This window comes from Littorina saxatilis, linkage group LG4 (assembly GCF_037325665.1).
Source record: "Littorina saxatilis isolate snail1 linkage group LG4, US_GU_Lsax_2.0, whole genome shotgun sequence".
NCBI classification, from domain to species: Eukaryota; Metazoa; Mollusca; class Gastropoda; order Littorinimorpha; family Littorinidae; genus Littorina; species Littorina saxatilis.
This window is the reverse complement of record NC_090248.1, coordinates 58094125-58166213: the sequence shown is the minus strand read 5'-3', so window position 1 is coordinate 58166213 and position 72089 is coordinate 58094125. Positions and strand designations below refer to the sequence as shown.

The 72089-nt window shown below is 40.3% G+C and overlaps 5 protein-coding genes and 2 long non-coding RNA genes across 9 annotated transcripts in view; 5 read left to right on the top strand and 2 right to left on the bottom strand.

Annotated features, from left to right (window-relative positions):
* Window positions 1-7713, top strand: part of LOC138965210 (uncharacterized) — a 9689-nt gene extending 1976 nt beyond the window's left edge. The window contains exons 2-6 of the mRNA XM_070337345.1: window positions 995-1109; window positions 2284-2402; window positions 4037-4137; window positions 5149-5200; window positions 6827-7713. Of these exons, the coding sequence (XP_070193446.1) occupies window positions 2393-2402; window positions 4037-4137; window positions 5149-5200; window positions 6827-7056 (393 nt within the window). The 5' untranslated portion in view covers window positions 995-1109; window positions 2284-2392 and the 3' untranslated portion in view covers window positions 7057-7713. The remainder of the gene's footprint in view (window positions 1-994; window positions 1110-2283; window positions 2403-4036; window positions 4138-5148; window positions 5201-6826) is intronic.
* A 25623-nt stretch (window positions 7714-33336) lies between these two features.
* Window positions 33337-34903, top strand: LOC138965652 (uncharacterized). Its single transcript, XM_070337827.1, has 2 exons — window positions 33337-34455; window positions 34895-34903. Exons 1-2 carry the CDS (start codon window positions 33337-33339, stop codon window positions 34901-34903), a joined length of 1128 nt encoding a protein of 375 aa, XP_070193928.1.
* A 206-nt stretch (window positions 34904-35109) lies between these two features.
* LOC138965651 (protein PBMUCL2-like) lies at window positions 35110-36670 on the top strand. The gene is made up of 2 exons (XM_070337826.1): window positions 35110-35917; window positions 36627-36670. The coding sequence occupies exons 1-2, from the start codon at window positions 35110-35112 to the stop codon at window positions 36668-36670; spliced, it is 852 nt and encodes a 283-aa protein (XP_070193927.1).
* A 344-nt stretch (window positions 36671-37014) lies between these two features.
* On the top strand, window positions 37015-45685 carry LOC138965216 (uncharacterized). Its single transcript, XR_011455362.1, has 3 exons — window positions 37015-37164; window positions 43318-43411; window positions 45601-45685. It is a non-coding gene; the product is annotated as an uncharacterized lncRNA (long non-coding RNA).
* A 7864-nt stretch (window positions 45686-53549) lies between these two features.
* On the top strand, window positions 53550-68589 carry LOC138965205 (uncharacterized). Of its 3 annotated transcripts, none has more exons than XR_011455356.1 (4): window positions 53550-54760; window positions 62931-63092; window positions 64516-65637; window positions 66067-68589. XR_011455356.1 is itself a non-coding variant. In XM_070337338.1 (3 exons), the coding sequence occupies exons 1-3, from the start codon at window positions 54723-54725 to the stop codon at window positions 65123-65125; spliced, it is 810 nt and encodes a 269-aa protein (XP_070193439.1). In that variant the 5' UTR covers window positions 53550-54722; the 3' UTR covers window positions 65126-68589. The 3 variants fall into 3 exon arrangements, 1 of the variants encoding a protein (XP_070193439.1); XR_011455355.1 differs by having other exon boundaries at window positions 65989-68589; XM_070337338.1 differs by having other exon boundaries at window positions 64516-68589.
* On the bottom strand, window positions 56361-60766 carry LOC138965196 (uncharacterized). Its single transcript, XM_070337320.1, has 2 exons — window positions 56737-60766; window positions 56361-56452 (listed from the first exon to the last, which is right to left on the bottom strand). The coding sequence occupies exon 1, from the start codon at window positions 59513-59515 to the stop codon at window positions 57452-57454; it is 2064 nt and encodes a 687-aa protein (XP_070193421.1). The 5' UTR covers window positions 59516-60766; the 3' UTR covers window positions 56361-56452; window positions 56737-57451.
* On the bottom strand, window positions 60934-62094 carry LOC138965214 (uncharacterized). Its single transcript, XR_011455360.1, has 2 exons — window positions 61830-62094; window positions 60934-61545 (listed from the first exon to the last, which is right to left on the bottom strand). It is a non-coding gene; the product is annotated as an uncharacterized lncRNA (long non-coding RNA).
* Window positions 68590-72089: the final 3500 nt, after the last annotated feature.

The window sequence follows — 72089 nt, the reverse complement described above, 5'->3', positions numbered from 1 at the left end:
AAGATCCACCGAGAACTTTGGCGTTGTGATGTGGTGTAGCGGCTATGGTGTGTCGGTATGGGGGCCCGGGTAGCTGAGGTGGAACCAAAATAGCTGAGGTGGAACCAAAATCGGTTCCGCGCTGCGCGCTGAGAGCACGTGTTGAAATATCGACCAGGTTGTGTCGTGTCCCGGGTCTACCTGAATATGCCCACCAAATTTGAAGCAGATCCATCGAGAACTTTGGCCGTGCATGGCGAATACACAAATACACAAACACACAGATACACAAACACACAGACACACACACAGACACAAGTCGTATATATATATAGATAGATGATTACCCGCTTCGCCGGGTACCGCCGGGCTTCGCCGGGAAGAAGTAGAAACGAATACCAGGCTGCGCCTGGGACCCGGCTCTGCCGGGTGTATGCCGGCTTCGCCGGCGCACGAAGGAAAGGAGATAAACGCGCAAAACACTGGAGACCTTCTAAAAATAGTAACGTGCAGTGACATTCTAAAAATAGTAACGTAGTAACGGGAATATGGATTGACGCCACACGGAGGAAGGGAGATAATCGCGGCTGAAAACACTGGAGAAGATAAGGAAGAGTTACTGGTAGTGGATCCCGACCAAAAAAAAATTTAAAAAAAATGTTTAAAAAAATCGGTTCAGCGCGCACAGCGCTGCGCGCTGAGAGCACGTGTTGAAATATCTCATCGATGAGGTTGTGTCCGGGGTGTAGCTGAATACGGTGTCCAAATTTGAAAAAGATCCACCGAGAACTTTGGCCGTGCATCGCGCACAGACAGACAGACACACAGACACTAGTCGTATATATATATAGATATGTGTGTGTGTATGTGTGTTTGTGCGTCTGTGTGTGTGTGTGTGTGTGTGAGTGTGTATGTATGTGTGTGTGTGTGGTGTGTGTGTGTGTGTGTGTGTGTGTGTGTGTGTCTGTCTGTGTGTGTATGTGTGTGTGTGTGTGACGCCGCGAGGCTGTTTCAGACTTTCCCTGGAAGCTGGTGCGCACCTGTCCAACTGCTGGAGTCACGTGCTCCTTTGTCCGGCGCCCTGTAGGTCTGGCCGCGACCTGGCTCATCATTGGGTCACTGCAGCGAAAGTACACATACACACACACACACACACACACACACACACACACACAAACACACACTTAACACACACACACACACACGCACACACACACACACGTACACACACACACACACGCCACGCACGCACGGGGAAAAAGATCAATCAAGCGGCAATTGCAAGGTTTTACCCAATGTAAAATCACCCTCTTTGCCTCCACAACAGCAGACAATCCCACATTCCTTGTTTCAAACACAAGAGGGGATTGTTTTCCTTGCGTACTAAGCAATAATAACCACGGATTTTGTTTGAAAAGCGACACAGCAATACAGTCTAAACACGGGTCATAATCCAGTCTACGAGGAAAAGGGTCTCGTGCTGACACCATAGTAGTAACATTAATATTAAAAGTCCTACGGGTTTTTTTTCCATTAAAGACCATGACACCATGCAGTCACACCCACAGGCAGACAAAGGAGAGCTTTTGTGTCCCTGGCTCACAATGGCTGGGAGCCGAGTCCCGCACTGCAATACGAACAACCTGCTGGTCTTTCCCGTTTATAGTTTGTCAGGGCAGATCGGAGGGAAGGAGCAGTCAAATCTTTTGTTTGTTTTGTTTGTTTGTTTGTAAAATAAAGATAACTCAGAAAAAGTCTCACTCTCTTCTTTTATCGATCATGGGTCAGCCAGTCGGTCTATCTCTCCCCTTCTCTTGGCTATGGAACGCCAACACTGACTTTTTACCCGGTTTAAATCCTCCGGTACCGGTAGGTTTCCGAAATCTACCGGTAGATTTGCTAATCTACGGGGTATTTCTGCACTAGATTAGTTTTTATTTTATTAACAATACCGTCAGAATTTGGGCCAATGACAGCCTGAGATACCCAGTAGATTGTTTGTTACCGAGCAAAAAGCTCCGTCATTGGCTAATCAAACTACCGGGTAGAAAATGCCTCCATGCGCGCCGCCGGAAACTGTCTTTTTACTCGGTAGAATCTACTGGTAGTCTCTCTCTCTCTCTCTCTCTCTCTCTCTCTCTCTCTCTCTCTCTCTCTCTCTCTCTCTCTCTCTCTTGCCAATCAAATGCAGAAATACCCGGTAGATTTCCAAAAATCTGCCGGTAGATTCTACCGAGTAAAAAGTCAGTTTCGGCGTTCCATACTCACTTGCTCCTGTCTAATCTGTAGCGTGGTGTGTGTCAGGTATGTGGACTGCATCACAGAAGAGCCCGAGGTGTCAGAGTGCGAGGACTCGACCAGGTCGTCAGTGTTCCAGCTGGTCGGGCTGTACTGCTGGCTGCTGCTCATCGTCATGGCGTTCGGTGAGATCAATAATGACCATACTTTTATGGCGTAAATCCTAAACTAGTTCTAAGCGCCTCACACACATACAAAAACACAAATAAGGAATTCTGTACACAATGCGACAACTACTATTGCTACTACTAATGAACAGTTATATAGCGCGAAGCACAGGATAATTGTGTGCTCCCCGTACTTTACAAAAGATTCATTATAGCTCAAACACTATTGCTTACCACCCCCCACCCCCACACGCACACGCACACATTTCGCGCATGACTCGACTGCATGTAAGACTCGGAACAGGGGCACATAACTGAGGATGGTAGGCTAGGTAGGTTGGGGGGGGGGGGGGGGCGGGGGGTCGCACTAAGTACAACAAACCACCAGACTGTTGCTATTTGAAACGCGTCTGTGGGAAAGGATGCCCAAAAACTTGTCCTCAACTGGGCAGAGAGAACAGAAATTACCGAGGTATCATTATATTTAGTCAAGTTTTGACTAAATGTTTTAACATAGACGGGGGAATCGAGACGAGGGTGGTGGTGTATGTGTGTACGTATGTGTGTGTGTGTGTGTGTTGTGTGTGTGTGTGTGTGTGTGTGTGTGTGTGTGTGAGTGTGTGTGTGTGTGTGTAGAGCGATTCAGAGAAAACTACTGGACCAATCTTCATGAAATTTGACATGAGAGTTCGTGGGTATAATATCCCCAGACGTTTTTTTCCTTTTTTCTATTAATGTCGTTGGTGACGTCACATCCGGCTTTTTGTGAAAGTTGAGGCAGCACTGTCACGCCCTCATTTTTTAACCAAATTGGTTGAAATTTTGGTGAAGTAATCTTCGACGAAGCTCGGACTATGGTATTGCATTTCAGCTTGGAGGGTTAAAAACTAGTTAATTAGTTTGCTCATTAAAGTTGTCATTAAAATCGAATTTTCACTAACAGATTTAAAAATGATTGCATCGTATTCCTCAATTTCTCTTGAATTCAAAAATATATACATATGGTACGGGTCTTGTTTACTCTACAAATGTGCTCAGAATGACAGAAAATAAGTTAAGTAAGTACTGCGTTCGCACGCTACCCGGAGACGAGCGTGACCCGTCTCTTTCTTTCTTTCTTTCTTTATTTGGTGTTCAACGTCGTTTTCAACCACGAAGGTTATATTGCGACGGGGAAAGGGGGGGGAGATGGGATAGAGCCACTTGTTAATTGTTTCTTGTTCACAAAAGCACTAATCAAAAAATTGATCCAGGGGCTTGCAACGTAGTAGGCTACAATATATTACCTTACTGGGAGAATGCAAGTTTCCAGTACAAAGGACTTAACATTTCTTACATACTGCTTGACTAAAATCTTTACAAACATTGACTATATTCTATACAAGAAACACTTAACAAGGGTAAAAGGAGAAACAGAATTCGTTAGTCGCCTCTTACGACATGCTGGGGGGCATCGGGTAAATTCTTCCCCCAAACCCGCGGGGGCTGACCCGTCTCTAATTTGGGGTGTGGTTAGTCGAGTTTTTCTTAAATATATAGTCTCGGCGATGCATGTGACTGTTTATTTTGTTTATCTGTTACTTTGATGCCGACAGCTTGACTAAATGTTTTTATATCGCTTCACGTGACTTGTTTTATATTGTGTGTTTCAGTGCTGGTGCTGTGCCGGAGACGGAAGGCGTGGTGCATGTCGGGACGGTCCACGGCCTTGGAGATGCAGATCAGGCACGAGATGGACGAGGCACTGGAAAGGGTAGGTAACTCTGTCTGCTAAATCCCTTGACAACTGGAAGACTTCAGTAAAAAATCACACACAAAAATCAATAAAAACCATCACATACATGCAAAGCATGTCTGAATGATAATTACACCAAAACTTAGACAATGATCTCCAGGGGAGGCAATAATCTTGCTGCGAATTCAATGGTCATTTACAGCGGTTGTTTCCCTTGTCAGAGTATTGGTTGTGTTTTGTTTATAGCAAGATACGTGTCTGACGCGCATTGTGGCAATCAAAGGGGTACCTTTTGGTTTATATGAGAAGACACACTTTGGAAGTTTGCAAATTTGACGTATCACAATTTAACACGCAGGACGTGATAAGGCCCTCTAATCTGTGTAATTCTGAGTAGGAAAACGCTCCACCATTGTCAAAGATTCCTTAAAAACCTTCAGCTATGTTAATGCTACATTTGGGCATGCACATTTTAGTTCCATCAGTGTCCGGCGTGGGGGGTGCGGCGGCTAGTACATGTATATGAGTCTATTTTTAGCCAAGAATAGATATGCAAATTTATCAGAATGTGCCGTGCGCAATACTGTAGTGTAGCATGATTCTTATTTACACCCCCGGTATAGGGGTGTGTATAGGTTTCGCTCGATGTGTTTGTTTGTTTGTTTGTTTGTTTGTGTTCGCATATAGATCTCAAGAATGAACGGACCGATCGTCACCAAACTTGGTGAACAGGTTCTATACATTCCTGAGACGGTCCTTACAAAAATTGGGACCAGTCAAACACACGGTTAGGGAGTTATTGGTGGATTAAAATTATACAAGGACTTATAGAAGAACATCTTAATGGTCAAAGGGAAATAACCATTCTCACTCAGTCACTGCCACCAACTGAGAAGGTTATTTCCCTTTGACGGGGGTGTTTTTCCTACCACGTAGGAATTTCTTGTTTCTTCTTGTGTCTGTTTATTTTGTTTAAAGATCAGCAACAGAAATACGAATCAAATGGATTTAAAACGTTCTTTTTTGCAGGTGAACTTGGAAAAAAAAGTGAAATACGGAACAACGCAGCTCATCTATGAAGGTATCTATATTAGCTCCGTGATTATCTGAAGTTGGTTGCTCTGTAAGCTACGCTTATGTGGGGGACGTCATTTTATATTCGTATCAATGACCCTGTTCCCTGTAAGAGGACGTCATTTTATATTCGTATCAATGACCCTGTTCCCTGTAAGAGGACGTCATTTTATACTAACATCAGTGGTCCTGTTCCAAATTCGGAGGACGTTATTTTCGGCTGATATCAGTGACCATGTTCTCATACTAGAGGACGTCATTTTATGTTTATATATATATCAATGGCCCTATTCCAAATCAGAGGACGTCGTTTCATGTTTATATCAATGGCCCTATTCCAAATCAGAGGACGTCGTTTCATGTTTATGTCAATGGCCCTATTCCAAATCAGAGGACGTCGTTTCATGTTTATATCAATGGCCCTATTCCAAATCAGAGGACGTCGTTTCATGTTTATGTCAATGGCCCTATTCCAAATCAGAGGACGTCGTTTCATGTTTATATCAATGGCCCTAATCCAAATCAGAGGACGTCGTTTCATGTTTATATCAAGGCCCTATTCCAAATCAGGACGTCGTTTCATGTTTATGTCAATGGCCCTATTCCAAATTAGAGGACGTCGTTTCATGTTTATATCAATGGCCCTAATCCAAATCAGAGGACGTTGTTGCATGCTTATACCAGGGACTCTGTTCCAATTTTAGAGGTCGTCATTTCATGCTTATATCTGGGACTCTGTTCCAATTTCAGAGGTCGTCATTTCATGCATTTATCAGGAACCCTGTTCCAATTTCAAAGGTCGTCATTTAATGCTTATACATGTATCAAGGACCCATTTTCAATTTCAGAGGTCGTCATGTCATGCTTATATCAAGGACCCTGTTCCAATTTCAGAGGACGTCATTTCAATCTTTTATAAGCGATCTTATTCCACCGTCATTTCATGTTTAAATCAGTGACTGTTTAATTTCAGAGGACGTCATTTCATGTTTACATCATTGACTGTTCGAACTTCAGAGAACGTCATTTCATGTTTACATCAGTGACTGTTCCAACTTCAGAGAACGTCATTTCATGTTTACATCAGTGACTGTTCCAACTTCAGAGAACGTCATTTCATGTTTACATCAGTGACTGTTCCAACTTCAGAGAATGTCATTTCATGTTTACATCAGTGACTGTTTCAACTTCAGAGAACGTCATTTCATGTTTACATCAGTGACTGTTCCAACTTCAGAGAACGTCATTTCATGTTTACATCAGTGACAGTTTCAATTTTAGAGGACGTCATTTCATGTTTACATCAGTGACTGTTCCAATTTCAGAGGACGTCATTTCATGTTTACATCATTGACTGTTCCAGCTTCAGAGGACGTAATTTGATGCTTACATCAGTGACTGTTCCAATTTGTGAGGACGTCATTTCATGTTTACATCAGTGACTGTTCCAATTTCAGAGGACGTCATTACATGCTTACATCAGTGACTGTCCTAATTTCAGAAGACGTCATTTCATGCTTACATCAGTGACTGTTCCAATTTTAGGGGACGTGATTGCATGCTTACTTTAGTAACTGTTTCAATTTCAGAGGACATCATTTCATGCTTATATCAGTGACTGTTCTAATTTCAGAGGACGTGTCGCTGGAAAGCCTGCAGGCAGTGCAACCAGGGCTGAACGCCAGGACCTACACCGTCCTCAAAGGGGAGCAACTCCTGCAGCCAACCGTGCTGCGCTATCTGCGTGACGATGACGTCTTTTCACTTGACGTGTCGCTCGCCCAGCGCTGTCTCTTACGTCACATGATCGCCGCACTGGCCGGCAGACCGGACGCCCTTAGTCAGACCACATATACCACGTAACAAAGACCGCCCACAAGCACAAAACAGTGGAGCCTTCTTAAACATCTAATTAAAGACGTGTCCCGAAAATTACTCTGACGGAGGTGCCGGGGGGGGGGGGGGGGGGGGGAGGGTAAAGGTTACGGGATGCGAATGGGTTGCGCCCGTGAAAACACTGAGGCAAGTATTGGCACTGATCAATTGCGTCAAGCGATCAGCATCATGACAGTGAAGATGAGCTACAATGTGCATTGTGTAAAGTGTGTGCTTGAGATAACGCCCTCTTCGTTTTTGGGGAAACAAAAAGGACGCATGGGAAAGACAGTGACGTAATAATCGTGTAAAGTCCATCACTGCAGTTGTGTGTTTCAGCGGGTTTCATGATTGTCCATGTCATTTTCCTGGCCTGATGTGTGTGTGTACGTGTGCATGTGAGTGTGTTTGTGGTTTGTGTGTGTGTGTGTCTGTGTCCTTCGCTGGGGTATGCAACGCCCTGGCTGCCAAAAGCATCGCACTTCTACTTTATTCCTGTGTTCCTTCTTGTGTTCATTCGTCCCGCGCGGCTCTCATGCAAAAGTACACTACATACTAGTAGTTGACGTCGGCGACGGGAAAAAAACCCTGAACTGACTGTAAATTGATCAAAGAAATAACGATAATAAAATCAAGGAGATCGTCTGGTTGGCTGCGTTTTTATTGTTTATGAAAAAAAAATGATTCAAAAATGGCGCCCGAATCGTCTTTTGTCTTGTCGAAGATTACCGGTTTCTACCGGATTAAGAAGTACATGTTGTAGCTGATTTGGGCCAGAAAATAACACAATAGTAAAACAAATTGTAAAATAAAATGTCTTTTGTTTGTCCCATAGTTAAATATTGATGTCATACCGGCTCCGGCATCCTGGATGACATAAGTTACAATAGTTATTTTTTCTCGGGAATGTGGTAGTAACATTAGTTGTGGCTGTTTTTAAGAACTGCAGCAGAGCCATTTTTATAACAATATTTTTAAGACTGGAAAGGCAGCTTTCTTGTATAAAACGTGGTTTGATAAAAGTGTATCTCGCATTGTGCACATGATGTCAACATGTGGAAATGTTCGTCATACAGAGCCTTTGAATAACAAATGCGGTTTTAACCATGATTTTATCACATTTACCGGATGTGTACACGCGCTTAAATAGATCCCTGCGCCTTGAGTCCGAGTCTGGAGATACGCGCGCAATATAAGACTTCATATAACAGAAACTGAATTTTCCGAAAGAACAAAATATATAAAACAGATTTGGTGATATTAAAGGATCTGGCATTGGATTTTCCGAAAGTACAAAAGATATAAAACAGATTTGGTGATATTAAAGAATCTGGTACTGGATTTTTCGAAAGTACAAAAGATATAAATCAGATGTGATATGATCATAAATGATCAGGCAAAGAATTTTACATAAGTACGTAAAATTATATTTTTGTTGGATGTTAAACCAAAGCGTGATGTATTGCTGGTCAGCGAATTTTAAACTAAAATCTGCGATACATGGCTGGCAAAATGACGCACACACTTTACACAAAATTCAACTTAAAAAGCATTTCAGAGATAAAGCTGAAATATTTCTTAAAGTCGAAAGGAACAGCTAGAATATACTACGCATATTTTGTTGGAACTGTAGGTGTGTGAAACCTCTGTGTGTTTCAGTTTCAATTAGTTACATAACAAATGTACACATGCATTAGTATCAATGACACCCAGCCCAAATGGTTGTGTGATGCGTCTTAAGCGTGTTGGCGTTGACATACATGTGCTTAAGTGTCGCATCCGCTTTCAGCCTTCATCGCTGGCTAGCCAAAGCTGCATGCAGCACCGGTCGAAAAGAGAGCAGCCATCCGCGTAGGTCTCTTCTGCCGGTTAGCCTCTCACCAACAAGTCCTATGCATTGCCTCCACGTGGCGTTGGGTGGAAACTGGGAGCCCTATGCTCCCAGGCTAAAATGCAAGGGCGCTGAGGAGATTTTCCCCGTACGTGCGGTATGCAGGCCCACCCGTGTGTGGATACGCCCTGGTGCCCATGAAACAAATCCCCAGGTATGGGTGAAATACCAAGACTAGACATCCCAACGGCGGAACTGGCGGAAGAGGAGAGTGAACTCCCAACGGCAGCGAAGGCGGAAGAGGACGTCTAGTCACCCATCCCAACGGTCAGACAGGCGGACGAGGAGCTTGCTCCCAACGGCTGGCTGGGCGGACGAGGATGCCCCATGTTACTGCTGCTTCCACAAGCGCTGGGTAGGAACGACTCGTTAGCCAAGGTAGGCAGCATTCCTAGGAGAAGGAAAACTCTGAAGACAAACCTGGGGGGTTGGACCCATTAGCTGAAACCCCCATGTCACCCCCATGTCACATCCAACTTGCTAGGGGAACACATCCGGCAGAGGTGGCAACAGGACAGATATGCCCACAACCTGGCACCGAAGGCGAATACAACAGCAGACTGGACAGCTCAGGGCGTCAGCATGGATGCGGAAGATGCGACGACCATCCAGAAAACGGGTAGATTGAACTCGGCAGCCCGGTAAAGCAATCAATCTAGGAGAGCGAACACTCTGATATAAAAACAAGCTGAAGTCGGATGTGCTGGGCCTGACTTGTCAGGCGCGTAACGGCAGCACAACGCATCTACGCTCACATGACTGAGCGAACGACGAAGAAGAAGAAGTATCAATGACAGCACACCTTTGTCACCACTTTTTTTGTTCCCGGATAGAATTTTTAATCTAATGCATTTTTAAAAATGTAAATTTTTTTTTCTGTCCAAATGTTCCTGTTACAAATGCTAAACAAGTCGCGTAAGGCGAAATTACAACATTTAGTCAAGCTGTCGAACTAACAGAATGAAACTGAACTCACTGCATTTTTACAGCAAGAGCGTATACTCGTAGCATCGTCAGTCCACCGCTCGATGCACAGGCAGTGATATTGACAAGAAGAGCGGGGTAGTAGTTGCGCTGAGAAGGATAACACGCTTTTCTTTATCTCTATTCTTTTTAACTTTCTGAGCGTGTTTTTAATCCAAACATATCACATCTATATGTTTTGGGAATCAGGAACCCACAAGGAATAAGATGAAATTGTTTTTAAATCGATTTCGGAAATTTTATTTTAATCATAATTTTTATATTTTTAATTTTCAGAGCTTGTTTTTAATCCGAATATAACATATTTATATGTTTTTGGAATCAGAAAATGATGAAGAATAAGATAAACGTAAATTTGGAGCGTTTTATATAAAAAAAATTTGTTTACAATTTTCAGATTTTTAATGACCAAAGTCATGAATTAATTTTTAAGCCACCAAGCTGAAATGCAATACCGAAGTCCGGCCTTCGTCGAAGATTGCTGGGCCAAAATTTCAATCAATTTGATTGAAAAATGAGGGTGTGACATTGCCGCCTCAACTTTTACAAAAAGCCGGATATGACGTCATCAAAGGTATTCATAAAAAAATAAAAATTTTTTTTCCGGGGATATCATTCCCAGGAACTCTCATGTCAAATTTCATAAAGATCGGTCCAGTAGTTTGGTCTGAATCGCTCTACACACACACACACAGACAGACAGACAGACAGACACACACACACACACACACACACACACACACACACACACACACACACAGACACACACACACACACACACACACATACACACATACACCACAACCCTCGTCTCGATTCCCCCCTCTACGTTAAAACATTTAGTCAAAACTTGACTAAATGTAATTAAAAAAATATGACTAGTGTTTCGCAGATTTTATAACCAACAGTTGGTGGCACGCAGTAGAATGTGTAGTTAAAGGTGTCATCCAAACAACTCCACCGACACCACCATCACCACCACAACAACAACAACATCAACAACCATCACAAGAGCGTACTGTGTATGTTTCTTTTCTTTTTTTTCCTTTTTTACTTTCTTTCTTTATTTGGTGTTTAACGTCGTTTTCAACCATTCAAGGTTATATCGCGACGGGGGAAGGGGGGAGATGGGATAGAGGAAAGGGGGGAGATGGGATAGAGCCACTTGTTAATTGTTTCTTGTTCACAAAAGCACTAATCAAAAAATTGCTCCAGGGGCTTGCAACGTAGTACAATATATGACCTTCCTGGGAGAATGCAAGTTTCCAGTACAAAGGACGTAACATTTCTTACATACTGCTTGACTAAAATCTTTACAAACATTGACTATATTCTATACAAGAAACACTTAACAAGGGTAAAAGGAGAAACAGAACCTGTTAGTCGCCTCTTACGACATGCTGGTTAGCATCGGGTAAATTCTTTCTCGTCCCAACCAATATGGGACTCCCCCTAACCCGCGGGGGGTTTCCTTTTTTACATTTAGTCAAGTTTTGACTAAATGTTTTAACGCGACTTGGTTTTTTTTATCAATCAACCCTCAATTTCGTGTGTGTTCTTGTAAAGGGAGGCTTACTCTGGAAACCTACCCTAAAATAAATACACAATTTTGCATTGTTCTCGCACAAATGGTATGGAAATCGATGTAGTTCGTACGTTACACACTGTCTTTGTTCAATGTTCCTGTTACAAGGAAAGTTGGTCCGCTACTCCAAGGAGGGTTGTTGTGAACATTGATGTAAATGGGAGCAATTAACTTCCTTCTGTGAACTTTATTTACCAAAATATTTGCTTAAAAAAATGTGTTTTAATCCGGGTTATTTGTTAAAGCAAGTTGGCTACATTTGTTTTGACAAACGATAACGATCGAATTTTTCTCGAAGGATGCAAAGCCTTCGCGTTCTATTTTTGTTCCATTTCTTAATAATGCTGCTCTCAGTTATCTTTTCAAAATCTGAAACACATGCAGAACACCCTACTCTTTGAAACTGAAACATTAAGGAACAACTATATTTATTTTTATTTTTTCTCAATTGTTCGCTTTCAGAGGCAGGTTCTGGCACAGCAGGGCCGGACCAAGTTCGTTTGAGGGGGGGGGGGGGGGGGGGGGGGGTTCCAACTGAAGGCAGGGGTCCAAAGTCCATATTTTTTTTTCTCTGAGAGGTAGGCCTACATTGGATGGCCAGGGGGGGGGGGGGGGGGTCCGGAACCCAGGAACCCCCCCCCCCCAGATCCGGCCCTGCACAGTATCAACAATAAAACGCTGGATAAACAGAGGCTCGGGCATACCTGAAAATCAACCCTCGGAAAAATGTGCAAGCTATTCAGGACTCGGAGTGTGTAACCTATATGCAATTGACCCAGCTATGAACTACCTTCGGCAAACATAATGTTTTAGTCTCTACCAACCTCAACCACAAAACTACGGACAATACAGACCAACAAAACACACACACACACACAAATACAAACACCCACACAACACACACATACACACACACACAAATACAAACACCCACACAACACACACCCACACACACACCCACACACACAGACGCACACACACATACACACAAATACAAACACCCACACAACACACATACATACACACACAATCACACACACACACAACTACATACACACATACACACCCACACACACAACACACACACACCAACACACACAATCACACACACACATACACACACACACACACATACACACACACACACACACACACACACACACACACACACACACACACACACACATACACACACACACCACCTTATTGTCGCGCTATGTTAACGCTCACTGTCAGATTAAACGGGTCAGTTTATGACACTCACTGTCGTCATCTACATACTCGGTCTATAAACCCAGTACTCTCACTGTAGCTCAGTATATAGATCCCTCAATGCTGAGCGTTAACCTTCACAGCGAATATACATTAATTGAACCAATCAGAACGGAGAGATCTGACTAACTACTGCGCGACCACGTTCGACTCAAACAAAAGCACCTGCATGTGGCCTACATTTTTTTCTCTAGCATTTCTACAATATTTTAGCATGTTGTATTGCTTTTGAAGCCTAGAAAAAGAAGGGAGTTATGGTGCATTTTTGAAACAAGCGAGTGAAAGTGATAACCACAGGATTTTGTGCTAGTTTTACTTTCGTGCTTATTGTCGCGCTATGTTAACGCTCACTGTCAGATTAAACGGGTCAGTTTATGACACTCACTGTCGTCATCTACATACTCGGTCTATAAACCCAGTACTCTCACTGTAGCTCAGTATATAGATCCCTCAATGCTGAGCGTTAACCTTCACAGCGAATATACATTAATTGAACCAATCAGAACGGAGAGATCTGACTAACTACTGCGCGACCACGTTCGACTCAAACAAAAGCACCTGCATGTGGCCTACATTTTTTTCTCTAGCATTTCTACAATATTTTAGCATGTTGTATTGCTTTTGAAGCCTAGAAAAAGAAGGGAGTTATGGTGCATTTTTGAAACAAGCGAGTGAAAGTGATAACCACAGGATTTTGTGCTAGTTTTACTTTCGTGACTCGCACGCTTCGAAACGTGCATCATAACTCCCTTATTTTATCATTATTTGTGGCTCAAAACTTAGTATAACGTGAGAAAATACTGTGAAGATACTAAAACAACAACAGCATTACATGCACATAGGCCTACTTTAGCTTTAGGTCGAGACTGGTCGCTCTGTAATTAGTCAGAGCGGAAGTGAGCCACAGTGAGAGCTTTGAATGTACTTTCGATTCAATGACAATAGACCCTATCGGTATTCCAAGCTCTCGTAATCTCTCGCAAGCTTCAGAGCATAGCAAAGCATGCGGTACAGCGATCTCGTGCGAGCTGCACAAGCGAAGGTTCGAAGTTCTCGCGATGTTCAAAGCATAACAAAGAGCGTGTCTCGCGAGAGCTGCTCAGATACCGAAAAGGTCTATTGTCCGCATGATCAAGTAATCACTACTGCGGCCAGTTAGTTTGTATTCAGTTACGAACACGGAACTGGTTCTACTACTTTTTTGCTTTCCTAGACTGAGGGAAACCTACTGACAACAAAAGGGACTTTACTCTGGTAAATGGGATGTTAGTTGGTTGTCCCATAAATAAATTCTGCGTTACTACGGAAAATTGGCGAGCAGTGGTCTATATATTGTGCCCGTCAGTGTTTGGTATAAGGTGGTACAGTAACACACACACTGAGCAGAGCAAGGCGGTATAACACAAACTCTCAGCAGAACCAGGTGCCATAACACATGCAGGCTGCAGAGTAATCATTTTATAAGGCAGTATGACACACACACTCTGTAGAAAGACTGAGAGGCGGTCTAACACAAACACTCAACAGAACCAGGCAGTATGACACACACACTCAACAGAGAGACTGAGGCGGTATATAACACAAACACTCAACAGAACAAGGCGGTATGACACAAACACTCAACAGAACAAGGCGTAGGACACACACACTCAACAAAATGAGGCGGTAGGACACACACACTCAACAAAACAAGGCGGTATAGGACACACACACTTTGTAGAGAGACTGAGGTGGCATAACACAAACATTTAACAGAACAAAGGGGTATGACACACACACTTTGTAGAGAGACTGAGGCGGCATAACACAAACATTTAACAGAACAAAGGGGTATGACACACACATTCAACAGAACAAGGCGGTATGACACATACAATCTGTAGGGAGACTGAGGCGCGGTCTAACACAAACACTAAACAGAACAAGGCGGTATGACACAAACACTCAACAGAACAAGGCGGTATGACTGTGACAAACACACTCGACAGAACAAGGCGGTATACACACACACTCAACAGAACAAGGCGGTATGACACACACACTCTGCAGAGAGACTGAGGCGGTGAAACACACACACTCAACAGAACAAGGCGATATGACACACACACTCTACAGAGAGATTAAGGCGGTATGACACAAACACTCAACAGAACAAGGCGGTATGACACACACACACACACACACTCAACAGAACAAGGCGGTATGACAAACACACTCAACAGAGATACTGAGGTGGTCTAACACAAACACTCAACAGAACAAGGCGGTATGACACACACACACACACACACACTCAACAGAACAAGGTGGTATGACACAAACACTCAACAGAGAGACTGAGGCGGTCTAACACAAACACTCAACAGAACAAGGCATATCTCATATTTTCAATAACATGAAGGTATGAGAACAAACACTCAACAGAACATGGCGGAATGACACAACACTCAACAGAGAGACTAAGGCGGTCTAACACACACACTCAACAGCTGAACAAGGCAGTATGACACACACTCTGCAGAGAGACTGTGGCGGTCTAACACAAACACTCAACAGAAAAAGGCGGTATGACACACACACTCAACAGAACAAGGCATATCTCATATTTTCAATAACATGAAGGTATGAGAACAAACACTCAACAGAACATGGCGGAATGACACAACACTCAACAGAGAGACTAAGGCGGTCTAACACACACACTCAACAGCTGAACAAGGCAGTATGACACACACTCTGCAGAGAGACTGTGGCGGTCTAACACAAACACTCAACAGAAAAAGGCGGTATGACACACACACTCAACAGAACATGGCGGTATGACACACACACTCAACAGAACAAGGCGGTATGACACACACACTCAATAGAACAAGGCGGTATGACACACACAATCTCTAGAGAGACTGAGGCGGTATAACACAAACTCTAAACAGAACAAGGCAGTATAGCACAAACACTCAACAGAACATTGAGGCGGTATGGTGCGCCAAATTGATATTACTATCGTTAACTGTTATATAGAGTTTCGAAACTATCGTTATCTGTTATATAGAGTTTCGAAACTATCGTTAACTGTTAAATAGAGTTTCGAAACTATCGTTAACTGTTATTTAGAGTTATATCAATAGCGCGTTTGTGCGCGCTATTGCTAAAACTATGAATAACAGATAACGAGGGTTTCGCAAAACGGCGGTATGACACACACACTCAACAAAACAAGGCGGTATGACACACATACTCAACAGAACAAGGCGGTATGACACACACACTCAACAAAACAAGGCGGTATGACACACATACTCAACAGAACAAGGCGGTATGACACACACACTCAACAGAACAAGTCGGTATGACACACACTCAACAGAGAGACGGAGGCGGTCTAACACAAACACTCAAGTTAGAACGAGTAATTACAATTAACAATTGTGGAGATTTCTTTGCTGATGTCTTTTAATTTTTAATTTTGTAAAAAAAATTGTTTTACCACAGTTGCATTCAGTCTGCTACAAGTATGAGCACAACCCTTTATTTATTATTTTTTTCTTTCTTATTTCTTCAAGGTGGAAGGTATTGAAGGTATTTTTTTTTTCTTAATCAAATTCTCATATTTTCAATAACATGATAGATAAATAAACGAATATAATATTCATCATAATACTTAATAAAAAAAAAAAAATTAAAAAAAATCCAACCATTAATTTACTCTTTTAGAGAGACTGAGGCGGTCTAACACAAATATTCAACAGAACAAGGCAGTAGAAAACAAACACTCAACAGAACAAGGCAGTATGACACACACTCTGTAGAAAGACTTGGGATACAATCTTTTTTTCTTTTTTTTCTCTCACTCAATCATGTAGGGTTAGGGTTAGGGTTAGGGTTAGGTTTAACTTTTTTTTGTTTTTATTTTCCTTTTTTTTCTTTTTTTTAAATGCGAGGAACATCCTTCTTCATAGTTTGTTTTCTTTTAAATTCTGATATTTTTAAGTACATGATAAATAAACAAATATTACAATCACTGGTAAAATGTCAAAAATCATACCATAAATGGACTTTTAAGGTTTAACTCCCATTACAGACCTATGAAGAAGGATGCTTCCCGCTTTTACGAAAGAAAAAACCCCAAGTAAAACTTAACATAACCCTAATTCTAACCCTAACCCTAACCCTAACCCTAACCCTAACCCTGCATGCAACTGAGAAAAAAAATAAAATTCTATCCTGAGTCTTTCTACAGAGTGTGTGTGTCATACAGCCTTGTTCTGTTGAGTGTTTGTGTTAGACCGCCTCAGTCTCTCTAAGAGAGTAAATTGATGGTATGATTTTTTTTAATTTTTAATTTTTATTTAAATGTTATATGATTAATATTATATTCGTTTATCTATCATGTTATTGAAAATATTAGAATTTGATTAAGAAAAGAAAAATACCTAATGTTTGTGTTCTACCGCCTTGTTTTGTTGAGTGTTTTTGTTAAATTGCCTCAGTCTGTAAGAAAGTAAATTAATTTAAGTACTGAATATTTTTTCTTTATTTAAATGTTATGATTTATATGATATCGGTTTATCTATCATGTTATTGAAAATAGGAGAATTTGATTAAGAAAAGAAAAATACCTATGAAGAAGGAGAAAGAGTAAACAATAAGGGTTGTACTCATACTTGTAGCAGACTGAATGCAACTGAGATAGACAAACAAAATTAACAAAATTAAAAATTAAACAAAAATCAGCAAAAAAATTCCCACGATTGCAACTTATTATTACTCGTTCAGTTGAGTGTTTGTGTTAGACCGCCTCAGTCTCTCAGTTGAGTGTGTGTGTGTCATACCACCTTGTTCTGTTGAATGTGTGTGTCATACAGTCTTGTTCTGTTGAATGATTGTGTTAGACCGCCTCAGTCTCTCTACAAAGTGTGTGTGTCCTACCGCCTTGTCTCTCTGTTGAGTTTGCTTGTCAAACCGCCTTGTTCTGTTGAGTTTGTTTGTCAAACGGCCTTGTTCTGTTGAGTGTTTGTGTTAGACCGCCTCAGTCTCTCTGTAGAGTGTGTCACAGTCATACCACCTTGTTCTGTTGAGTGTGTGTGTCATTCCGCCTTGTTCTGTAGTGTTTGTGTTAGACTGCCTCAGTCTCTCTGTTGAGTGTGTGTGTCATACAACCTTGTTCTGTTGAGTGTTAATGTGTTATACCGCCTTGTTCTGTTGAGTGTTTTTATGTTAGACTGCCTTGTTCTGTTGAGAGTGTGTGTGTCATACTGTCTTGTTCTGTTGAGTGTGTGTTTTATATCGCTTTGTTCTGTTGAGTGTTTGTGTTATACCGCCTCAGTCTCTCTACAGATTGTGTGTGTCATACCGCCTTGTTCTGTTGAATGTTAATGCTATACTGCCTCAGTTAATCTACAGATTGTGTATGTCATACCGCCTTGTTCAATTGAATGTTTGTGTTATACCGCCTCAGTCTCTCTACAGATTATGTGTGTCATACCACCTTGTTCTGTTGAGTGTTTGTGTTATACCACCTTGTTCTGTTGAATGTTTATGTTATACCGCCTCAGTCTCTCTACAGATTATGTGTGTCATACCACCTTGTTCTGTTGAGTGTTTGTGTTATACCACCTTGTTCTGTTGAATGTTTATGTTATACCACCTCAGTCTTTCTACAGATTGTGTGTGTCATACCGCCTTGTTCAATTGAATGTTTATGTTATACCACCTCAGTCTCTCTACAGATTGTGTGTGTCATACCGCCTTGTTCTGTTGAGTCGGTTTGTGTTATACCGCTTTATTCTGTTGAATGTTTATGTTATACTGCCTCAGTCTTGCTACAGATTGTGTGTGTCATACTGCCTTGTTCTGTTGAGTGTTTGTGTTATACCGCCTTGTTCTGTTTAGTTGGTTTGTGTTATACCGCCTTGTTCTGTTGAGTTGGTTTGTGTTATACCGCCTTGTTCTGTTGAGTTGGTTTGTGTTATACCGCTTTGTTCTGTTGAATGTTTATGTTATACCGCCTCAGTCTTGCTACAGATTGTGTGTGTCATACCGCCTTATTCTGTTGAGTGTTTGTGTTATACCGCCTTGTTCTGTTGAGTGTTTGTGTTATACCGCCTTGTTCTGTTGAGTGTTTGTGTTATACCACCTTGTTCTGTTAAACATATGTTTATGTTATACCGCCTCCGTCTCTCTACAGATTGTGTGTGTCATACCGCCTTGTTCTGTTGAGTGTTTGTGTTATACCGCCTTGTTCTGTTGAGTGTTTTTGTTATACCGCCTTAATTGTTCTGTTAAGTGTTTGTGTCACACCGCCTTGTTCTGTTGTGTGTTTGTGTTATACCGCCTTGTTCTGTTGAATGTTTATGTTATACCGCCTTAGTCTCTCTACATATTGTGTGTGTCATACAGCCTGGTTCTGTTGAATGTGTGTTTTATACCGCCTTATTCTGAAGTCTGCAGGGGAGTGTGTGTGTTATGGCGCCTGGTTCTGCTGAGTGTTTGTGTTATACCGCCTTGCAATGCTTAAGTGTGTGTGTGTTACCACCATATACCAAACACTGACTCATGGCACATATGTAAATATAGACCACTGCTTGCCATTTTGCCGTGGTAACGTAGAATTTATTTATGGGACAACCAACTAACATATCCCATTTACCAGACTAAAGTCCTTTTTGTTGTCAGTAGGTTTGCCTCAATTTAGGAAAGCAAAAAAAATTAAATGTAGTGGAACCAACTTGGCGGTTAGTTCCGTGTTCGTAACTGAATACAAACGAACTGGCCGCAGTAGGGATTACTTGATTATGCAGACAATTGTCATTGAATCGAAAGTACATTCAAAGCTCTCACTGTGGCTCACTTCCGCTCTGACTAATTACAGAGCGACCAGTCCCGACCTAAAACTAAAGTATGTGCATGTAATGCTGTTGTTGTTTTAGTATCTTCACAGTCATTTCTCACGTTATACTAAGTTTTGAGCCACAAATATGATAAAATAAGGGAGTTATGATGCACGTTTCGAAGCGTGCGAGCCACGAAAGTAAAAAGCACGAAATCCTGTGGTTATCACTTTCACTCGCTTGTTTCAAAAATGCACCATAACTCCCTTCTTTTTCTAGGCTTCAAACGCAATACAACATGCTAAAATATTGTAGAAATGCTAGAACAAAAAAAATGTAGGCCACATGCAGGTGCTTTTCGGTTTGAGTCGAACGTGGTCGCGCAGTAGTTAGTCAGATCTCTCCGTTCTGATTGGTTCAATTAATGTATATTCGCTGTGAAGGTTAACGCTCAGCATTGAGGGATCTATATACTGAGCTACAGTGAGAGTACTGGGTTTATAGACCGAGTATGTAGATGACGACAGTGAGTGTCATAAACTGACCCGTTTAATCTGACAGTGAGCGTTAACATAGCGCGACAATAAGGTGCACACACACACACACACACACACACACACACACACACACACACACACATATACACGCACGCACACAATGAAACTCAATACAACTTGGTATTATTACAAATGGATAGCTGCCTGAGGCACCTGTAGTTACTTTAAGAGAAATGAAAGTTTCAAAATACACTTTAATTCTATATGCTCCACACCGGCAGCTCACAGCGCACTGGTTACGCGAACAAAAACATCTCGAAAACTGCTCTTTCAAGAGCCATGCTCAGTCAAGCGTGTCAGCAGTTCGCTTTTACAGGCGTCGGGTGACATTTACTGTCGGTGATATTATAAAGTCTACTTATTACACATGTCTTAAAAAAAAAGAATTCTTATAAAATTGTAGGATATTGCGCAACTTTTAGTTTTCGTTGAGACTTCAAAAACCTACCGACAATTGTAAAACTCTTACTGGCACGTCGTATAAAAGCGTTACTAATGTATCAAATGCCTTTGATTTCTGTGTATATTTTACCGCATGTGTTAGCACAAAGCTCCGAAAGTTTGACGGCAATGCTTTGGGGAGTTACTGAAACGTTTCGTTTTTCTCTCATCAACAGCTAAAACGGCTTCAGAAACCGCCTTTTATGGCTTCTGAGAAGAATATGAAACACAAACCGTTCAGCATGTCATAACGTCATTGTTTGACCAGAAAGGTGAACAAAGTGTTTTGGACACAGATTTGATGGTTCGTTCCAATGACATGCAACGTTTACTCCGGTTTAGCTGTTCTGATTTTTTTACGATTAATACGCGGGAAGCTTAGTTCTGTAAATTTGATTTTTGGGAGTGTCTGTGATGTGGGCTCCACTGTACAGACACTACCTTACGTAAATCAATAATTTTGCAGAATATGGTAGAGGAATAGGCTGGTCTTTCCAGTCATATAACTGACAATAAACGATCTCACCACAAAGATCTGCGCTTAAAACGTATCTGCCTAGTTTTTTTATGACTGGTACAACGACGCCGAGTACTTACGGTATAAAACGATCAAAAGACATTCCAAGGTCCTGGAATCTTTTCACCAAAGGCAGTAAAGAAACCAATGCTATGTAGTTCTCAAAACTTCCTTGTGTATTCTTGAACGATCGTTTCAACACGGCAACATTGGTATTCATTGTAATACAGCAAGGTTGATCTGAATGGCTGGAATACCTCGCTGCCATTGGTTGCAACGCCTCGCAGTAAGTGACCAATCCTGAGGCAGTGCCAGAGCGAAAGGGAGTTATTCTCATCTTGCATTTCCGTGTTTAGTTGGTTGGACACTCGGTCGTCTCAACGAGAAGTATTTTGCTGTTACTGTCCTCTTTCATCTTCGTTTGTAAGTGGGTAAGTGTTTGGTTGTGTGCCAGCGGGAGATGCTTTTCTCTTACACCTGCGTGTGTACCTGGGTACAGGTAAGTGTTTGGTTGTGTGCCCGCGGGAGATGCTTTTCTCTTACACGAGCGTGTGTACCTGGGTACAGGTAAGTATTTGGTTGCGTGCCAGCGGGAGATGATTTTCTCTTACAACTGCGTGTGTACCTGGGTACAGGTAAGTGTTTGGTTGTGTGTCAGCGGGAGATGCTTTTCTCTTACACCTGCGTGTGTACCTGGGTACAGGTAAGTAGTTGGTTGTGTGTCAGCGGGAGATGCTTTTCTCTTACACCTGCGTGTGCACCTGGGTACAGGTAGGTGTTTGTATTTCAATTGGAGCCAGACGTATTCGGGTAAACCTACTTCTTATTTTTAAGGAATACTATTTTCAATTGTACTGAAGGAAACTACTTGTTAGTAGCACTAAGGATTAAGAAAACCCACTTTCTTCACACACAAACAGACACCGCTGCTCAGCGTTTGAGTAACATCTCAATTGTGCACCAACTCACGTCATGCGTGTCAGTCTATTATGATGTAGTGTACGCTTTTACATAAAAATCCGAAAAAGATAGATTGCTAACGTTCTAAATCAAGAATCAAACAAGTCGCGTAAGGCGAAATAACAACATTTAGTCAAGCTGTCGAACTCACAGAATGAAACTGAACGCACTGCTTTTTTCACCAAGACCACATACTCGTAGTTTCGCCAGTCCACCGCTCGTGGCAAAGGCAGTGAAATCGACAAGCCATGCAGAATAGTGCGGTAGTGGTCGCGCTGAGCAGGATAACACGCTTTTCTGTATGTCTATTCCTTTTAGCTTACTGAGTTTGTTTTTAATTCAAACATATCATATCTATATGTTTTTTGAATCAGGGACCAACAAGTAATAAGATGAAATTGTTTTTAAATCGATTTCGGAAAATTAGGGTTATTTTTAATCATACATTTCATATTTTTAATTTTCAGAGCTTGTTTGTAATCCAAATATAACATATGTATATGTTTTTGGAATCAGAAAATGACGAAAAATAAGATGAAATTGTTTTTGGATCGTTTAATAAACTTTTTTAATTTTAATTACAATTTTCAGATTTTTAATGACCAAACTCATTCATTAGTTTTTAAGCCACCAAGCTGAAATGCAATACCAAAGTCCGGCCTTCGTCGAAAATTGCTTTGCCAAACTTTCAGTCAATTTGATTGAAAAATGAGGGTGTGACAGTGCCGCCTCAACTTTTACAAAAAGCTGGATATGACGTCATCAAAGGTATTTATCGAAAAAATTCAAAAATTCCGGGGATATCATTCCCAGGAACTCTCATGTTAAATTTCATTAAGATCGGTCCAGTAGTTAAGTCTGAATCGCTCTACACACACACACGCGCACAGACAGACAGACAGACAGACACACACACACACACACACACACACACACACACACACATACACCACGACCCTCGTCTCGATTCCCCCTCTATGTCAAAACATTTAGTCAAAACTTGACTAAATGTAAAAAGAAGACATATGCCTAGTGACATAATTACAACCTCCAACCTGAACTGTATAGCTCTTGGGGCGATGAGAGACACTTTTCTTGTAGCCATTATAATTATAAATAGAATTGTTCAACATCGTAACAAAACAAAGAGACAATGCCAGAATCTGTTTCATTGGATCTTTTGAGTGCGTTAACCTCCATCAAGCCATAATAACTATGTTCCTCTTTCCATTCAGCGATCCGGCTGATCCAAAAAGCTGCACCTGGCTTAACCCTACAAGCATTTGGACACAATGTCTTACTCTGTTGGACCACGTCTGTTGCTTGTGTTGGGAATTCTGGCGGCTTTCATCCCCAGCCATTGCAAAGGTGAGAGAGAGAGAAGGAATGGTTTGGTACAAATGACAGACACAGACACACAGACACAGACACAGACACACTCAAACACGTACGCACGCACGCATGCAAGCACACACGCACGCATGTACACACACACACACACACACACACACACACACACACACACACACACACACACGCGGATGCACGCACACACACACACACACACACACGCGCGGATGCACGCACACACACACGCACTCCCTCTCTCTCTCTCTCTCTCTCTCTCTCTCTCTCTCTCTCTCTCTCTCTCTCTACTCCTCTCTTGGTTGTTATGCAACAACCCTCCTAAAGTAACATTTGATTTTACTTGATTTGATTTGATCTCTCTCTTTTTCTCCCCCCTCTCTCTCTCTCTCTCTCTCTCTCTCTCTCTCTCTCTCTCTCTCTCTCTCTCTCTCTCTCTCTCTCTCTCTCTCTCTCTCTCTCTCTCTCTCTCTCTCTCTCTCTCTCTCTGTACGAATTTGTATATTTGAGCATCTGCTTTTAACAGCATCTGGATTGAGATCAAACACTCTAAATCTCCATCTGGGTTAGTGGGATATATTTCTTGGAGTCTTGCTTCTCCGCGTGCTCGGTTCGGTGCATATGTATCTATGATCACGGGGGATAACCTGACATAAGCGGGGCAGAGGTTATACGCGGGGCCTGACACGATAGAAGGCACGTTTTGTCAGTTTGGACCCCATTGTCCATTAGAATCCCAAACCGATGTCAAATACGAGCTGATTTTGTGAAATAAAGCACATTTCTACTTCCGAAACCCATCGAACAGCCATTTCCGGCGCTCGATCGTCGACATTTTCAGCTTTGAGGGTAATTTACGGGCAAATATGAACCGCTCTATTACATTTTATGAATCGAGAAACAAATTAAGTCATCGCTGAATGTGTAGCTTACCTTAAATCCCGACATAAATCAAACAATTCCAAGAAAACGAACAAAACGTGCCTTCAATTGTGTCAGGCCCCGCGTATAACCTCTGCCCCACTTATGTCAGGTTATCCCGCGTGATGATGGGAACAGTGAACATTGGTAAATGTAACATACTCCCTTAGGTCATTTCAATATAGAGCTAGATAAGACACAGCATGAGTGGTCCTCCACTATATCAATGAACCAATATATTAATGTACAACTATTTCAATGTACCATTATTTGAATGAACCAATATATCAATAAACCACTAAATCAATGAACACCTTTATCAATGTACCACTATATCAATGAACCACTATATCAATGAACCACGATATCAATGTACCAGTATATCAATGAACCACTATATCAATGTACCACTATAGCAATGAAGCACTATAGCAATGAACCACTATTTGAATGAATCACTATATCAATGTACCACTATAGCAATGAACCACTATAGCAATGAACCACTATATGAATGAACCGATATATCAATGTACAACTATATCAATGGACCACTATATCAATGAACCACTATATCAATGAACCACTATTTCAATGTACCACTATATCAATGAACCACTATATCAATAAACCACTATAGCAATGAACCACTATGTCAAAGAACCACTATATCAATGAACGACTAAATCAATTAACCACTATATAAATGTACCACTATATCAATAAACCACTATTATCAATGACCCACTATATCAATGGACACCTATATCAATGAACCACTATATCAATGAACCGCTATATCTATGAACCACTATAAGAATAAGAATAAGAATAAGAATACTTTAATATCTCATAGAGAAATTCAGGCGTGGTACATAACAATAATACAAACAAGACATTGATTTTACATAAGGCATATAGCACTATATAACAGGGCAGGTTATAAACACACCTCTCACATACCTCTCTGGACATTCCTTGCATTGTGCTTACGCATTCAGACATGAACACATCCATGTCTCACTTACACATCGCACACATGGACATTCTTATACGCTCAACTTACCCATTCACACATGGACATTCGACCACGCTCCACTTACACATTCTTATACGCTCCACTTACACATTCACACATGGGCATTCTTATATGCTCCACTTACACATTCCCACATGGACATTCGACTACGCCCACTTACACATTCCCACATGGACATCTTTAAAGCACTGCGCTTACATATTCTCGCACACCTACGCGTATAACGGACTATGGCTGAACATCATTGCAAAAAATCATAGCATACAATATATCACAGAAAATATACGGACGTACATAAAACCAATACATACATGTACATTACTACTGATTGCACTGGCAGAAGAGGGGCTGAGTCGGGTATGTGGATGTGTTTACATGTTGCCAAGGGTGATGGATTTGGGGATGAAGCTGTTTTGCAGCCTGAGTGTCCTAGCTTTGTGCGTGCGAAGTCTACGGCCAGAGGGAAGGAGTTCATAGAGGTGGGCAAGGACATGGGACCTATCTGAAGCTATCCGCCTACTCTTTCTCACCACACGCTTTTCATACAGGGACTCCACACTTGCTTGCTGCCTGCCAATCACCTTGCTACTGACATTCACCATTCGCACTAAGACATTCCTGTTTCTTCACACTCAGACCTCCATACCAGGACACAAAACCAAAAGTGATGACAGACTCGATGAAAGAGCGGTAGAAAGTTTGAAGGATAGAAGGGTTCACATTCAACTTCCTAAGTTTCTGAAGGCAGTAGATGCGTGACTGACATTTTTTGTGTATGAGGGTGGTGTTTGCATTGAAGGACAGCTTATCATCGATAACTGTGCCAAGATACTTATATTCAGTCACACGCTCAACAGTCACACCATCAATCATCAGGTCAGGGACAGGGGCAGGGTTTCTTCTAAAGTCTATCAGAAGTTCTTTGGTCTTTGTCACATTTAGGTCTAAAAAGTTGTCTTTACACCAGGTGTTGAAACGTTCTACTTCTGCAAAGTAAGTTGCGTCACTATTGGAGAGATCTTCTAGCGCTGTATCATCTGAATATTTGATAAGAAGGGTGGAGTCAGTGCCACTGCAGTCGTTAGTGTAGAGTGTGAACAACACAGGGGAGATAACTGTACCCTGTGGAGAGCCTATGGAGGTGGACCTAAGGGAAGAGAGAGCTGTCTGAAAGCGGACTGACTGGGTTCTGTTAACGAGAAAGTTGATAATCCACAGGATAAGCCTTGGAGTCACGCTGTAGCGGAGAAGTTTCTGGGCCATGAGGCAGGGTTGGACAGTGTTGAAGGCAGAAGAGAAGTCTATGAAAAGAATGCGTACAAAAGAACCAGGTGTTTCTAAGTGTGTGTATGCGTTGTGTAAGAGTGAACCACTATATCAATGTACCACTATATCAATGAACCACTATAGCAATGAACCACTATAGCAATGAACCACTATAGGAATGAACCACTATATGAATGAACCAATATATGAATGAACCAATATATCAATGAACCACTATATTAATGTACCACTATATCAATGAACCACTAAATCAATTAACCACTATATCAATGTACCACTATATAAATAAACCACTATATCAATGAACCACTATATCAATGAACACCTATATCAATGTACCACTAAATCAATGAACCACTAAATCAATGTACCACTATATTGCTATTTCATTTGTTACGTAGATATCCATTGGTCAATTGTATACAACTTGTTTGGTTTATTTGATCTGTGTAGGTCCAAATGTGTACCTGACCCACTTATTATGTCTGCTTATTTTGGTGTGCTCTTGTCTCTTTATCAAGGCTTACTTCTGTTGCAGACTAGCTTCTGTGAATGTGTGTATGGCAGGTGTGACTTTTCCTTAGAGCATATGGGCAAATGTCTATATTACTTGTTGTCCAGGTCTGAATATTTAGGTGTGCATGTACACTCTGATCATGGTTTATTTCTGTTGCAGTGCTGTGCTTGTGAAAGTATATTTGACTTGTTTGTTTTTTTAGATCTGTGTGAGTGCAAGTTTACACATTATTTGCTTACTAGGTCAAATCATTCATGTGTGTGTTTGTATGCTGACTGCTGGTTTAATCTATTACAGGGTTGTGTTTGCAGAAGTGCATTACATAGCGTGTTTGCTCTATTTTTTTTATGTGAGTGCAGGAGTATACTGTCTTTGCTTTTTGTTTTTTCTGTAAATATTCTCTGTAACTGTTGGCTATACCCGATTATGAAATATGATGGCAAGCAATTGTGAAAAACTGAGGATCTGCACTTTCAATGTAAATGGACTAAATGATTATAAGAAAAGAAAAGACTTATTTGACTTTTTGAGAAATTCTGATAATAATATCTTTATGTTGCAAGAAACACATTGGAAAACAGAAGATGAAAATTTCATCCGATCACTGTGGGGATTTGATGTTGTAGTTAACGGGGATAGTTCAGCTAGTAGGGGAGTAGCGATATTGTTTAAAAATAATTTTGAATACAAATTACACAATACCATAAAAGATGAATCGGGGCGGTACATTTTGTTAGATATTGAACTTCTAAATAAACGTATGACAGTGGTGAATGTCTATGGTCCCAGTAGTGGAGATCATCCTGAGTTTTTTCTTGATCTGTTTAACAGTGTTATTTTGTTAGATAATGAACTGTTAGTAATGGGGGGAGATTGGAATGTTCCTTTGAATCCAAAAATGGACTCTAGCAATCCAAGCAATGTGTATAGAAATAGGAGTAGAAAAGAAATAACTGATTTTTTTGAACAGCATGATGTTGTTGACATTTTTAGAGCTATTCATGGTGATGTGAGAAAGTATACTTGGAGAAGAACTAATAGCACACAGAGAAGCCGGCTTGATTATTTTGCTGTCTCTGAACAACTTGGTCTTGTTGTGGATGATGTTAATATTTCACCTGGATATTGCTCAGATCATTCTGTTGTATCTCTGAGTTTTAAAACTGATGTTGTCAAAAGGCATAGATCCTTTTGGAAATTTAATAATGGTTTATTAAAAGATATTGAGTATGTTCGCTTAGTTAAGGAATGTATTTTAGAGGTTAAAAAGCAGTATGCTGTTCTTGTGTATGATACAGTTAACATTGCAGAGATTGATGATGAGGAGTTACAGTTAACTATTGACGATCAATTATTTTTCGAAATGTTACTTTTAGAGATAAGAAGTAAAACTATGTCGTTTGCAGCGCAGAAAAAGAGAGAAAATTGCAGAAGGGAGACTGATCTGATGGATGAGATTAAGGTTTTAGAAAGTAATCTAAATGATGAGAATGTAACTATTTTGGAACAGAAGCGGCAAGAGTTGTTTCAGTTAAGACAGAAAAAAGTAGACGGGTTGATTGTTAGATCAAGAGCAAAATGGATTGCAGATGGTGAAAAAAATTCTAAATATTTCTGTAGTCTTGAAAAAAGAAACTTTGTCAAAAAGGCTATGTGTTTTATTGAAAAGGACAATGGCGAACTTTTATGTGACAGTGATGAGATTACTAAAGAAGTTAAATCCTTCTATGCACAGTTGTATGCTTCAAGGGAACATAATATAACGAATGAAGACATTCCTAATAACTTAGAACATCCTGTTTTGACTGATGAAGAACGTGATGGACTTGAAGGTATTATTTGTAAAGAAGAATTAGTCAAAGCAGTAAAACAACTTAAAAACGATAAAAGCCCCGGATCGGATGGATATTCAGCAGAATTTTTTAAAATTTTCTTTATTGATCTAGGTGCTTTCTTGCTTCGTTCAATTAATGAAGGCTTTAGAAAAGGTGAAATGTCGGTAACACAACGTCAAGGAGTGATCACCTGCATACCCAAAGAAGGGAAAGATAAAAGGTTTCTAAAAAATTGGCGTCCTATTACTCTTTTAAATACTGTCTACAAAATAGCTTCCACCTGCATTGCTGAAAGGCTGAAACGTGTTCTCCCAACCATAATTCATGAAGATCAAAAAGGGTTTATGCAAGGTAGGAATATAGGCGAAAATATTCGTTTACTCTATGATTCTATTATTTATGCTAATGAACGACAAGCTGATGGCCTTCTGTTAATGGTAGACTTTGAAAAAGCTTTCGATAGCATTGCATGGTCGTTTATACAAAAAGCACTGAATAAATTTAACTTCGGAAATGATATAAAAAAGTGGATATTAACTTTTTACAGAAATAGTAAATCATGTGTAGCAGTAAACGGACAATATTCAGAGTGGTTTAATCTGGAGAGAGGAACCCGTCAAGGGGACCCTTTGTCTCCTTATATTTTTCTAATTTGTGCCGAAATTATGGCAATAATGATGCGTCAGAATCCAAAAATAAAGGGACTGAATTTTTTTGATGTCGAAATTTCATTGTCACAATATGCGGATGACACTACTTTTTTTCTTGATGGTACCAAAGATTCTTTTTGTGCATGTGTAGAAACACTACAGACATTTGCTTCTTTGTCAGGTCTAGTTATTAACTATGATAAGTCGTCAGCAGTGTGGATAGGAGCCTCTAAAAATTCTAACGTTAAGTTTATGCCAGAACACAACTTTGTTTGGAATCCCACTGTTTTCAGAGTTTTGGGTATCTGGTTTTCGACAAACATCGAGGAAATTGTTCCAATAAACTATGAAAATAAGTTTGTGGAGATTAAGAGAATTTTCAACTCATGGTCCAGAAGGAATTTAACCCCTTTCGGAAAAATAACAGTCATTAAGACTTTGGCATTGTCCAAACTTACCTACCTATTTATGAATTTGCCGGACCCAGATGAGGATTTTCTAGCTAATCTACAGAAACTACTGTTTAATTTTGTTTGGGACGGGAAAATTGACAAAATTAAAAGAACCTCCATGTATCAGGCATATGAAGAGGGGGGACTTAAAATGGTTAACGTGAGAGTTTTTCTATCGTCATTGAAGATAAACTGGCTAATGAAAGTTTTACATGATGATGGAAAAATTACACAAATTCTCTATGCATTATGTCCTGCTGTCCGAGTTGTGAAACAACGTGGGGGCGAGTTTGCAAATGTACTGATGCAAAGAATTGTTAATCCTTTTTGGGTTGATGTTTTTAAACATTATAAAAAAGTGTGTAACAAATGTATTCCATCTTCTTTTCATGACTTTGTATCTGAATGTCTTTTTTATAATATCAATATATGCAGAGACAAGAAGGTGTTGTTTCTTAGAAGCTGGGCACATTGTGGTATTGTTTCTGTTGGTCACTTGCTGAAGGAAGATGGATTTTTGACCTATGATGAATTTAGCAGAAAATACCCAAATGTGACTGTTAATTTTTTGTTATATCAAGGAATAGTACGGGCTGTTAAGAAGTATCAATGTAAGCTAGAAATTGACTTTTGTGATAACTTTGTGGTAAGTGACCCATGTGTCTGGCAGTGCTTGGCCAGTGGTGGTTCTAAACATGTCTATGGATATTTGATTAAGAATACTGATCCTCTGAAATGTATTGAAAAGTGGACAGCTGCACTGAACTGTAATGTAGATGTCAATAAGGTTTTTCTAAAAATTAAAAGAACAACTGAGGACGTACGTCTCAGATGGTTTCAGTACAGACTGATATATAGAATTATACCCACCCAGCGTTTTTTGCATCTGAGAAAAATTGTTGAATCCCCTATTTGTACTTTCTGCGGACAGCAGGAGGAAACGCTAGAACATCTTTTTTGGGACTGTATAAAAACACAGGCCTTTTGGAATGATTTCCTTCAGTGGATGCGAGACAATTTTGTACATTGTACTAATGTTAGACTGTATAAGCAACTTATTATCTGTGGCTACCAAACAAACTGTGTGACGGACAAAACCTTTGATTTGTTCCTTCTAATCGCAAAATACCACATTTATACATCTAAAATACGTACGACCGGCCCCCATTTTCAGGTTCTTGTTTTAACTCTAAAACAAAGATTTTTGGCAGAGAAGCACAATGCATTGGTTAACAATGAGTTAACTTCTTTCAACAGAAACTGGAGTCTGTACAGGCATGCGATGGAATGATTTTATGTTTTTTTATTTTTTTTATTTTTTTTATTTTTATTCTTTTTTAGCATGGTCACCGCTCGCTATCCTCTTCCTCTTCTTTCCCTGATCCTTATTCTCTTCTGTCACTCTTCCTTCTTCCTCTCTCTTTTCCCTCTATCCTTTTTGTACTGTCTGTTTATATGTGTGTATGTAAGTGATATGGTTGAGATGGCCTCAACTGGATATTTGCTATTTTCGTTACCCTATGTAGACTGTTTTTGATCTGTCTTATGTTATATTGTCTGGAAAAGAAAAAAGAATAAAAAAATAAAAAAATTAAAAAAAAAGAATTATAAAAAAAAAAAAAAAAAAAAATCCATTGGTCAATTGGGGAAAAAAATTAGATCTCATTGCAAAAGTGATATCGACGACACCTCTTTATTGTTTCACTTAAAAAACAAAGACACCTATAGTTCTTCGTTGTGAACATATTCCTGATTACATTGAAGTCAAAACGTCATGAAACGCTGTTTGCTTTCATATCAAAGTTTTTTTGTCCAGTGTTTTCTTGTGTCTAAACCTGAATCGAATTTTACCCTTAAGGCGTTTATGATGCAAGGGAGGTCGGCATAATAGCCAAATAGGTTGTCTCCCATACAACTTCTTGACAGTGAATACAAAATGTCCAGAGAAATAGTAATATATCTAACATTGACGGACTGTGTGATGATATCTTCTAGCTGCTATTGGTCTGTATCACTGTCTCAACAGACCATAGCAGAAGATATCACCACACAGTCCGTCAATATTGGGTAATATTAGCATTATGAATACAACATCCAACAAGAGCAGCCTACACGTGTTAGTGTCTTCATCATGGATCATATATAAAAAACGTACTTGTCTATGATAACCGTTTTGGGTTTGAACGGTATCATAGTTTTTTTGTCTAAACACAAATAAAGCATTATACTGGGCTTTACTAAGTCGCTTTGCAGAGAGGAAAACGACCGCATCAAAGGCCAACACAACGTCCAAAACAACAAACACAGCAACGAGATGACAAGCATTCTCTCTCTCTCTCCCCCCCCCCCCCCTCTCCTTGTCACCCTTTCAATTCCGTCCGACTCTTCCCGAAAATGTTTTGCCTTGGAAATGTTATATCGCCTTACACTGAGATCAATTTTCTCTTGCAGCAAGAACAACTACGTTTTCATCGCTCACAACCATAGAAGACATTTCAACAACTGATGATTTCTGTTGTTGTGATGACTCCTGCTGTAGAACAACAGCGGACGCTAAAACAACAGAATACATTACAACAACTGAATACATTACAACAACTGACTACATTACAACCACGGGAGACATGACAACAACAGAAGTTATGACAACGGAAGACATGACAACAACAGAAGACATGACAACAACAGAAGATATGACAACAACAGAAGATATGACAACAGAAGACATGACAACAACAGAAGATATGACAACAGAAGACATGACAACAACAGAAGACATGAAAACAACAGAAGATATGACAACAACAGAAGATATGACAACAGATGTTATGACAACAGAAGACATGACAATAGATGTTATGACAACAGAAGACATGACAACAACAGAAGATATGACAACAGATGTTATGACAACAGAAGACATGACAACAACAGAAGACATGACAACATATGTTATGACAACAGAAGACATGACGACAACAGATGTTATGACAACAGAAGACATGACAACAACAGAAGACATGACAACAACAGAAGACATGACAACAGATGTTATGACAACAGAAGACATGACAACAACAGAAGATATGACAACAGATGTTATGACAACAGAAAACATGACAACAACAGAAGACAACAACAGATGTTATGACAACAGAAGACATGACAACAACAGAAGATATGACAACAGAAGACATGACAACAACAGAAGATATGACAACAGAAGACATGACAACAACAGAAGTTATGACAACAGAAGACATGACAACAACAGAAGATATGACAACAGATGTTATGACAACAGAAGACATGACAACAACAGAAGACATGACAACAACAGAAGACATGACAACAACAGAAGACATGACAACAGATGTTATGACAACAGAAGACATGATAACAACAGAAGACATGACAACATATGTTATGACAACAGAAGACATGACGACAACAGATGTTATGACAACAGAAGACATGACAACAACAACTGACATGACAACAACAGAAGACATGACAACAGATGTTATGACAACAGAAGACATGACAACAACAGAAGATATGACAACAGAAGACATGACAACAACAGAAGATATGACAACAGATGATATGACAACAACAGAAGTTATGACAACAGAAGACATGACAACAACAGAAGATATGACAACAGATGTTATGACAACAGAAGACATGACAACAACAGAAGATATGACAACAGAAGACATGACAACAACAGAAGATATGAGAACAGATGTTATGACAACAGAAGACATGACAACAACAGAAGATATGACAACAGAAGACATGACAACAACAGAAGTTATGACAACAGAAGACATGACAACAACAGAAGTTATGACAACAGAAGACATGACAACAACAGAAGACATGACAACAGATGTTATGACAACAGAAGACATGACAACAGATGTTATGACAACAGAAGACATGACAACAGATGTTATGACAACAGAAGACATGACAACAACAGAAGATATGACAACAGATGTTATGACAACAGAAGACATGACAACAACAGAAGACATGACAACAGATGTTATGACAACAGAAGACATGACAACAACAGAAGATATGACAACAGATGTTATGACAACAGAAGACATGACAACAACAGAAGATATGACAACAGATGTTATGACAACAGAAGACATGACAACAACAGAAGATATGACAACAACAGAAGACATGACAACAACAGAAGACATGACAACAGATGTTATGACAACAGAAGACATGACAACAACAGAAGACATGACAACAGATGTTATGACAACAGAAGACATGACAACAACAGAAGACATGACAACAACAGAAGATATGACAACAGAAGACATGACAACAGAAGACATGACAACAACAGAAGACATGACAACAACAGAAGATATGACAACAACAGAAGACATGACAACAACAGAAGTTATGACAACAACAGAAGACATGACAACAACAGAAGTTATGACAACAACAGAAGACATGACAACAACAGAAGACATGACAACAGAAGACATGACAACAACAGAAGACATGACAACAACAGAAGACATGACAACAACAGAAGATATGACAACAGAAGACATGACAACAACAGAAGACATGACAACAACAGAAGTTATGACAACAGAAGACATGACAACAACAGAAGATATGACAACAACAGAAGATATGACAACAGAAGACATGACAACAGATGTTATGACAACAGAAGACATGACAACAACAGCAGATATGACAACAGAAGACATGACAACAACAGAATATATGACAACAACAGAAGACATGACAACAACAGAAGTTATGACAACAACAGAAGACATGACAACAACAGAAGTTATGACAACAACAGAAGACATGACAACAACAGAAGTTATGACAACAACAGAAGACATGACAACAACAGAAGACATGACAACAGAAGACATGACAACAACAGAAGACATGACAACAACAGAAGATATGACAACAACAGAAGATATGACAACAACAGAAGACATGACAACAACAGATGATATGACAACAACAGAAGACATGACAACAACAGAAGACATGACAACAGAAGACATGACAACAACAGATGATATGACAACAACAGAAGTTATGACAACAGAAGACATGACAACAACAGAAGACATGACAACAACGGAAGATATGACAACAACAAAAGACACGACAACAACAGAAGCTATGACAACAACAGAAGTTATGACAACAGAAGCTATGAGAACAACAGGTGACATGACAACAACAGAAGATATGACAACAACAGAAGATATGACAACAACAGAAGTTATGACAACAGAAGACATGACAACAGAAGACATGACAACAACAGAAGACATGACAACAACAGAAGACATGACAACAACAGAAGTTATGACAACAGAAGACATGACAACAGAAGACATGACAACAACAGAAGACATGACAACAACAGAAGTTATGACAACAACAGAAGACATGACAACAGAAGACATGACAACAACAGAAGACTTGTCAACAACAGAAGTTATCACAACGACAGAAGATATGACAACAACAGGAGACACGAAAACAACAAAAGACATGACAACAACAAAAGCAGACATTTCAACAACGGATGTCTCCTGTTGTTGTAAAATCTCATGTTGTAGTAGAGTCAGTTCAACAACTAAAGGGGTCAGAACAACAGAAGACATGACAACTACAGAAGGAACTACAGCGAAGGAAACGACTGGCTCTACTGTAACAGGTAAGTTTATTCAACTTTTGAAACTGATAAACTTGATTGAAAACTGTAGCTTATGTTTGATGTCTTTTGGCCGCAACTGTTACATATACTGTTATAAACTGCAATAAGCCATGGTAAACCGTAATAAGCCATGGTAAACTGCAATAAGCCATGGTAAACTGCAATAAGCCATGGTGAACTGCAATAAGCCATGGTAAACTGCAATAAGCCATGGTGAACTGCAATAAGCCATGGTGAACTGCAATAAGCCATGGTAAACTGCAATAAGCCACGGTAAACTGCAATAAGCCATGGTGAACTGCAATAAACCATGGTAAACTGCAATAAGCCATGGTGAACTGCAATAAGCCATGATAAACTGCAATAATCCATGGTAAACTGCAATAAGCCATGGTAAACTGCAATAAGCCATGGTAAACTGCAATAAGCCATGATAAACTGCAATAAGCCATGGTAAACTGCAATAAGCCATGGTAAACTGCAATAAGCCATGGTAAACTGCAATGAACACACACTTCCCTATGTACACACCAGAGTTTACGACACTACATGTGCTACATGTCATTAAAAAGAACACTAGGCAGATGTGGTTTGATGTACTTTTGTGTATAAAGACCCTTCTTGTTCAAACACATTATAACGTAAGAAAGACAGTTTATTTTCGTACAGTAAGCAACTAACAGATGTGTTGTTTTGCTCAATTTAACAGAGACCAATGACCACCACTACCTCAAACGCAAACAAAACTGCTAAAGCAAAGTTAAAGTCACCACAATTAAGGACACAGACACACAGACACACCCACACACAGACACAGACAAACACGCACACACACGCACCCCCACGCACACACACACACACATACACACCCACACCCACTAATAATTTCAAACGTCTTCATGGTTTATGTTTTTAGGAAATCCAAGAGAGAGAGAGAGAGGGGGGGGGGGGGGGGAGAGAGAGAGAGAAACACACACGTACCCCTTGTGTTTGCCTGTTTGTCTGTCAGATCCGTCACGGGTGCAGAACGAAGTCCGTGGGACACTGCAATATTTGCTGGTGACCGTGTGTACCCGTGTGTTAACGGATCGAATAGAGACAACTATCAGAGCTAAATTATTGGAAGAGAACGAAAAGCGGCCCGGCCTGTGCGTGGACAGCGCGTGCACCAATGCTGACGTCACTGCCACGTGTGACGGTGTCAACTCCATGTCCATCACGGCCATCATTGTCATCAGACAAGTACCGTAAGTAGACCGTCAGTTAACCATCTCTTTGTTCGTTGTGCACTGAATGGCTAGGGTGAATATATTATTCGTTATTTGTATTTTTGACCACAATATGACATTTTACACAGATCGAGACAGTCGAGACCGCACTAGCGATCGAGGTGAACAATGACTGTCGAAATGTGTGTAAAATGACATATTGTGGTCAAAAATACAAATAACATTTATGTATCGATCGATTCTGGCTAGAACTCTTTTTACATTTAGTCAAGTTTTGACTAAATGTTTTAACATAGAGGAGGAATCGAGACGAGGGTCGTGGTGTATGTATGTGTGTGTGTGTGTGTGTGTGTGTGTGTGTGTGTGTGTGTGTGTGTGTGTGTGTGTGTGTGTGTGTGTGTGTGTGTGTGTGCGCGTGTGTGTGTGTAGAGCGATTGAGAGTGAACTACTGGACCGATCTTTATGAAATTTGACATAAGAGTTCCTGGGTATGATATTCCCGGACGTTTTTTTCTTTTTTTCGATAAATGTCTTTGATGAGGTCATATCCGACTTTTTGTAAAAGTTGAGGCGGCATTGTCACACCCTCATTTTTCAATCAAATTGATTGAAACTTTGGCCAAGCAATCTTTGACGAAGACCGGACTTCGGTATTGCATTTCAGCTTGGTGGCTTAAAAATTAATAAATTACTTTGGTCATTAAAAATCTGAAAATTGTAATTAAAATTATTTTTTTATAAAACGATCCAAATTTACGTTCATCTTATTTTTTTTTATCATTTTCTGACTCCAAAAACATATAAATATGTTATATTCGGATTAAAAACAATGTCTGAAAATTAAAAATATAAAAAATATTATCAAAATCAAATTTCCGAAATCGATTTAAAAACAATTTCATCTTATTCCGTGTCAGATCCTGATTCCAAAAACATATAGATATGATATGTTTGGATTAAAAACACGCTCAGAAAGTTCGAACGAAGAGAGGTACAGAAAAGCGTGCTATGCAGCACTGCGAAACCCCTACCGCGCTGAACAGGCTCGTCAGTTTCACTCGCGTTTTGCACAAGCGGCGGACTACGGTCATTGTGAAAAACTACAGTGCGTTCAGTTATTCTGTGAGTTCCACAGCTTGACTAAATGTAGTAATTTCGCCTTACGCGACTTGTTAGTTTTTATGATTGAACGCACACAAACATGCACTATTTTGTAGTCTCAGCTGGCAGCCTAAATATGAAGTTTTGTTGTCACATGGCTCAAAGAAGGGACATCCAGTGTTCAATCGATACATTGAGTATTTGTTGTTGTCATTGCATCTTGTCATCACTTTCACGTGTTTTCATTCATAACCAGCATGGTAGCAAAAAATACTGTACATATACATGTGACAAATCGAGGTGGTGAATGGGTTTTAGCTTCAGGTGAAACGTGGATTGTCAAACTGATCAGGCTGATTAGTTGATGTGTGTGGAACCAACGCTGCTTTGAATCCGTGTTTCCGAGGACACCGATTGTAAGCATTAATTCACTCTTAAAGACCCAATCAATGTTGATAATTACCGCGGCAACTCATGGTTAATTTCGAACTTATCTCTGCTATCGAAAAATGCACAACAAAAAGTCATCTTCAAAAACCCTTACATTAAAAGGCATACATGCCGAAAACTTACTGTGCACGCAAGTATGATTGCAGGTCTGTACATTTTTAGACGGGAAGAATAGCGTCTGACGACACAGATAAGTATGACGTGTTATCTTGAACTTTCTGATGCCTTTGGGGCGCTGAATTGCATTCTAAGCATTACGTTCAGAATTGGGATCCCCGTATTTTTCATACAGTCATTTGCTCTTCCAAACTAATGACAACAAGAGGCGAAGCCTTCAAGGCTCACGTAAGAAATCGACAAACAGTAACACAAACTCAATCACTCCGTCACACATACACACACACAGTACACACACACACACACACACACACACACACACATACACACACACACACACACACACACACACACACACACACACACACACACACAGAAAGAGCATAGGTGAAACTGTGCAAGAAAGCGAGACACTAGATCTAGATCTGTCTGTCTGCATGTAGCCTACTTACATGGACACGACTGCCAAATAGTCTCGGCCCGCTCAAAATAACAATCACCGAGACTTTCAGTAATTCCATCGCGTGACGTCTAACCCTCGTACGTCATAATGTGACGTCAATGTAATATGACGTCTTCAAATGTTAAAGTTTCTACCACAGACATACACACATACATACGCACGCACGCACGCACAGACAGACAAAAATTTTTTTATTATTTTTTTTTTATTATTCTTTTTTCTTTTCCAGACAATATAACATAAGACAGATCAAAGACAGTCTACATAGGGTAACGAAAATAGCAAATATCCAGTTGAGGCCATCTCAACCATATCACTTACACACACACATATAAACAGACAGTACAAAAAGGATAGAGAGAAAAGAGAGAGGAAGAAAGAAGAGTGACAGAAGAGAATAAGGATCAGGGAAAGAAGAGGAAGAGGATAGCGAGCGGTGACCAGGCTAAAAAAAAAATAAAATAAAAAATAAAAAAAATAAAAAAACATAAAATCATTCCATCGCATGCCTGTACAGACTCCAGTTTCTGTTGAAAGAAGTTAACTCATTGTTAACCAATGCATTGTGCTTCTCTGCCAAAAATCTTTGTTTTAGAGTTAAAACAAGAACCTGAAAATGGGGGCCGGTCGCACGTATTTTAGATGTATAAATGTGGTATTTTGCGATTAGAAGGAACAAATCAAAGGTTTTGTCCGTCACACAGTTTGTTTGGTAGCCACAGATAATAAGTTGCTTATACAGTCTAACATTAGTACAATGTACAAAATTGTCTCGCATCCACTGAAGGAAATCATTCCAAAAGGCCTGTGTTTTTGTACAGTCCCAAAAAAGATGTTCTAGCGTTTCCTCCTGCTGTCCGCAGAAAGTACAAATAGGAGATTCAACAATTTTTCTCAGATGCAAAAAACGCTGGGTGGGTATAATTCTATATATCAGTCTATACTGAAACCATCTGAGACGTACGTCCTCAGTTGTTCTTTTAATTTTTAGAAAAACCTTATTGACATCTACATTACAGTTCAGTGCAGCTGTCCACTTTTCAATACATTTCAGAGGATCAGTATTCTTAATCAAATATCCATAGACATGTTTAGAACCACCACTGGCCAAGCACTGCCAGACACATAGGTCACTTACCACAAAGTTATCACAAAAGTCAATTTCTAGCTTACATTGGTACTTCTTAACAGCCCGTACTATTCCTTGATATAACAAAAAATTAACAGTCACATTTGGGTATTTTCTGCTAAATTCATCATAGGTCAAAAATCCATCTTCCTTCAGCAAGTGACCAACAGAAACAATACCACAATGTGCCCAACTTCTAAGAAACAACACCTTCTTGTCTCTGCATATATTGATATTATAAAAAAGACATTCAGATACAAAGTCATGAAAAGAAGATGGAATACATTTGTTGCACACTTTTTTATAATGTTTAAAAACATCAACCCAAAAAGGATTAACAATTCTTTGCATCAGTACATTTGCAAACTCGCCCCCACGTTGTTTCACAACTCGGACAGCAGGACATAATGCATAGAGAATTTGTGTAATTTTTCCATCATCATGTAAAACTTTCATTAGCCAGGTTATCTTCAATGACGATAGAAAAACTCTCACGTTAACCATTTTAAGTCCCCCCTCTTCATATGCCTGATACATGGAGGTTCTTTTAATTTTGTCAATTTTCCCGTCCCAAACAAAATTAAACAGTAGTTTCTGTAGATTAGCTAGAAAATCCTCATCTGGGTCCGGCAAATTCATAAATAGGTAGGTAAGTTTGGACAATGCCAAAGTCTTAATGACTGTTATTTTTCCGAAAGGGGTTAAATTCCTTCTGGACCACGAGTTGAAAATTCTCTTAATCTCCACAAACTTATTTTCATAGTTTATTGGAACAATTTCCTCGATGTTTGTCGAAAACCAGATACCCAAAACTCTGAAAACAGTGGGATTCCAAACAAAGTTGTGTTCTGGCATAAACTTAACGTTAGAATTTTTAGAGGCTCCTATCCACACTGCTGACGACTTATCATAGTTAATAACTAGACCTGACAAAGAAGCAAATGTCTGTAGTGTTTCTACACATGCACAAAAAGAATCTTTGGTACCATCAAGAAAAAAAGTAGTGTCATCCGCATATTGTGACAATAAAATTTCGACATCAAAAAAATTCAGTCCCTTTATTTTTGGATTCTGACGCATCATTATTGCCATAATTTCGGCACAAATTAGAAAAATATAAGGAGACAAAGGGTCCCCTTGACGGGTTCCTCTCTCCAGATTAAACCACTCTGAATATTGTCCGTTTACTGCTACACATGATTTACTATTTCTGTAAAAAGTTAATATCCACTTTTTTTATATCATTTCCGAAGTTAAATTTATTCAGTGCTTTTTGTATAAACGACCATGCAATGCTATCGAAAGCTTTTTCAAAGTCTACCATTAACAGAAGGCCATCAGCTTGTCGTTCATTAGCATAAATAATAGAATCATAGAGTAAACGAATATTTTCGCCTATATTCCTACCTTGCATAAACCCTTTTTGATCTTCATGAATTATGGTTGGGAGAACACGTTTCAGCCTTTCAGCAATGCAGGTGGAAGCTATTTTGTAGACAGTATTTAAAAGAGTAATAGGACGCCAATTTTTTAGAAACCTTTTATCTTTCCCTTCTTTGGGTATGCAGGTGATCACTCCTTGACGTTGTGTTACCGACATTTCACCTTTTCTAAAGCCTTCGACAGACAAAAGTTAGCATCGCATAGGCTACACTTACGTGAGCCAAAAACGATGATTGGTGGCTTGTTGTCAGACAAGCATTTTTTGTTGTCCCTGGGGGGCATATCGCCTTCAGTTTCATATTAATCTTATCAACTTCGGCCTTCGGCCTTGGTCTATATTACAGGCATGGGAATTGAAAATTGTAAAAAAGGCTGAAAATGTATAACTGAAGTCAACGGCGCGAAGCGCCTAGCCTTACTAGGGGGGTCCGGGGGCATGCCCCCCCGGAAAAAAATTTCTCCAAAGAACCCAAATGGTGCAATCTGGTGTCATCTGAGCTCCAAGTTTGCCATTAAATTCTGTTTTTAGAATCAGAGTTTTTAGTACCAATTTTTGCTTTTTTGAAGAAAAAAAATATATATATGTATTATATGGTTTACATTTTTTTAAAAATTGATCTGTTGAGACAAACAGGAAAATGTAACTTGTAACACAATCTGTGCAATCTGGTTTACTTTCAAACATAAAAGTTCAAGTAACTGAGGCGGGCGGTAGCAGTGCGTGAACAAAGTACGGAAAGTTTTCGCGGGCTTTTGCGCAAAGGCAAAAGTAACCGGTGCTTTTTTTGTGGGCCTCCCCCCTTTATTTTTTCGGCTGACACTTTTGCTTTTTCGGTGAAAAAAAATTAAAATTCGGCGGAAATCCGCCGTTCGGCGGACAATTCCCATGCCTGTAAAATTTTTATTATTATTAAGATGAAACAAAAGACGATATGGTCCCTCGGACCAACAAAAAAAGCTGGTCTGCCAACATGCCACCAGACATCTTATATTGTTGATTGAACAAAACGTTGTTCATTGTCATTTGTTTGTATATTTCGTTGCGAGTCCAGTATATTAGGTATTACTCTTAAAAATGAAAATGTTTTAATTCGATGTTCGCCTCGCCTTATATTACCAGTGTGTGGAACATCCCCATGAACTTGGTATTTGCTGCAAAACCATTCAGTATACAATTCAGTTTATCATTCCATCAATCAGTCTATCCATCAAAAATCGATTCATCCATGCATCGATCATCCATCCATCCATCAATCGATCAATCAATCAATTAAAGAGAGAGAGAGAGAGAGAGAGAGAGAGAGAGAGAGAGAGAGAGAGAGAGAGAGAGAGAGAGAGAGAGAGAGAGAGAGAGAGAGAGAGAGACAGACAGACAGAGAGAGAGAGACAGACAGACAGACAGACAGACAGACAAACACACACACACTGTTGGCATTTCATTGGAGAACCTTTCTTTACACCTACCCAGAGACACGCTTCGTTCCATCAACGTGACGGAAAGCGCGAAATCGCCAGAAGACATTCTGGCCGAGGCGGCGAAGCAAGGAAGCTTCGATCTGCAGGTAATAATCTTACCGTTAGTCGATTTGCAGGTAATAATCTTACCGTTAGTCGATCTGTAGGTAATAATCTTACCGTTAGTCGATCTGCAGATAATAATCTTACCGTTAGTCGATCTTCAGGGAATAATCGTACCTTTAGTCGCTCTGCAGGTAATAATCTTACCTTTAGTCAATCTGCAGGTGCAAATCGTACCTTTAGTCGATCTTCAGGTAATAATCTTACCGTTAGTCGATCTGCAGGTGCAAATCTTACCGTTAGTCGATCTTTAGGTAATAATCGTATCTTTAGTCGATCTTCAGGTAATAATCTTACCTTTAGTCGATCTGCAGGTAATAATCGTACCTTTAGTCAATCTGCAGATAATAATCTTGCCGTTAGTCGATCTGCAGGTAATAATCTTACCGTTAGTCGATCTTCAGGTAATAATCTTACCGTTAGTCGATCTGCAGGAAATAATCTTACCGTTAGTCGATCTTCAGGTAATAATCTTACCGTTAGTCGATCTACAGGTAATAATCTTACCGTTAGTCGATCTGCAGGTAATAATCTTACCGTTAGTCGATCTACAGGTAATAATCTTACCGTTAGTCGATCTGCAGGTAATAATCGTACCTTTAGTCGATCTGCAGGTAATAATCTTACCGTTAGTCGATCTACAGGTAATAATCTTACCGTTAGTCAATCTGCAGGAAATAATCTTACCGTTAGCCGATCTGCAGGTAATAATCGTAGCTTTAGTCGATCTGCAGGTAATAATCCTAGGGTTAGTCGATCTGCAGGTAATAATCTTACCGTTAGTCGATCTGGAGGAGATAATTTTACCGTTAGTCGATCTGCAGGAAATAATCTTACCGTTAGTCGATCTTGAGGAAATACTCTTATCGTTAGTCGATCTGCAGGAAATAATCTTACCGTTAGTCGATCTGCAGGTAATAATCTTACCGTTAGTCGATCTGCAGGTAATAATCTTACCGTTAGTCGATCTGCGGAAAATAATCTTACCGTTAGTCGATCTGGAAAAAAATTATCTTACCGTTAGTCGAACGCAAACGCAGCTTTGTCTTACGCCTCAACATGCCTCTGTTTCACAACTGTTGTTGCAAAGTCTTCAATTCTGCACAAGGATAAGTTTTGCATTGTACACGCTTTCTGTGAGAGCTATTGGGCTAAAGCTGAACAAAACTCACACAACAAGTATGGCAAAGATAGAAGTGTTAATTTATTACAGAGACGTTGATACTTCTTTTTCAGGGAAAAATGAAATTTATTTTTCATCTCAAAAGACAGATGTTTATTTCTTCAATAATGCTTTAAAAAAAAGAAGCTATTGTACATGCTGATTTTATTGAAATTCATAGGGGATGATTAGTGCGGGTAATCCGGACAGTACGGTGTTGGAAGTGTGTACCTGTGCGCTTTTTGTTAACTTACAAATTATCAGTCTGTCGAACGTAACGAAGTTAAGAATCACTTAAACATGCTTGGAAGACTTCGTCCGTTGAAACTGTCCTGGTTAAAATCTGTGTTTGTGATCCTTTGATCTACAGAGCATTGGAGCGACCCATTGAAACTGTTCTGATTGATCTGTGTGTGTGATTCCTTGATCTACAGAGCATTGGAGCAACCCTTGAACGTGTTCTGATTGATCTGTGTTAGTGATTCCTTGATCTACAGAGCATTGGAGCGACCCTTGAACGTGTTCTGATTGATCTGTGTTTGTGATTCCTTGATCTACAGAGCATTGGAGCGACCCATTGAACGTGTTCTGATTGATCTGTGTTAGTGATTCCTTGATCTACAGAGCATTGGAGCGACCCTTGAACGTGTTCTGATTGATCTGTGTTAGTGATTCCTTGATCTACAGAGCATTGGAGCGACCCATTGAAATTGTCCTGGTTAAGATCTGTGTTAGTGATTCCTTGATCCACAGAGCATTGGAGCGACCCATTGAACGTGTTTTGATTGATCTGTGTGTGTGATTCCTTGATCAACAGAGCATTGGAGCGACCCATTGAAACTGTTCTGATTGATCTGTGTTTGTGATTCCTTGATCTACAGAGTATTGGAGCGACCCATTTAAACTGTCCCGGTAAAGATCTGTGTTCGTGATTCCTTGATCTACAGAACATTGGAGCGACCCATTTAAACTGTCCTGATTGATCTGTGCATGTTATTCCTTGATCTGCAGAGCATTGGAGCGACCCTGGACCAGGTCCAAGTCTTAGCTACGAAATCATGCACGCCCGGCTACACCCTCAAAGAAAACAAATGTGGTAACGATACTCACTCATATTTGTTCGGCGAGAAACACAGCTGTCTGTTTGTGTGTTTACTTCGACTATGTGGAGAGGCTTGATTAGATTCCGTGAAGATATGAAACAGCTATGGTGTTTTTGTTTTTGTTTTTTACTGTTTTGTTTTAAGTGTTTGTCTTTGTTTTTTAAATGCTGGTTAGTATGATATTAGAGATGCAATGTACGGTCTATGTCGCCGCAAAATAAGCTGATTATAGTCTTTATGAAAAACTTTCGTCAATAAACTTCCGTCAATAAAAAAAAAGTTCACATTAAACATTCTTACAATGGCCAAGGCATTTAAATTCTGAAGGTTTTTGCCAAACTCAACTTTACCGAGTATGCAGGGAGGGTTACTGATTCTGTCATTTCGCCAATTAATATTTCTCTGAAGAATTTTGTGTGTGTGTGTGTGACATGATTTGTAATAATACTTATGAACAATAAGTACATGTCATATAGACACATATTTTGTGTACATTACCAAGAGACAAGACAACAAAAACACAATATCGCGACAAACGGACGGATACATAACACACATTTAGATAGGAAACATACAGGAAGAGTTATGCATAAAACTAAGTGAACATGGTCACATTCACAATGTATACATGTTTAAATATCGAAACGAAAAATCGCCCTTATGAAATATAACTATTTCTTTCAAAACCTATAATTAGTTATCTTTAAAAAAAAAAGTAGGTATAATTTCCAATCACAATACAATTTGTTCGGAACGCTGTCAATATATGCATTGTATTTTTCATAACAGCAGAAGACATGACAACTACAGAAGGAACTACACCGGAGGAAACGACTGGCTCTACTGTACCAGGTAAGTTTATTCAACTTTTGAAACTAATAAACTTGATTGAAAACTGTAGCTTATGTTTGATGTCTTTTGGCCACAACTGTTACATACTGTTATAAACTGCAATAAACCATGATAAACTGCAATAAGCAATGGTAAGTAGAGGTTACATGCCGAGTCTCAGTGATTATTAAAATAATGGTCGAAGTTAGCGGATCATGAAAAATGCGAGCTTTAGCGAGCTTTTTCATGACCGCGAACTGAGACCATTATTTTTTATAATCACTGAGACGAGGTGTGTAACCTCTTTATTCCTCCTTTCTTCAGTTATTCAAAGAAAAGAGGAGTTTTTTTGCGAAAGTTTGATCGAATCCTATTCACTCAACCAGTCAACCTGCGCAGGCGATCGATTAATGCGCGGTTGTATAGTTCCGTGCAAATCATTCCATTCTGTTAACACATCTTGTCAGTTTTCCTATTTTGGACTAAAATCAATTACACAGATATGCTGTTATTCTGCTGTGGCGGCAAAGGCAGATATTGTGTGTTCTGTATATGTTTTGGTATCGCTTAGTATAATGTTCTTTCGTCAAATGGGACTAGCAGACGAACTTTTGCACCCGTGTTCTAACGTTAAAAACTGTATGAAGTTCAGTTTTCTGGGAAAAATAGTGTATGAAACCGCTGTTTAAATTGATGAGATGTGTGCATTTGGTTGCGTGTGATCTGTTTATTAAATGAAATATTGTTGAAAACTGACCGTCGGATTGCAGTCTGTTGTCGAAGAAACTGAGTGAAAAGAAGGGGAACTACTCTTGTCGCTGGACAAAGTATGAGTTACTTGCTTGGGAAATTGCTTGTGATGAACGTTTGAGCACGGCAGATCTAGATTCAGAAAACAACCGAACTCATGGATTTTATCTGGAGATTCATGTGTTCAGGCCTGTAGTTGTTAATTTAAATGCGGTATGTTTGTATTGTTTGCTCCAGAGATGTATACTTCGTACATAAGAGCGTTCGGAAATTTTCAGTCGCAAAAAGTAGTACCGAAACAGAACAACTTCTCAACCCATTGCACTATCGAGGATTCAGGCTGTTGCTTGGTCGTTATTTGTTTGGTTGCTGGGTCATTATCGAAAAATAACTACCCCTACAAGTTTACAGAGGTAAAGAAGCAAAGGGGGGAATAAATTGCAATAAGCCATGGTAAACTGCAATAAGCCATGGTAAACTGCAATAAGCCATGGTAAACTGCAATAAGCCATGGTAAACTGCAATAAGCCATGATAAACTGCAATAAGCCATGGTAAACTGCAATAAGCGATGGTAAACTGCAATAAGCCATGATAAACTGCAATAAGCCATGGTAAACTGCAATAAGCCATGATAAACTGCAATAAGCCATGGTAAACTGCAATAAGCCACGGTAAACTGCAATAAGCCATGGTAAACTGTAATAAGCCATGGTGAACTGTAATAAGCCACGGTAAACTGCAATAAGCCATGGTGAACTGCAATAAGCCATGATAAACTGCAATAAGCCATGATAAACTGCAATAAGCCATGGTGAACTGCAATAAGCCATGGTGAACTGCAATAAGCCATGATAAACTGCAATAAGCCACGGTAAACTGCAATAAGCCATGGTGAACTGCAATGAACACACACTTCCCTAAACACACCAGAGTTTACGACACTACATGTGCTACATGTCTTTAAAAAGAACACTAGGCAGATGTGGTTTGATGTACTTTTGTGTATAAAGACCCGGCCTTCTTGTTCAAACACATTATAACGTAAGAAAGACATTTTAATTTCGTACAGTAAGCAACTAACAGATGTTTGTTTTTTGCTCAATTTAACAGAGACAAAAGACCACTCCTACCTCAAATGCAAACAAAACTGTTAAAGCAAAGTTGAAGTCACCACAATTAAGGACACACACACACAAACACACAGACTCACTCACACACAGACACACAGACAGACACACACACAGACAGACACAGACAAACACGCACACACACGCACACGCACACACAAACACACACAACACACACACACACACACACACACACACACACACACACACACACACACAAGAATTTCAAACGTCTTCAGGGCTCATGTTTTTAGGAAATCCGAGAGAGAGAGAGAGAGAGAGAGAGAGAGAGAGAGAGAGAGAGAGAGAGAGAGAGAGAGAGAGAGAGAGAGAGAGAGAGAGAGAGAGAGAGAGAGAGAGAGAGAGAGAAACACACACGTACCCCTTGTGTTTGCCTTTTCGTCTGTCAGATCCGTCACGGTTGCAGAACGAAGTCCGCGTGACACTGAAGTATGTGCTGGTGACAGTCTGTACCGAGGTGACAGAGAAGGAAGTGAAGACAACGGTTTTACTCAGAATCGTGCAACAGAACGAAGCCTGGCCTGGCCTTTGCACCGATAGCGCGTGCACCAATGCTGACGTCACTGCCACGTGTGACGGTGTCAACTCCAAGTCCATCACGGCCACCATTGTCATCGGACAAGTACCGTAAGTAGACCGTCAGTTAAAGGCACAGTAAGCCTCCCGTAAACCATCACAGATACTGTCAGGCTTTAACACACAGTTCAAACACCCTTTCATTTAAACACTCACCGCTTGAGAACATCCTAGGTGCCCTACGTAAAGAGCGAGCAATTTTCAAAGAATTTATTTTTGCGTTGTTTATCTTGCCCCTGAGCCATCGTGAACCCGTGTGATCCAGTTTCCCTTTTTCACAATGCAGTCGTCAGTTTGTAATTTGAATGCGGCTCGCTGTGAGCTTATCTGCAATAGCACGTTATTATGTACCTCTGACTATGCACGAAACAAACGGCTGTGGTTCACAAGAACTCTAGCGATGGCTTTTGACTGTTGAGAGGGACTGGCGAGAGGCATAAACCGTCGTCTGCTACGAGAACCACGACCTTGCGTGACCCTGCTTCCGGACTTTTCTTTTTTCAAACTTTCAAAACTTCGAATTGTACTGATCTTGTCTTGATGAAAAAATAATTCTTTTATGATTTAAGAATGTTTGTGTAAGAAGCTGTCACTTTTTTTATTTAGATTTTAGAAGTTAGGTCCAGCGCCAAAACGGACCACGGTCCGATTGTAATGGAGACAATCCGCAAAATTAATTCTTTGAAAATCGCTCGCTCTTTACGTAGGGCACCTAGGATGTTCCCGTTCGGTGAGCGTTCAAATGGAAGGGTGTTTGTACTGTGTGTAAAAGCCTGACAGTATCTGTGATGGTTTACGGGAGGCTTACTGTGCCTTTAACCATCTCTTTGTTTGTTGTGCACTGAATGGCTGGGGTGAATATATTTACGTTATTTGTATTTTTGACCACAATATGACATTTTACACAGATCGAGACAGTTGAGACCGCACTAGGGATCGAGGTGAACAATGACTGTCGAAATTTGTGTAAAATGACATATTGTGGTCACAAATACAAATAACATTTATGTATCGATCGATTCTGGCTAGAACTCCGTTTAGTTTTTATGATTGAACGCACACAAACATGCACTATTTTGTATTATCCTACATACGTGAGAGAGACACCCGTGAGATAATAATCGTTCAAATCACACGTGTGTATATCATGTAAATGAGGTCATGTCAAGCAAGTCTGACAGGGACCTGTTTTTCCACTGCTTATGATGCCAAAGTCACCGAGACAAACGTCATTATAGAAAAAAAAATTGCGCTCGCTAATTACCCTCGATGAATCTTTAGAACTAACACGTCACGCCGCACTTTCAGAGTGACGTTTCTTTGCTTTGACGTAATAGATTGCACTAGGCTTTAGAAGAGATCGAGGTTCCAAAACAAGCGTCTTCCATTAATCTGCCTCGACTGTAGGACATTTTCAGTAAAATACACGTAAGTACAGTACGTAGGATAAACAGAATACTACATGGCTTGCTGTGTCGTACCAGATTTACACTCGCAGTTCAATATTTAAAAAAACCAACTCGTGTAAATCTGGTACGACACAGCAAGCCATGTAGTATTCTCCATGTCTCAGCTGGCAGCCTAAATATGAAGTTTTGTTGGCCTCTGACGTCACATGGCTCAAAGAAGGGAAATCCAGTGTTCAATCGATACATTGAGTATTTGTTGTTGTCATTACATCTTGTCACCACTTTCACGTGTTTTCATTCATAACCAGCATGGTAGCGAAAAACACTGTACATATACATGTGACAAATCGAGGTGGTGAATGGGTTTTAGCTTCAGGTGAAACGTGGATTGTCAAACTAATCAGGCTGATTTAATAGTTGATGTGTGGAACCAACGCTGCTTTGAATCCGTGTTTCCGAGGACACCGATTGTAAGCATTCACTCTTAAAGACCCAATCAATGTTGATAATTACCGCGGCAACTCATGGTTAATTTCGAACTTATCTCTGCTATCGAAAAATGCACAACAAAAAGTCATCTTCAAAAACCCTTACATTAAAAGGCATACATGCCGAAAACTTACTGTGCACGCAAGTATGATTGCAGGTCTGTACATTTTTAGACGGGAAGAATAGCGTCTGACGACACAGATAAGTATGACGTGTTATCTTGAACTTTCTGATGCCTTTGGGGCCCGGAATGGCATTCTAAGCATTACGTTCAGAATAGGGATCCCCTTATAGTATTTTTCATACATTCGCTCTTCCAAAATGATGACAAAAACGATGATTGGTGGCTTGTTGTCAGACAAGCATTTTTGTGTGTCCTCGGTGAGCATATCGCCTTCAGTTTCATATTCATCAACTTCGGCCTTCGGCCTTGGTCTATATTAGGATAAAACAATAGACGATATGGTCCCTCGAACCAACAAAAAAGCAACAAGCCACCAGACATCTTATAATGTTGATTGAACAAAAATTTAAATGTTTTAATTCGATGTTCGCCTCGCCTTATATTACCTGTGTGTGGAACATCCCCATGAACTTGGTATTTGCTGCAAAACCATTCAGTATACCATTCAGTCGATCATTCCATCAATCAGTCTATCCATCAAAAATCGATCCATCCATGCATCGATCATCCATCCATCCATCAATCGATCAATCAATCAATTAAAGAGAGAGAAAGAGAGAGAGAGAGAGAGAGAGAGAGAGAGAGGGAGAGAGAGAGAGAGAGAGAGAGGGGGAGAGAGAGAGAGAGGAGGAGGAGAGAGAGAGAGACAGAGAGAGGGAGAGAGAGAGAGAGGGGAGAGAGAGAGAGAGATCTGAGAGAGAGGGACACAGACAGACAGACAGAAAGACAGAAAGACAGACAGACAGACACTGCTGGCATTTCATTGGAGAACCTTTCTTTACACCTACCCAGAGACACGCTTCGTTCCATCAACCTGACGGAAAGCGCGAAATCGCCAGAAGACATTCTGGCCGATGCGGCGGAGCTAGGAGGCTTCGATGTGCAGGTAATAATCTTACCGTTAGTCGATCTGCAGGTAATAATCTTACCGTTAGTCGATCTGCAGGTAATAATCTTACCGTTAGTCGATCTGCATGTAATTATCTTATCGTTCGTCGATCTGCAGGTAATAATCTTGTTGCAAAGTCTTCAATTCTGTACAAGGATAAGTTTTGCATTGTTCACGCTTTCTGTGAGAGCTATTGGGTTAAAGCTGAACAATACTCATACAGCAAGTATGGCAAAGATAGAAGTGTTAATTTATTACAGAGACGTAGATACTTCTTATTCAGAGAAAGGTGAAATAACCGACATCTTACATCTCAAAGGACACATGTCTATTTCTTTATAAATGCTTTTTTTGTGTTTAAATGCAATTGAACATGCTGATTTTATTCAAATGCATAGGGTAGGATTAGTGCGGGTAATCCGGAAAGTACGGTGTTTGAAGTGTGTACCTGTGCGCTTTTTGTTAACTTACAAATTATCAGTCTTTCGAACGTAACGAAGTTAAGAATCACTTGAACATGCTTGGAAGACTTCGTCCATTGAAACTGTCCTGGTTAAAATCTGTGTTTGTGATCCTTTGATCTACAGAGCATTGGAGCGACCCATTGAAACTGTTCTGATTGATCTGTGTTTGTGATTCCTTGATCCACAGAGCATTGGAGCGACCCATTGAACGTGTTCTGATTGATCAGTGTTAGTGATTCCTTGATCTACAGAGCATTGGAGCGACCCATTGAACGTGTTTTGATTGATCTGTGTTTGTGATTCCTTGATCTACAGAACATTAGAGCGACCCATTGAAACTGTCCTGATTGATCTGTGTATGTGATTCCTTGATCTACAGAGCATTGGAGCGACCCATTGAAACTGTCCTGATTGATCTGTGTATGTGATTCCTTGATCTGCAGAGCATTGGAGCGACCCATTGAACGTGTTTTGATTGATCTGTGTTTGTGATTCCTTGATCAACAGAGCATTGGAGCGACCCATTGAACGTGTTTTGATTGATCTGTGTTTGTGATTCCTTGATCTACAGAGCATTGGAGCGACCCATTGAACGTGTTTTGATTGATCTGTGTTTGTGATTCCTTGATCTGCAGATCAATGGAGCGACCGTGGACAAGGTCTTGACTCAGACATTATGCACGCCCGGCTACACCCGCAAAGAAAACGAATGTGGTTTGTTTGTTTGTTTGTTTGTTTGTTTGTTTAACGCCCAGTCCACCACGAAGTGTGATATCAGGGCGGTGCTGCTTTGACATTTAACGTGCGCCACACACAAGACAGAAGTCGCAGCACAGGCTTCATGTCTCACATAGTCACATTATTCTGACACCGGACCAACCAGTCCTAGCACTAACCCCATACTGCCAGACGCCAGGCGGAGCAGCCACTAGATTGCCAATTTTAGAGTCTTAGGTATGACCCGGTCGGGGTTCGAACCCACGACCTCCCGCTCACGGGGCGGACGCCTTACCACTAGGCCACCGTGTTGCGGTGACGAATGTGGTAACGATGCTCACTCATATTTGTTCGGCTATAAACACAGCTGTTTGTTTGTGTGTTTACTTCGACTATGTGGAGAGGCTTGATTAGATTCCGTGAAGATATGAAACAGCTATCGTGGTTTTTTGAAAGTTTTTTTTACTGTTTTGTTTTAAATGTTTGTCTTTTTTTTAAGTCTAGTTAGTATGATATTAGAGATGCAATGTACGGTCTATGTCGCCGCAAAATAAGCTGATGCCTATTAGTCTTTATGAAAAACTTCCGTCAATAAGTTCACATTAAACATTCTCACAATGCCCAAGGCATTTAAATTCTGAAGGTTTTTGCCAAACTCAACTTTACCGAGTCTGCAGGGAGGGTTACTGATTCTGTCATTTCGCCAATTAATATTCCTCTGAAGAATTGTGTGTGTGTGTGTGTGTGTGTGTGTGTGTGTGTGTGTGTGTGTGTGTGTGTGTGTGTGTGTGTGTGTGTGTGTGTGTGTGTGTGTGTGTGTGACATGATTTGTAATAATACTTATGAACAATAACATGTCCTAAGGTTGTTTTCATATTGACAAATATTTGGTGTACATGACCAACAGACAAGACAACAAAAACACAACATCGCGACAAACGGACGGATACATAACACACATTTAGATAGGAAATATACAGGGGGAGTTATACATAAACTAAGTGAACAGTGAAAGGAAGGTAGAAGGGGTGTGGTCACATTCACAGTGTAAACATGTTTAAATATCGAAATGAAAAATCGCCCTTATCAAACATAACTATTTCTTTCAAAACCTATAATTAGTTATCTTTAAACAATTTTTAAAGAAAGGTAGGTATTATTTCCAATCACTATACAATTTGTTCGGAACGCTGTCAATATATGCATTGTATTTTTCTACCTGAAATCTTTGGCGCATCAGTATTATAAAAACAGACATGCTCGGGACCTTATCATTCAGTATGTCTAACAGTATGATTGTAATGTTTAACAAAATCAAATCAAAGGCTTTATCGGTATATACATTCTGTGAATATCCAAAAACAATCAATTCCTTTGAAAGCACAATTAACTTGCGCACAATGTGAAAAATGTTCTCTCAAGAATATTTTGACTTAGCTTTTGCAATATTTATACCCACGATAGATAAACAACTGTGTTGAAGCTGTGTTTTGTTGTCAGTGAAAGATGAAGAAGAACCGTCCTCTGTGTCTGTTTCCACAATCGTTGGATGGGTGTTTGGCTCACTGGTGATGGTCATTTTCATCGTTCTTGTCGTCATTGTATACAGGTAGGATTCACAGAGTGGCATACACACACCTGTCTTCTCATCAAACTATTGTTCACAGACACTGAAATGTAGAACATGTTCTTTGTACAGCCATCTCATGATGTGTACTGCTTGCTACCCTCAATAATTATGTGCTGCAAAAACAATCGCGTCGAAAGTCAACACAAAGCTCATTTGAACTCAAAACAACGTCATTAGGTGGAAGAATATTCTTTGAATGTTTTCATTTGCAGGTCAGCTTATACGCAACGTTGTACTCAAAATGGCTTCTTGTGGGCCTAAGTGTGTGTTTTGCTTTCTGAATTGAAAGAAGATAGATAGGTTTTACACTTCCTAGTCCAAGATAGCCGAGTTATTTCCCCAGGGACCATTTTAGAGGCTCGGTAAACCCAAAAATAGTTCCGAGGGAAACTATCTTAGCTGTCCTGAAGTGAACGATGTGTGTAACCTACTTAACTCTTTTTTGGAGTGGGTGGGAGGGGGCCGTTTCTATCGAATAATAAACGTTTTCGACACTAACCGATACCTTTTTTCCGCTCGCCAAGAGCTTCCGCAGGAAAACGCCATTACAGATTTCGTATCCGAAGATAGTTCTCTTCCCTGCATTAAACACTGGTTTTTAACGAAAACAAAATGAACAAAACAGAAAGTCATTATTTATGTTTTTTAGAATTCTCTTGTCAAAGAAGGTTTGTTCGATAACGGTTTTTCTGTTGAAATGAATCGAGTATTTATTTGTTCGAGAGTTACTCACCTTGAACCAACTGATGTCCTCTGACTCGATTCAGATTGAATTTTAACCGTCACGTGTATGTGTTTGTTTTGTTTCAACGGCACATTTTGGATAGTGAGCGAATACAAAAACTTGTTGGCAGGACTTGAACTAAGAAAATTGTTTTTGATTCACTGAACGAATGTCTGTGAACGTACCTGTTACGGCTGGAATTTACGTGTGTATGTCTGTATGTATGTATATCTACTCCTATCAGAAATTGTGCGTGCTACTCTCTGTTTACTATCTAGCCTTCACACACACACACACACACATTCCAACCAGGCACAAAAACACGAACACAGTTACGGCCCTTTGCCTCTGTACCTCTATTAGAATGTTCAATAACACAACATAAACATATTATTCTTCATCCATTCTACAGATCACTCCCGCTCAACATGGAAGTTCTATTTCTGTTAACACACAGAGTCTAACTGCACAAAATTACATACATGTTACTTTGTCATGCAGTCTACAATTCACGTGCACACACGTATAACACTTTAAGCTTTGTTCCGTGAGAGCCCGTCTGTCTCACTACACACGAAGTCATTGTCTCAAGCAATACTTCTGTCAATATTCATTTCTGTTACATACAGATGATAAAATCACGTCGCTCGACGTCTCGTGGTTGTTCACTTGGGAAACGTATCTCCGTACAGCTATCACGCTGGTTAATTTCTCCCAGTCGTACTCACATATTCAGTGGCACGCACTGCTCCACCCCACCCACACAAACTGGCTTCGTGTGGTGGAATGGGGACGGGGTCCCCGTTTTACAGCGCTTCACGCTGTCTCCCCTCCTGCTCCCCACAGCTCACGGCTCGGGCGTAAGGGCAGAACCTCCCGTCTCGTTCCCCAACTTCCGCGACCCCTCTCGGCCCGGGATACTTCCGCGACCCACTCGGCCCGGGATGCTAAAATACACAAGTTTAAACTACCATAAGTCTCCATACTTGAATACACTTTTATGACATTCTTTATCACTACCGTCAACTAACTTATGCGGTTACAGTATATACACCCGCTTACTCATAAGCGACTTCATTTCCGAAAAACATGTAAACATTCCCTTTTCAACAATGGCTGACATCAACGCACACTTTTCAGCTAATTCACACATGACTCTCCCGGTCATTTCTCAAGTCAATATTTCCGAGCAAAATAATATCTCCGAGCAAAATATCAATTCAATAAATACCTGTAAACACAGCAGCTGAATCTACCGATTCAATACCGCGGCACGAGTCCCCAAACGACCTCCAGCGCCCGGTGAGAAACTTTACAATCAGGAGACACTTCTTCTCCTGTCGATAGTCTGCAAAGCTCTGCTGTCTAATCTATCTACAAACGTGACCTCAGTCAATACTCCTCTCTGATTGGTCACATCAACACCGCACTGCGTCAACGACATCTCACCGTGCGGTGTCTACTCAAAGTTCGTGGCCCATGAAACTTTGTACACCTGAGTCACATAACTCCAAAATACACTATGTGCAAATCCGTTTGTCACATTACCCCCTCCTCCCAGAAAAAAAATGACCGACCGAGGTTATTTTTTTCTTTAGGCCAACAGGTAAAAAAGGGTAACTACTTCACTGAACTGCAATATAATTTCAATATCGCATTCCACTACGGATCAAACTGTTGTAGCTGACATAAGAAACAAACTTTCTTATCCACTGATCACATATGTTTAACCACACTACTTTATGTTCGATAAAGTACTTCTTTCTTCTCTGGGAAGATTCCACTGAGTTTTTCTCTTAACTCACAATTTCCAGTCATGTTGCTTTCCAGCTCAAACATGTAATGTCTTTCTTTAGCATCTTCAATTTTCATATCTTGAGTCCACGACTCTTCCAACATAGTACTACGACTTATGTTCCTGATGCTAAACAAACAAGTAGTCAAAATCAAGCAAACCATTTTCTCGACCTCTTTCTGCGATTGCCACCATGGCTTACAGCATCAGTAGTCTCTATCGACCTACTCTTTCCACTCGTAGCCAGTGAAAAACCACCTTTTAATCTGTTCAGTTCAGCACGCAACTGACTGAGTTCTTCTCGAACAACTGCCAAGTCTTGATTCGAACACGCAACCTTCTGATCTGGAGTCAGAATCACAGGTTTATCAGGAGGGTTTCTTCTCTTTTCCTGCGCACGAGTAGCATGAGTCGTAACCCCCTCAACATCAGGAAAACAGTCTGCATCGCCTGAAATCCCCGGAATGTTGCCTATGATCAAATCAGCCACAGGATCATTCAGAACACAGCAAACCATCTCTCCCGACACATAAGGTGTCTCAACTTTAACTTTCGCCTGAGGATAAGTAAGGACCTCCCCACCAAATGTTTTACAGGTGACCTTTCTACTGACCAACTGGTCTTTTGACACCAATCCTCTACGCACTCCAGAAATCGTAGAACCCGTGTCACGGAGTACTGTACACTCACTCCCGTTAACACTACCATGTTCCAACTTCAGACTTCCAATATCCTGCGTAATTGGTGAAACGACTTCCGCAACAGCAGAATTTCCTGAAACACAAATGTCTGCGACAACAGCATTCCCTGACTCGACTCGCTCATATATACCTGATTCAATCAGATACTTCGGACAAGACCACCTGTCATGGCCGTCAATCCCACAAATCAGACAAGGGTTCTGAGGGTGTGTCCGTAAGGGACACTGAACTGACCAATGTCCTTTCTCATGACATAACAGACAAGTATCTCCGCTCCGGGACAAACCACCTCTGCGACTACCAGTACGATTGCGTCTACTTCCACGAGGATAGTATGTATCACCTTGTGACTGTGCCTGAGTATCAGACGTACCTCTGCCATAGCTCCAGTTACCTTGTCTACGACCAGCAAAACTAGAACCAAACCTCCGAGACTGCGGACCACCTCTCCGATTATTGCTTTGTGAAAAAGCAGCTGCAGCGTACTCTTCGTGACTACAAGAACCTGCAGAAAAAATGGTGGGTCCCGACTTTCGTGACAAGTTTTTCCCAGGTCTCGCTAAGCGATAGCTTTCGGCAGCTTTGACCATTTCATCCAAAGTCACTAGACCTCGTTCTCGAATGAAAGTTGCTAAGTCAGCTGACACGCTTTCAAGGAATTGTTCTCCCAGAATCAAGTTCACTAGACCATCAACATCTGTGGTTATGTCAGATAGCGCAACCCAACGATCAAACAATCGTCGTAACTCAATCCCAAAAGTTTGGAACGGTTCCTTTTCACTTGGACGGATATTACGCAGTTTTTGCCTGAATGTCTCAGACGTGCACTGAAATTTCTTCAGCAAGTTTTCTTTCAAACATTGGTATGTTAGTTCACCAGCAGCAGCAAGGCTATGGTATAGGTTTAATGCATTGCCCTCTAAAAGAGCAGACAAGTACGTGATCCACCTTGTCTCTTCCCATCCCAGAGATTTTGCATGAGTTTCAAATCGGAACAAGTATGAGTCTATATCATCTTGCTGTTCTCTAAATGCAGGGAGTCTGGGGTAAACAGGGCGAGCACCTACATTAGTGTGAGAATCCCGACCATTCTGTGGTGCACGCGACCCAGCACTAATTTCAGCCTGCCTAATCTCAAGCTCTCTTTGTTTTAACTGGTGTTCTCTTTCTTTGTCTCTTTCTTCTCGTTCCAATTCTTTTTGTCTCTCTTCTCTTTCCAATTCTTTTTGTCTCTCTTCTCTTTCCAATTCTTTTTGTCTTCGACTTTCTTCAATTTGTGCATCTTCCCTTTCTTTTTGTCTATCTGATTCTTTTTGTCTTTCTTCCCTTTCTTTTTCTTTTTGTCTTTCTTCCATTTCTAATGCTTTTTGTCTTTCATCTTTTTCTCGTTTTCTCTCCAAACGATCAAAACTCTCTTTCACGTATTTCTCACGTTTATCTGCAGCCAGACCCAAAGTCTCTGCCTGTTTAACGAACTTTTCAAACAACGCATCATAATCATCTTCGCTCTCCATTGTGTAAGTTTTGAACTTTCAAAATCACACCAAAATATGTCCAAGTTTAAAAACAACAAATTTGAAAAAGTTTCAAAGATTAATGCAAGTTCAAGCAATCTATACTTGAAATCTGTCAAGTACCACAAAAAATCTTTGACCAGATACAATAGTCAACACAAGACTATATCCAAACACGTTTTGGCGTAACTCTTACGCAAAAATATCCAACAATTCTAATTAAAGTCAGATACCCAGTGAATGAAGTCAAAAACGAATTTTGTTTCAAAACATATATATAAACACAAACAAAACAACAACCCCAAACCACAAATAGGAGGAAAAATTCAAAGTTCAAAAATGCAACACAAGTAAAGACTTAAGACTAATCAACAAACTAATTACTAAATCAGAAAACCAAACTCAAAATAAATAAAGTCCAGTTGGAAGCAAAATAAAAACAAAGTTCCAACAAAAAATTTATGAAGTAAAACAATCCATATTAATCAAAGTTTTAAATAGTAACTTAAAATAACTATATCATACACTACTAATGAAATTAACTTAATTTAGATCAACAAGACAACAAAAAATGTAGGTGGAGGCAAATAAAACAAATTCCCAAAAAAAAAAATATTAAAGTGACACAATCACTTCAAACAGCAGACTAAACCAACAAAAAAAAACTCAAAGTACTATAGCAAATAACAAATCAAAATTAAATTAAAACTTAAACTAATTAAAGTCTATATCAAAATATCACAACTAATTACCTTAATTACTTACAACAAAACTCAACAAAACCAATCCTACAAAATCAATAGCTAATCAATCACATCAACAACAAAAATTCAAAATGAAATCAGAAAATTCCAAAGTCCAAAAGAACAAAATTAATCAAAGTTAATTAACTTTACAAAGGCAAAGGGCAATAAACAACAGATAGATCCCTATTCCAAAGCAGAAAGAAAAAAAATGTTCTAACTATTTTACAAAATGAAAGCACAGAAAAGAGCAAGGAAAGAGAAATGAAAGACCCCACAGGAAGAAAAATGAAGCTATTCCCTCAGTGCTTAGAACTGTACAGTAAGCACTACCGTAAAACTGGAGACGGTAACAAATACAAAACAGGACATGAACGACACAACTATTGACTCTGAAAAATCTCTGTCTGCGTGACCTACTGCCAAAAGTTCTAAAAACCCAACGCAGGGGACAAAATTAAATTTAGCAAAGCAAGGAAACAACTACAAATTTTAGCTAACACAGAGTAATCGGGGTCACCAAATGTTACGGCTGGAATTTCGGTGTGTATGTCTGTATGTATGTATATCTACTCCTATCAGAAATTGTGCGTGCTACTCTCTGTTTACTATCTAGCCTTCACACACACACACACACACATTCCAACCAGGCACAAAAACACGAACACAGTTACGGCCCTTTGCCTCTGTACCTCTATTAGAATGTTCAATAACACAACATAAACATATTATTCTTCATCCATTCTACAGATCACTCCCGCTCAACATGGAAGTTCTATTTCTGTTAACACACAGAGTCTAACTGCACAAAATTACATACATGTTACTTTGTCATGCAGTCTACAATTCACGTGCACACACGTATAACACTTTAAGCTTTGTTCCGTGAGAGCCCGTCTGTCTCACTACACACGAAGTCATTGTCTCAAGCAATACTTCTGTCAATATTCATTTCTGTTACATGCAGATGATAAAATCACGTCGCTCGACGTCTCGTGGTTGTTCACTTGGGAAACGTATCTCCGTACAGCTATCACGCTGGTTAATTTCTCCCAGTCGTACTCACATATTCAGTGGCACGCACTGCTCCACCCCACCCACACAAACTGGCTTCGTGTGGTGGAATGGGGACGGGGTCCCCGTTTTACAGCGCTTCACGCTGTCTCCCCTCCTGCACTCCCCACAGCTCACGGCTCGGGCGTAAGGGCAGAACCTCCCGTCTCGTTCCCCAACTTCCGCGACCCCTCTCGGCCCGGGATACTTCCGCGACCCACTCGGCCCGGGATGCTAAAATACACAAGTTTAAACTACCATAAGTCTCCATACTTGAATACACTTTTATGACATTCTTTATCACTACCGTCAACTAACTTATGCGGTTACAGTATATACACCCGCTTACTCATAAGCGACTTCATTTCCGAAAAACATGTAAACATTCCCTTTTCAACAATGGCTGACATCAACGCACACTTTTCAGCTAATTCACACATGACTCTCCCGGTCATTTCTCAAGTCAATATTTCCGAGCAAAATAATATCTCCGAGCAAAATATCAATTCAATAAATACCTGTAAACACAGCAGCTGAATCTACCGATTCAATACCGCGGCACGAGTCCCCAAACGACCTCCAGCGCCCGGTGAGAAACTTTACAATCAGGAGACACTTCTTCTCCTGTCGATAGTCTGCAAAGCTCTGCTGTCTAATCTATCTACAAACGTGACCTCAGTCAATACTCCTCTCTGATTGGTCACATCAACACCGCACTGCGTCAATGACATCTCACCGTGCGGTGTCTACTCAAAGTTCGTGGCCCATGAAACTTTGTACACCTGCGTCACATAACTCAAATATACACTATGTGCAAATCCGTTTGTCACAGTACCACATATGCTTTGACAACATGTGTATCCTGCTTGATCTTTCTGTTTTAGTATTTATCAAAGATTTGATATTTAGAAGTTTTATTTTGTAAATTTTAACTGATATAAATACAACAGATACACTGAAATTGTTGTTATTGTTGATCTGGTGTACATATATATCGCTCAAATGGTGAATCGTCACCTACTTAGAAACTAAATAATAAACGTATCCCCAATTTAGAAGTAGTCTTGTTTCATAACACCTTTGCACATGACGTTGAAAGAATGCGAGAACGAAGCTGCTTTTCTGGGGAAATACGTATACACCTACTTTAGTTAACAGAGCCAAAGAAGCAGGTCCTAACTTTAATAAGTAGTCCACATCATCAATCCATCTGTACTTGTACAGCTATCTAGTCAGGAAAAAAACGCTCTTGAAAACCTAAGAATTTCAACAGAAAAAAAACCCTATTGATGGTGATTTTATATAGGTTTTGACACATCTTAACAAATAGTTTCGATATTTTACCTCCTGACAGCTAACCTCAATTCACCGTGACCTCAATTCACCATGTTTGTTTGTTTGAGCTTTTACGCGGATGCTTGCGCGAGTAATTGACGTCGATGTAAGACACCAGACAGACGTTTCCATTTCACTCATGGAGAAGCATGACGCGTACGCATATGAGTACAGTCTGAGAACAACAGAAGTATACCAACATACTAGCGAAATGACCGTGCGAGACTAAACCGAATCTCTTCATTTGCCTTGGATCTTTGTAACGTAATTACTTTTTGGTACAGACGTCTTGGACGAGAGAGACGTCATGCAGCCGGACGTGAGGCCGAAGACGACTACAGCGCGCTGACCCCTGCTGGATACGGTAGAGGCTTGGGGCACAGCGGTCATCACGGTGCCATACAACTCGATCAACTAGGGTTTCCCCTTGCCAACCCCAGTTATGGGTATGGACTGTTTGTCTTGTTGTGTTCTGTCTTGTCTTGTTGTGACCTTGTTCTGTCTTGTCTTGTTCTGACCTTGCTCTGTCTTGTCTTGTTCTGACCTTGCTCTGTCTTGTCTTGTTTTGACCTTGCTATGTCTTGTCTTGTTGTGACCTTGATTTGTCTTGTCTTGTCTTGTTCTGATCTTGCTCTGTCCTGTCTTGTTCTGACCTTTCTCTGTCTTGTCTTGTTTTGACCTTGTCTTGTCTTGTTCTGACCATGCTCTTTCTTGTCTTGTTCTGACCTTGCTTTGTCTTGTCTTGTTCTGATCTTACTCTGTCTTGTTGTGATCTTGCTCTGTTTTGTCTTGTTGTGACCTTGATTTGTCTTGTCTTGTCTTGTTCTGATCTTGCTCTGTCCTGTCTTGTTCTGACCTTGCTCTGTCTTGTCTTGTTCTGTCTGACCTTGCTCTGTCTTGTCTGGTTCTGACCTTGCTCTGTCTTGTTCTGTTCTGACCTTGCTCTGTCTTGTCTGGTTCTGACCTTGCTCTGTCTTGTTCTGTTCTGACCTTGCTATGTCTTGCCTTGTTCTGACCAAGCTATGTCTTGTCCTGTTCTTATCTTGCTCTGTCTTGTCTTGTTCTGATGTAGCTCTGTCTGGTCTTGTTCTGATGTAGCTCTGTCTGGTCTTGTTCTGATCTAGCTCTGTCTTGTCCTGTTCTGACGTTGCTCTGCCTTGTCTTGTTGTGACCTAGCTCCATCTTGTCTTGTTGTGACCTAGCTCTATCTTGTCTTGTTGTGACCTAGCTCTGTCTTGTCTTGTTCTGACTTTGCTATGTCTTGTCTTGTTCTGACCTTCCTCTGTCTTGTTCTGTTCTGACCTTGCTCTGTCTTGTCTTGTTCTGACCGGGCTATGTCTTTCCTTGTTCTGACCTAGCAATGTCTTGTCTTGTTCTGACCTTCCTCTGTCTTGTTCTGTTCTGACCTTGCTCTGTCTTGTCTTGTTCTGACCTGGCTATGTCTTGCCTTGTTCTGACCTAGCAATGTCTTGTCTTGTTCTGACCTAGCTCTGTCTTGTCTTGTTTTGATCTTGCTATGTCGTCTGTACTCCAAGAGTGCGCCAACAGTACTTACTGACAACTATTATTACTATTATTATTAAAAATTAAAAAATTAAAATTCTCTGAGGTCACGTCTTTGGTTTAAACAGTTTTATTCAGTTGCATAAATACAAAGCCATAATTGAATGTTATAATCAAGGAGCACAACAAGATAAACTTATAAAGGTCACGTCTTTGTGGTCTAGGTTCAGGGAAAGGAGTATGGATGTACACAACCTTGTATTTGTGTTCGACTTATTCGTGCACTTGATTGTTTTGAACATTACAAAGCAATGGAAGGAAAAGCCCAGATGATGCACGTTTCAAGAAATTCTCTTTCCTTTCCAGCGGACAAAGGCACAGACCTGTCAGCGACTATGCCGTCATTGGCGAGGTCAATCCCTACTTAGCCAAGCATGTGACGAAAAGATCTCCTGGCGGTGGACATCCGGATTATTCCTCCCCCTATGAGACCCGTCACACCCCGGCCCTGCCTTGCCGCCCGCCGCTGACTTTACCAGCTGATCAAGAGGACGACGGGAAGGATTGGGACTATCTGACGCCTTCCTCGCCACGAGGACGCACTGAAGTAGAGAACCAGCCCGACTATCTGACGCCTTTCTCGCCACGTGAACGCACTGAAGTAGAGAACCAGCCCGACTATCTGACGTCTTCCTCGCCACGTGAACGCACTGAAGTAGAGAACCAGCCCGACTATCTGACGTCTTTCTCGCTACGTGAACGCACTGAAGTAGAGAACCAGCCGGATTATCCGACCATACGCCGCGAGGACGTTAATGTACTGAGAAACTCCGACTATCCAACCCACTATCCAACCCCATGCCGCCAGAACGCAGATGTACTGGGAGATTCCGACTATCTGACCCCACGCCACGAGGACGCCAATGTACTGAGAAACTCCGACTATCTGACTCCATTCCCTAGACTTGATAACTGAGAGATTCCGACTATCTGACCCCACGCCACGAGAACGCTAATATACTAAAAAATTCCGACTATTTGACCCCATTCCCTAGACGTGATAACTAAGAAATTCCGATTATCTGACCCCACGCCACGAGGACGCTAATGTACTGAGAAACTCCGACTATCTGACCCCACGCCACGAGGACGCTAATGTACCGAGAAACTCCGACTATCTGACCCCACGCCACGAGGACGCTAATGTACTGAGAAACTCCGACTATCTGACCCCACGCCACGAGGACGCTAATGTACCGAGAAACTCCGATTATCTGACCCCACGCCACGATGACGCTAATGTACTGAGAAACTCCGACTATCTGACTCCGTTCCCTAGTCTTAATAAGTGATAAGTCGAACCATTTGGACTAGCCGACTACTTATCCAAACACAGATAGACTGCAAACATTCCCAAAACCAGAATTAAACAATAAGCCAGGTTGTTTATTGGAACGTTGAACTTTTGACAAAACAAGACATTGACATGTACATCATTTAACTTTTGACAAAACAAGACATTGACAGATACATCATTTAACTTTTGACAAAACAAGACATTGACAGATACATCGTTTAACTTTTGACAAAACAAGACATTGACAGGTACATCATTTAACTTTTGACAAAACAAGACATTGACAGATACATCCTTTAACTTTTGAGGAAACAAGACATTGACAGGTGCATCATTTAACTTTTGACAAAACAAGACATTGACAGGTACATCCTTTAACTTTTGAGGAAACAAGACATTGACATGTACATCGTTTAACTTTTGAGGAAACAAGACATTGACAGGTACATCATTTAACTTTTGACAAAACAAGACATTGACAGGTACATCCTTTAACTTTTGAGGAAACAAGACATTGACAGGTACATCATTTAACTTTTGAGGAAACAAGACATTGACAGGTACATCCTTTAACTTTTGAGGAAACAAGACATTGACAGGTACATCCTTTAACTTTTGAGGAAACAAGACATTGACAGGTACATCCTTTAACTTTTGAGGAAACAAGACATTGACATGTACATCCTTTAACTTTTGAGGAAACAAAACATTGACATGTACATCCTTTAACTTTTGAGGAAACAAAACATTGACAGGTACATCATTTAACTTTTGACGAAACAAAACATTGACAGGTACATAGACTCGGTGGTCTTCATGGTGGACAGACGGACAGATAATTATGAGACAAAAGAAACAATTGACGAAAAGCTGCCTGAGTATTTTGTTTAAGGTTCCATCAGACTCGGACTCTCATAATTATTCGTTCTCATAAGTAAACGTTCCAATAACTGACAATGCTTTTTTTTGTTCTGTGACCTGTTATTTTTAAACGGTTTTCTTCAAGCTGAAGGTCTGCATTTTGGATCCTATAATTATATAATCAAACACTGATGCTGTCATCAATCAAAGTTAGGTGATTAACATAAACCCTGATAGATTACTTTAAGCTGAAATAAAGTTATTCTAGCCGTTCAAACGAACTTGCGTTTTAGATAACAAGTCAGGGCGACTTGAATTTATGGCACAAGTTAACTAAATGAAGATGAGTCGGTTATATAAAAGAAAATAATTGCGACCGTAATTCGTACAATCGATTAAGGGACGGACTTGTTGATTACAAACCATTATTGTGGGTTCGTATACTCCCTGGACTTCCATCAACCCTTTGATTCCATATCAAGAACAGTTTATGATGGAATCATTTCGTTCGTCCCGATTTGGCGGGAATTTTTGGAAATGGTCCAAGCTTTTGATGACGAATACCTTTAGGAGTACTATTTATCGCGTTGGCTGGAATTCAGGGGAATAATTGGCCATTTAATTAGAAGGTATGATTACAGATATACATGTACTACTTTTTCTAAGCTTAATGCAAAATAATTCTATAAGATATTGTTTTGTTGTGGTTCTTGAAACACGAATTTCGTCTCTGCTGTGAGGAATTTGGGCTAGTGATACTTAGTTCTTAGTTTGGAATCATAAACTGGTGTCAATGTATTGTTAAAGTATTTTTTTGTTTTAGAAAATGAGCACGACAAAAATAGAACATGTAGCAGCAGAAACTCGCTGTACACTCAACCCGTAGACCGGAGTCGCAGGGTGTTCGGGGCTCGCAAGAAGTCTTCCTTATTTCTACAGCCATAACCATTTTAGATGCTGATTGCAATTTGTTTTCAAATCAGTCTGCCAATTGTATACTTCAGCGGGTGAGGATGTGTGTGTGTGTGTGTGTGTGTGTGTGTGTGTGTGTGTGTGTCTGTGTGTGTGTGTGTGTGTGTGTGTGTGTGTGTGTGTGACTCAATTCTTTTTAGGTGCGACCTTGACTGTGATAAGTAGTTCATTATTTAATATTTTCATGTAGCTTTTTTTTAAACTTGATTCATGAATCCATGTATGATTTTTGATCGTTGTCTTTGTGTTCGTTCAATAAGTGATTCATTGTGGTGCCAACAGAACAATTCCCATGTTTATGCATAATGAAAATGGACATTAAAGTTTTTTGTTGTTGTCTTATCTCATAGTTCTTAAAAGTATTAGCTCGTGTAAATGCGAACCTGTCTAAAAACCAGCAACAACATCATTGCATTCTTTCATTTTCCCTGAATTCAAAGATTTTTAAAGACGATATGCTGGAATTGATGTTAGCTTCAATACGAACAAAATCTATGTTGTGCAACTCAGGTCCCATGTGAACATAATACCTTAACAGCGCTGTCTCGGACGACAGGTTTCGGTCAGCCAAAACAAAGTCTCGATGAATTTTAAGACTTTCGTTCTGCTGTGAGGTGTAGGCTGACTGAATGACTGAATGTTTTGATTTTGCTTTAGGCAACTTTTTTAGTTTTTCGTTGTAGTGATGTTTTTTTCCAATTGTTTTTGTATTGTATTGATATAAATATATATATTCTGGGGGTCATGGTTTTGTACCATGCTTCCCCGATCACATACCCTCGACGGCTCACGCACGTACGTGTAGGATCGGTCGATTTTCCTCGTTCATTTATAATCGACGTTGTCCTGCTAGAGACAATCTATTCTTTGTTTGTATTTTAATCTTAAAAGCTGTATTTTATAACTTTGATTTTGCGTTTAAAAAAATGGAAGCGGCACTGTGTTGCTCGCATTTCAAAGGTACAGTCCTTCACAAATCTGTCAAGAATATTGGAAAATATCACCCTCAACTTGCACACACATGCCATGCTACAGCACGCTGGATGCTTCTTGTCAACATTGAGATTTGTTTTACTGTAAATTTCTTCGAAATCGCTAGTGTTAGCCTGTGAAATGAATTAATTACAAAACAACTCGTCACAGGAACCAGTAGTTATGTCGATGTTTGGTATGAGTGCATGTGAAGGATTATCTTTTTTGGACCAAGTTAAAGTAGTTTATTTGACTTAATAAAAGTGCTCGTGCACATTCCCGTGTGTGTATGTGTGTGTGTGTGTGTGTGTGTGTGTGTGTGTGTGCGTGCGTGTGTGTGTGTGTGTGTGTGTGTGTGTGCGTGCGTGTGTGTGTGTGCGTGTGTGTGTGTGTGTTTGTGTGTGTTTAGGCTCTGTGAGAAAGAGAGTGGGTCGTCTATGAATACTATCATTATATGATCAGATTTTCGTCTCTGCGGAAACATATCTTTAAAAAGCAAAATTCTAAAAACAAATTAAAGCAGCTTTTCAAGGTTGAACAGAATTTCTTAAATCATGCCTTTCGCAGAAAGTCTATAGTATTGCGTGAAGACAAAAACTCACACATAAACACACACACACGCGCGCGCACACACGCGCACACACACACACACACACACACACACACACACACACACACACACACACACACACACACACACGCAAAAAAGATGAACAGATAGTAAAGACTAGATGAATACCCGCTTCGCCGGGTACGGCTGCGCCGGGAAGAAGTCGAGCCGAATACCCGGCTGGGCCGGGGACCCGGCTATGCCGGGTGTACGCCAGCTTTGCCGGCGCACTGCACGGAGGAAGGGAAATAAACGCGGCTGAAAACACTGGAGAAGATAAGGAAGAGTTACTGGGAATGGATCAAGAGAAAAACCAAAATCGGTTCAGCAAAACCAAAATCGGTTCAGCGCTGCGCGCTGAGAGCACGTGTTGAAAATTCTCATCGACCAGGTTATGTCCGGGGTCTGCCTGAATATGCCCACCACATTTGAAGCAGATCCATCGAGAACTTTGGCCGTGCATCGCAAACAGACACACAGACAGACACAAGTCGTATGTATATATAGAAGTTGAGTCTTTTCCTGTAATGGCGCTAGTGGGAAGAAAAAAACACACGATTCTGGGAGCGAGAATTGGGGTGGGGGGTGGTGGGAGTGGTGTGTGTTTGTGTGTGTGTGGGGGGGTGGTGGTTGTTGGTTTAATTCTGTTCAGTCTATGGGCTGCTCTTCGCCTATAAACCGATTGCTGTTAGAATTGCACACACAGGAGGCAGAGGCCCAGCATCCATTGTGAAACACGACGTGGAGTGCCTGTGACCATTATTTTTAACTTCTTCTCAGTCATGGTAAGCTTCATTTATGAAGACAACCCCATCATCTCCCCATACGGTTGTAGAAGTATAAATAAACATGCACCCATGCCCCCCGACCCCCCCCCCCCCCCCCCCCCTCTCCACCGTACTTTCGATCGTTGGTGACTAGAAATTCGGGAATTCATGTTAAAAGGATAACTCCTTGCAGCCGGTGTCAGCAGATCAAAGAAAAAGAGTTCGAGGACATGGTTCTGGGCTCATAAAGTTGAGAATATTTTTTCACAGGCATGGCCCAAAAATGTAACATAAGTAGTTCGGGCAAATTAATAGGAAGAACATCTGCTTTTCTACTGCTCAAAGATGGACGGAATGGTTATCTTTGAACCGTCAAAACGGCAAACAAAGCTAAGCGATGTTTTATCTGTTTTACATCAGGGATTTTCGTTGTTGGCTTTGGTAACAGGGCATATGTTGTTGACGGGCCGCCCGAGCGGCTCGTCTTTGGCGTCGGGTAAGTAGCTTGCAGGTGGAGAAAGTTTTGTTCATGGGGGATTTCTGTGACGTATGTACCACGTGACAGGAAGTCGCCGTTGGTCTCGACAAAGAAACTACAATGCAGTGTGTGGTCTCGGTGAGACTGAAAGACAGAGAGCGACAGATACACACAGTGATTCAAGGCGCACAACTCTAGTAAAGTTGTCGTAGCACGTCCGTCTATGGCCAAAGTGATCCGGGTTCGATTCCCGGCATGGGCGGTCTATTTTTTTTTCTTTTTAAATTCTTGTTTACTATTGTTTATTATTAACGTTTTAATGTTTTATTTTACTCTAATATTTTTTTAATTGTGTAAAATAAATTAAAAAAAAATAAATTTCTTTAATCCAAGTGATCCGGGTGGAAAGCGATTCGTCTATGGCCAAAGTGATCCGGGTTCGATTCCCGGCATGGGCGGTCTATTTTTTTAATTTTTTTTAATTTTTTATAAATTCTTGTTTACTATTGTTTATTATGAACGTTTTCATGTTTTATTTTACTCTAATAATTTTTTTAATTGTGTAAAATAAATAAATAATTTTTTTAAATTTTTTTTTTAAATCCACGTGCACAAGACAAAAACTTTCATACTGGGGGAGCGAACCAGTCTGAAGAGTACTCGGGTCCAGCGCCAGCGTTTTTTATAAGAACTTGGAGTGATTGCGAATTTGCGCGTTTCTCGTGAGTGCTTTCGAAGTTTTGTAATTTGATTTTCCCCAGCGAGTGTTCTTTGGAGGGCACTAGACTGTGATTGCTGGTGCATGTTTATATTTTTGTTGTTCGTTCTTTGTTTCCGTTTGTAGTCTGTGGTCAAATACCTCACAATGTGCTCAAACAAATCACAGGCACAGGAAATGAACGAGAAGTGTGTCACAAGAATTTGAATTCTAACAAAAACATGTGTATGAGTTCATAGACTACGTCGAACCCTTCACTGTACAATGTAAATGAGTACAGAATATAGTCGTCAGTTTGGGAGACATTGTAGAGCACAGGTGAACTTTATCACAAACGGACAACACAAAAAGTACTTTCTTTTCAAACTTGAAAGTTTGTTGTCTATTTTTACCAGGGTCTTTCAAACAAACAATAACATGTGTATTTTTTATGTGAAAAAATTCATCTATTTTAACATTGTTGTACTTAAAATCTTAACATCTGCTAACAATTTGCGTATGAATATTTTTATTCTTGCACTAGAAGGGAAGAAATCAACCTGTGGAAGACGTGCTGTGGTTTGTCTCCCTTCCTTCGAAACCGAAACCGAAACCGTCTGTAACGCTTACAGGGCCTCATAGATATCAGAGTCAACTCTCTCTCCTCCCCCCCCCCCCCCCCCCCCCCCCCCGCCCCCGACACCTCCACGCATTCAGCGTAACGGCTTGTACGGCGTGTTACTTCAACATAATATGATAATAATAATAATAATAATAACTTCAACAAGTATTTTTTGGAAAACAATTAACCTTAACAAGGCCTCAACACAACAGCGCTTCCTGGAATTGCATGGCTGTTACCGGGAAATGTACTGGGTCAAAGGTCCGCCTGACTCGAAAATTTACTGGGGAAAAGACAGTGACTGCAAAAAATCGTGTACTTCATGATTGGTACAATGGCCAACACAAAATGTTGTCGGATCAAGTTTACTTCCATTCTTTAGATGGTATATGTTTTTTCAAAGAAATAGTCTTTTACATTGACTACTGCCCTCCCAGGAAACCTGGCCACATCATCAACAAAGTCAGCCAGAGCTTCGTTTAAGTGTGACAATGGGTCATATATTGGTGCTACATTACTAGCATTCAAATGTGTATTCATGGCAACAGCATTTTGCCATTTACAACAGTTTCACTAACACTGTATTCTTTCTTGCTTTATTATT

Bases quoted from the DNA above. Each gene is read 5' to 3' on its own strand.
- LOC138965196 (XM_070337320.1), bottom strand. From the start codon at position 59,515: ATGGAGAGCGAAGATGATTATGATGCGTTGTTTGAAAAGTTCGTTAAA.
- LOC138965205 (XM_070337338.1), top strand. From the start codon at position 54,723: ATGGTCATTTTCATCGTTCTTGTCGTCATTGTATACAG. The intron at 54,761-62,930 runs GTAGGATTCACA...TTTTTGGTACAG, and splicing joins CTTGTCGTCATTGTATACAG to ACGTCTTGGACGAGAGAGAC. The intron at 63,093-64,515 runs GTATGGACTGTT...TTTCCTTTCCAG, and splicing joins CTTGCCAACCCCAGTTATGG to CGGACAAAGGCACAGACCTG.
- LOC138965651 (XM_070337826.1), top strand. From the start codon at position 35,110: ATGACAACAACAGAAGACATGACAACAACAGAAGATATGACAACAACA. The intron at 35,918-36,626 runs GTAAGTTTATTC...TCAATTTAACAG, and splicing joins GACTGGCTCTACTGTAACAG to AGACCAATGACCACCACTAC.
- LOC138965652 (XM_070337827.1), top strand. From the start codon at position 33,337: ATGACAACAACAGAAGATATGACAACAGAAGACATGACAACAACAGAA.